The sequence below is a fragment of the Pinus tabuliformis genome, chromosome J, assembly GCF_031772625.1.
Source record: "Pinus tabuliformis cultivar Carrire ecotype Pingquan chromosome J, CPIR1, whole genome shotgun sequence".
Lineage (NCBI taxonomy): Eukaryota > Viridiplantae > Streptophyta > Pinopsida > Pinales > Pinaceae > Pinus > Pinus tabuliformis.
In genome coordinates, this window is record NC_142295.1 from 1,185,210,683 (window position 1) to 1,185,282,771 (window position 72,089).

Below are 72,089 nucleotides of genomic sequence, written 5' to 3' on the forward strand. Positions count from 1 at the left end.
AGTCTAGCCAGAGATTTTCATGTTAGAGAAATAAGGCTGAGTTACTTGTCTACAAGCTGGAGGAAGAACAATAGTTGCCCAAGTTTTGTATTGTCTGTTGGTTTATTAAATAGAAGGTTGCCGAGAAGATCTGCTGAAGGAATCCTATCCTAGATCGAGTTTTGGCCATTGTGGAGGTTGCACAAAAGCCCTCGTGCAAGATTGTAATACCTCATATCGCAACGAACAGGGCCAAAAGGTCTTAGGGTGTTGGGAAAACCAGTGCGAGGCCTATCTAAGGAGGTTGTAGACCAAAAGAAGGGGGCTTAGAGGACTTATGAGGCTAAAATAATAACTGAGTGACCTCAATTTGGTATCCCAAGTTTGTGGGTGACTAGTGAATGCAGCTAGGACTATTGTTCTAAGCAAAGGAGGGTTGTTGAGTGTACGATCTGAATTCCATTCAAAAAAGGAGCCTTGAACAACAAGGATAAAAGGTTGTTGTTACATTGAGTTTGACATAACTAATTCATTGTGAGAAGTTAAGTGTTTTGGGATGAATATACAAAGTATTTGAATGAGCAAATACTTTGTGATCAACTGGTGGATAGAGGAGTATAAGGAGATATTTCTTTGTGACCAGAGGAGTAAAAGGACCTACCAGGTGTAAAGACAAAGTATTTGAAAGGGTTCGTGGTAAAAAGGTATCTTCAGCTAGTAAGTTAAGTTTTTTTCTTGTATTTTTGCGCAAAATGCATACCTGAAGAAGCAAATCACAAGCCCTAGTTTTATATGTTATGTATGCTAGCTATACTAGTGATCAAGGGCCATGATCCATAGTACGGGAACCCCGTGATTCTTTTATTGATGGACTAATAAAATAATCAAGCTTTGGGCTCAAATCACTGTGTACTTAATTGATTTCACTGTTGAAGATTTTTGTTGTGCAAAGTGCTTGTAAGTTGAGGGTTCCTAGTGTGCTTGTGTTTGTGATTAGCCTCAAACCAAATCTAGGGCCTAAGGAAAAATCAACATGGTATCATAGATACTTTGAAGGCATGTGGATCAAAGTGTGCGTGGGAAGCAAAGTGAGCAAATGAATATTTTGTAGACTTAAAGGGGGTCTAGCTTCAGAAGGAGACTATGAAGGATTGATAGCTACCCTGTGGAAGTCTAAATCTCCAGGTTCTAATGAGATAGATAAGTTTTTAGCCCATGAAAGGATATTCGTGGACCATGCTAAAACATTCATGGTTGTGCAAGAAAAAGACATGAATCATGTGAGGACAGTCATGGGCATGCAAGGAAAGTCATGGAGCTCGAGGCATGAAGGAAATATCTTCCTTACTAAGAGGGAGTGTTAGAATTTTGGTAGCTCAAAAGGTATTTCAAAGAGGGAACACCCACCAAAAAGAAGTTTGTTGGACAATTTACCCAAAGTTGGGGTTTTGGACCCAAAGCAGTGGGTTTAGAACTAAAAGAAAATAATTGTTTATTCTAATGGGCTGAGTGGCTAAAACCCTAAGTCTAGAGGTTTCCTAAATGACCCAAGGGAAAAGGATAAATATAGGAGTTGAGGAATATGCTCATTGTTTCCACAAGAGATGTGACTTCTCTTGTGCAAGGAGTGCCCTAGAAGGGACAAGTTCTTCTGGCCAAGCACCCTTAAGAGAAGACGCAACTCCTGTTCTGAGAAGGTTGAGTCAAAGATCATATGAGGAACGAGGTCTTAGAATGCTAAGATTAGGTCGAGTTTGTTTAGGGCTTGATCAAGGCTAATGAAGAAGATCCATCCATGTTGTTATAGCCTTTGAAGGAGGTCGAGTGTGAACATAAGTATGAAGAAGAGGGTCGAGGGAAAGTAAGAGGGATTCCATGACGTCTGAATATAGCTACATAATAGTAATCCCTATGTGAACATCAAGCCTAGATAAGGAGAGCCACATACCTTCAAGGAGGGAAAAGTTAAATTTGGTCTGAGATTTCTATGTTTCAAAAGCAAGGCTGAGTTACTTTTCTACATGCTAGAGGAAGAATAATAGTTGCCCAAGTTTTGTATTGTCAGTTGGTTTATCAAATTGAAGGTTGTTGAGAAGATCTGTTGAAGGAATCATATCCTACATAAAGTTCTATCCATTCCAGAGGTTGTACAGGGCCAAAATACTTCAAATCACAATGAACAGGGCCAAAAGGCCTTAGGGTGCTAGTAGACCAGGTTGAGCCCTATCTAAGGAGGTTGTAGACCAAAAGAAGGGAGGCCAGAGGGCTTATGAGGCTACCGTAACAACTGAGTGACCTTAGCTAGGTATCCCAAGTCTGTGGGTGATTAGTGAATGAGGCCAGGACTGTTGTTCTAAGCAAAGGAGGGTTGTTGAGTGTACGATCTGAATTCCATTAAGAAAAGGAGCCTTGAACAACAAGGATAAAAGGTTGTTGTTACACTGAGTTTGACAGACCTAACTCATTAATATACAAAGTATTTGAAGGAGCAAATACTCTGTGAGCGGCTGATGGACAAAGGAGTATAACTAGATTTTATTTGTGGTCAAAGGAGGCAAAGGACCTGCCAAGTGTTAAGACAAAGTGATTGAAAGGGTTCATGGTAAAAGGATATCTTCAAAAATTAAGTTAAGTTTTGTTCTTGTCTTTTTGGGCAGATTGCATATCTGAAGAAGCAAATTACAAGCCCTAGTTTTATATACTATGTATGCTAGTTGTACTAGTGATCAAGGGCCATGATCCCTAGTACGGGAGCCTCGTGATTCTTTTATTGATGGATTAATAAAATAATTGAGATTTGGGCTCAAATCACCGTGTACTTAATTGATTTCACTGTTGAAGATTTCCATTATGAAAAGTGCTTGTAAGTTGAGGGTTTCTAGTGTGCTTGTGTGCGTGATTAGCCTCAAACCAGATCTAGGGCCTAAGGAAAAATCAACACACTGAAGAGGCTCCTATGGCGTTGCCACATTTTGTGCTTGAGGGTTTTTTCGATGAGGTTGGACTTTCTGAAAACCCTCATGGTCTAATTTATGTTGATTTTCTTTTGTTTCCTCTGTGAGATTCAGGGGACAATCCTTGAAGAGATGGTTGTATTCATAGCACCTATGACATCTAAACAATACATGCTCATAATCCAAAGGTTGTTGCTAAACTTCATCATGGTAGGAGATTTCGATTGATTTTGAAAGTGGTAAGGAGATATTCATATACACACATATCCTTACATGAGGTGTAGTGTCCTCGCTCGGTCACTTTAGATATTTTCACAAAATCTCTAATCATGTTTCCAATGCCTTCTATGATTTTCTCCTCTCGATATTCTTTTGGCATAAGAAAATGGGGCTACTGGCAATTTTTCCTTTTCTAGGTTGTAACTTTCTTTTCAGAATTTCATGAATAACCCCACATTATTGAAAAAATACATGTTGTTCTCGAATACATTGTTTATGTCTTCTAGATTTGCAAAAATCACTATAATGAAACCCTTTGCTCCAAGCTCAAGATCAAAGTGTTCCTTTAGCTACCATTTTGTTGGGTCCATCCAACCAATGCTCTCTCCATTGGCCACATATCAATGAACTTGCATATTAAGGTGTAATCCTTCACATGCTAGATGTAGCTCTCAATTTTGTTTGATTTTACTTCGTATTTCAGAGCCTCGACTGCCTTAGGGAGGTATCGTCTTTGTTTATATCCACACAACTTGAGCCAAAGTTGATCAATGAAGTGCTTGCATCTGATGGCTTAAACCAAAACCTCCATCTCATATAACCAGATTCTTAAAAGAGAAGTTTACACCTGAGGCTCTTACCATAACTACTCTCACGCCACTTCGAATAAATTCAATACCAAATCAATATAACACCAACACGAAGGAAAAAAAATAAAAAATTAAAAAATTATATAATAATTTTATTAATCATAATTTTTAATTTACATAAAATAGTACAATTTAGAGATTTAATTATAATGGTAAATTAAAATACTTACCCTTTTATTTATAAATATACTTTTATATTTATTTGATACCCACACTTAAAATATTATACACTATTTGTCCCATCACCCATAAAGTCATGCAGCAAACACTTTGAAGACTAAAGCATCACCTTACGTTGCAACTCATATGAATAGTGTGAACACACACTTTACCCTTTATTTGTGATTCACATTATAGTGGGACCCACCATTTAAAATTTTCTTTGCTTGATATAGCCATAGGGAAACCACAACTCCATGTAGGTATAGATTCACCTCGTCTCATTGTGCATAGATTCATCATGTTCCATAAGAGACCAATCTAAAATATCAAGAATATATATAATGTCAGCTTTATGAGATTTGGATATTATAATACAATATTTATTTTCATATAGTATTTTTTACAAAGAAGATATGTGATATATGGACTAAAATATTTAATATTTATTTCTTATTAAAAGAAGATTTCAGATCATTATTATTTTAATATTTATTATGAATTTAATATATTATTATTATTTAATATATTTATTATGAATTTAATATGTTATTATTATTTAATATATTTAAATTCAGGTTTGTGCCTACAGGGTTTGGTCTTGTGGCCAATGAACAATCTGCTAAGTCGTTCGTGCCGCTGTGCAGGTCACGGGTTTAAGTCTCGTCTTAATCTGAGGGTTGTTCTTGTGGGTTGGGTGGTTCCTCCTAGCGGTTATAGTCGCAGCGGGTGGGAAAAATCACGTTTGTGATTCATATTATGAATGTTGAGAGATTTTTCAGTAAAAATCACATAAAAAAATTATACATTGAATGTTTCAAATCTTCTAGTATGATTTATTTTCATAACAAAATGAAGACACGTATCATAATATTAAATTAAATAAATAAAGAGATGTTTTCTAGCAATTAAAATATAACAATTAATTTTAACTAAAAACTCATCATTAATTAATAAACAATTATTTTATTAAATAAAATAATAAATGAAAATTAACTATAAATAAATAAAAAATTATAATAATTTTATGATTATTATTTTAATAAATCGCTTAATATATGTTATTTATTTATTATTTAATATTATACATTTATATAATTCCGGTAGAATTTAGTTTCAATAAATTTTAAATTTAAACTTAATATATGAAAATTAATTACAAAACATAAAAACTATTTTAAAAAACATTTAGATTTCATCCATATTCAAAATTCTTAATCTCAAAACTATTCCAATCAAATTTAATTAATATAAAAATATATATGGATGTTAAAATTTCAAATTTCAAATTAAAATTTTATTGCAATTATATTTATATTTATATATATATTATTTAAAAATATATGTTAATTTTCAAGTTACATATGTTTCTTATATTTAATAAAGAAGGAAGTTTGTATTCATGTGTATATTTAAAGATTAGATATTTAGGGATTTAAACATGAGGATTATTTTTTTTACGTGGTTCATGGACTCCGGAAATTGGTGATCACTAGGTCCATGAAATATTTATACTAGGTAGATCTACTTGAATGGATCACTTCTTTCTGGCTCAACCATAAAACTTGACCTCGAGAGTGTCGATAGAATTGAACTTGTGACCTCTCAATAGTAAAGGTTTGAACACGAGAATTTTATACTCACATTTATTTTAGATTTTCACAAACTTACCAAGTGAGCTCTTAGGAAGTTTCCTTTTTTTTGTAGGGTGAATTGTATTACCTTCATAAATTGAAATTTACATTGTGGGATGTATACAGTGAGGTTAGTCTCTCATTGGGGAGACTTGACCATATCCAAAAATACACTCTCCTTAAAGAGGTGAGGGATAATTGAGTTATGGCATAGACAAAATATAACCGATTAACACTGATAAACTGGCCTAAGTGGCATTGTACATAGACAGTTGTAAACAAAAACAAGAAGTCCATGACCAATATCATATGCATCTAAGTCGAAGGATCTGTATCCGATACTGCAACCTGAATGGGTGCTTTTGGGTCCTCTAAATTACCTCTCATTGTTGGAAGAATGTCGAGGTATTGTCCAATCCTCTCCATTCTCCGATCTAGATTCATCATGCTTGTGCAGGTGTTCAAGAGAGTGTAGGATATCCATGTGGTTCTCATCCCAGTCCCAATAAAAACTTCATATGCTAGTGAGGGTCCACAATATGCTTGTATTAGTTGAACCGTCCCCTTGTGTGCCCTATATCCAAGTTCCAATCAATCCATTTTGTCATAACCTTGGTGTCCGAAAGAGTGATCCTATGAGAGGACACTTCCCCCTTGAATTGGGTGAGTTCTTCTTGAACATTGGCTGGTGTAAGCCCTTGGTATTGCATGGAAAATTCTTCTAGCATGTGGTGCATGCGAGTGTGTCCTCTGTGCGCTCACTCTTGGTAGTAAGTAGCTCCTCTTCTGACATGAGCCCGTTGGCATGGCATGGGGAGGAAACTCATTGGAAGAAGGATTTCAAAAGGTGACCAAGCCCAACCCTGGTTGTGAGAGGAGCAAGGGTGCTGCCCCCGAGTAACCACTGCCCAGAGGAGAAACTCCAAAGAACCCTGGGATAACTAATATAAAGACTCTGAGCCTACAAGAAATCCAAGATATGGAAAAGAAACAGAAGAACCCACTGACCACGAACTCCCCACCCAACATAAATCTGCAGCGTTTCCAATAAACCACTGAGATAACAATCCCCTTAGAAATGTCAAGCCTACAGATGAACAAGGAATCAACATTGCTCGAATGGTGGGAATGGAAAGAGCGTATAATTCAGACAATACCAAGGGAGAGGGCTAAAGTCACCACTTAATGGCTTTCCAAAAGAGTGAAAAGGAAATCCATGAGATGGAAAAGCAACAAAGGACCCATCGACCACAAATTCTTCGCGCAACATAACCAACAACTTTGCCAATAAACCATCGAGATAACATTCCCCTTAGAAAAGGAAAGCCTACATATGTAAAAGGAAACCACACCACTTGGAGGGGGAGAATGACAGGAACATAAAGCTCAAATAGAAATCGAGGTGGAGGGCTGAAGTCACCACTCAATGACTTGCAAAAAGAGTGAAAAGGAAAGCCATGCCAAGAATAATAGGGGGAGAAGTGGAAAGAGGGAAAAAGTAGTGACCACCAACCTCATCCAAACACCACACTAAGCACCCTGCAAAGATTCCAAAATAATTGATGTAATATAAATTGAAGAATAACACCAAATAACAACCAAAGTTGCGAATCTTGGAGGAGGCCACTAATCACATTCCAACTAGGGAATCATCAGCTCTACATTGAAAGACCCTTCATGACTGCTATATGCTCCTGATCTGTTTTCCCTTCTCACCAACGAGACTGGTTGTTCCTCCACCACTTTCTTCTCTCTGCTTGCAGCAGGGGACGTTGCATTCCTTCGCCACAAATTTAACAGCCTAGTCGGGTTTATAACCATCTCTACCATCACATGAATAAACCAATCGTCCCCTCCATCCATAGTCTGTAGTTGTCTCCTTCCCATCACAATTAATTACCTTTGCAACTAGTCCAAGGTTCATTTAACATCATTAGGGGCAAGTTGCTACGTCCCCCAACTCATTTGCCAGGTGAAGCGAGAATATTTTGCCTCCCTTCCCTCCCCCTCGTTAGGCACCTTGTCCCAGAGAGCTGAAGCTTTAAAAAATTAAATTATTACCGGCACAGATCCATCTTAAATACAAATCTAACATGAGTCGAAAGGGATCCAATTTCTCCAAGAACATTTTTTTTATGAATCAACATTATTTAAATATTTTGAATAGTTCTTTATTTTTTATTTATTTTTATTTACTTTATTTATAATTGGCCAATGTGAGCAAAATTTCAACTTTGATGATAGATAGACAAGGCTAAACATCACACTAAACTGTAAAATAAACCTCTAGACTCAATAAAAAGAAAATCTTATAAAACAATTTAGTATTTTAAATTTTAATATAATAATACAAATTTAAATAATATTACTAAATAATTTAATGGTTATGCTAAAAAGTATATTTAGTTATTACTTTTAAATGATTAGATAATTAAATCTTGAAGACAATTGTAATAAATTTTCTTTTAATTTTTCAAATTCAAGGAAGTTCTAATTTCTATTAATTCTGAAATTTCCTTTTTTTTTCAAAATTCGTATTGATTAACAATTTTCTATAGAATTTTACATGAAAATTTGGTGCTTGTTTCTAAATGATTGGATGCATATTTTTTAAGTCAATTATAATAATTTTACTTTAGATTTTTTAAATATGAAAATTTGGTGCTTGTTTTTAAATGATTGGATGCATATTTTTTAAGTCAATTATAATAATTTTACTTCAGATATTTTAAATTCAAGAAAGTTTTAATTTCGATTGATTAGGAAATCTTCATTGATTTTTAAAGGTGTATATTTAGGCCGATAGGCCTTCCTTTGGAATAGACTTTCGTCGTTCCTTTGGCTCTCGTGCTGACACGTGACATCGGATTCTGAATGGCTCCTTTGTTCCTCATACTGACACGTGGCATTTGATTCTGAATGGCATAACCATGAGTTTTTCAGTCTCGTGCAGCTAGCGTCAGAATAGAGCGGGACAGTTCTGCGAGGGAATGGCGGTTCTGCGAGGGAATGGCGGGTCGTGTTAACTTCCTGCAGTTATCTTCCCAATCTACAGCTCCGTGATTCGTGCTCTATCTACTCGATCTCTGTTCCATGCTGCTTAATTATTTCACTCTTTTCCGATTCTTCCCAGGCTCGCTCGCCTGCAGATTACCCTGACGGATTCTAGCGAGGAGTCGTCTGCCTGCCGGAATCCGGTGACTCCGCACGGCCTCTGCCCTGCCGTGGTCTTCCGCGTCGGCGCTTCTTCTCTTCTGCGATAAGCGGGGTTTGGAGCGGGAATTTTCCGTTAGGTTCGGACCGTCTCTTTGAAGTAAACTTCAGCTTTCTTTAATACTGTGTCGGCACTCTGATACTTGTTTTCCCTCTTTCTGTTAATCGACTGGAGTTGCTTTCTTTAATACTGTGTTGGTACTCTGATAATTGTCATCTTCTTTCTGTTAATCGACTGCAGGCTTGCCGTTGAGGGTTTGACAGAGCTCGATTTCAGTGAAGTGAATTATCGTCTAAACGGTAAGTGTCTGGAATTCTCTTCAGCTGACGTTAATTTGCTGTCTTGTGTTTTCTGTGAAATTGTGTTTGAATTGAATGCATGGGCCGATCTTCAGTTTCTTCTGTTTTCGGGGTTCGGACTAGACAATCGACAGAAATGCTTCTTTTCTGCGGCCGTTTAATCTTTATTTTGCAGTGTGCGCCATGGTCGATGTCACAGACATGCCGTTTTTATGTCTCTGAAGGCTTGCTTGTTTCTGTCTTTGATGTCTGTCTCCGCAATCGCTTGTCAGGCGAATTCGTGAGACTTGTTTTTGCGGGGTTCGGACTGGAGAATCGACAGAAATGCTTCCTTTTTGCGGCCTTTTAATCTCTACTTTGCAGTGTGCGTCTTGGTTGACGTCACGGACATGTCCTATTTTATGTTTGTGGCTTGTTTGATTCTGTATTTGATTTCTGTCTCCGCGATTACATGTCAAACGAATTGCTGAGACTTATTTTTGCAGCAAAGGCCATAGGTGATTCTCTGTTATTTCATTCACATCAATTTGAATTTTTAACATTGGTACCCTCTAAAATGAACCTTAGGACACATGACTGAAATGGATGACTTTAGACAATGACTCACGTTTATGTTAAACCTCAAAAGAAGGTCTAACAAAGATTTCCAGTTCTCATGTCAGTCTGTTCAGTGGATTTTTGTATGCATTCACTATCTTGTTCTTTTTTTGCCTTTTTTTCTTCTTAAAATTGAGTGCCGCATGGAATGAACAATTGAGGGGAACAATTATTTTTTCTCTGGTGATTGAATTGTTCCTCTGCAGTTACCGTGGATTAGTTTAAGCGCACATCCGTCTGTCCAAAGTGGAATTTGTAGAAATTGGGCACAGGAATCAAATTGTGCAATATTAACATCTGGTACCAGCAACTCTATCAACCAAAAATTATTTTTCTGGATTTCAGGCCAAAAATACTGATTTCCCTTCCAGTTATCTTGAGTAACCTAAAAAGGACCCAAGTCATAGCATGTTCAGACAAGGGCAAATTAAATTTAACTCTTCTAACATCTGATCCTTCTTGATTGCCCCATTTTTCTTTGGTCTGTGTGAGCTCTTCGAACATTAAGGCCATTATTGTGACCCTTAGGCACCACATTTCGCAAGGTTCTTTGGAACTAAATTGGATTCTGTCCAATCTCAAGCAGTGACTAATTTAGTGTCCAATCTCAGGCAGTGACTAATTTAATGGCAAATTTAAGTGGCTTGGTAGATTATTTATTTATTTGGAGGTAAGATTTGTTAAAAGATGAGATTAGTCTTTATTTTTTATAATGAAAAATATAATCCTGTTTTTTTTGTGTCAACATTTAAATTGGCATATTTTTGGCTCAAATTTTGAAGTGAAAAGAGTTATTTATACCCAGTTTTGTTTGAATATTTGAAGTTATACCTAATTTTGACTTATCTTTGCTGAACATAGTAAACTGTTTTTAAATTTTATTGCCCTTGAATTCTAACCCAAACACGAACGTGTTGACCCAGGTGTTACCACTGTATGTTGGCTCAGAATAATAAGTTTACTTCTAATTTCAGGTCGTGTCTCCCATACTTCTGTTTTCTGTATGGCATCAGCATAATCTTAAGTCAACTTGGTTTTTTGAATCAGCTGTTGTTTATATAGCGGCAGGATTTGATATTTATAAACCTATTATTAACCTTATAAATATTATATTTTGTGCTGGATGTGCAATGTTACCTCCCAAACCTGCACTCAAAGTGATAAAGCCCTGAGACACAATTGCAGCCTGAGGGGAACTCGGGGGGTTTGTCTAATGTCACCACAAGACCACCTTCTTTCTCTCCAGGCTGGCCCTCCTCCAGCAAAAAGGGGGAATCCCTAAGTAAAGTGTAAAATAAACTTTTGATTAAATGGGACGGTGGACCAAGACAAGTGCCATTCTATTTGGCCAAAATGAAGTCAAAGTCTAGATTGAAGAGGGTCCAAAATGTAAATGAAATGAGGCGTGACCATGTTGTTACAAATATGCTATAATCAACCATGTGGACTGCTTTAAAGTGCAGAAATCTCAAACATAGAAATGGCAGCAGAAAAAACTTATGAATTGATCAATAACAAAACATCAAGAAGAAGGAAGATTTCACCTCAACCTTTTCCCTTTTTCTGGAGCATAACTACCCTTAAATATAGTCCCTTACAACAGATTTTACAGACACAGTTCCAGCGACCAAATTCATCCCTATGAGATGGGAAATGGTGAACGACATAGAAACGGTGAACCTTACTTCTTCCTCCTGACAGATTTTTGACTAGGCTTGAAGGGGATGTCCTTCCAAATCCAACCATGCTCAACAAATGAGAGGGCTTCTCTTTATAAAGACTTAGGGCTGAGAATTGAACCTGGGCATCTTGTTTATTAAAGAAAACGCTACAAACCGAATAATCGGTTACTGTGCAATCAGGGTTTTTGGGTTCGTAAGTAATCTGTGTTGGTGATGGTCAATGCAGGTGCCAACACGAATTCTGTTACGTTTGTGGCACCTCATGGAGAAATGGAAGCCCTGACTGCAATTGTCCTCGGACAACTGTTGACCGCTTAATACGTTGACTGGTTCATAATCCCAGGAGTTCTGATGATATATATTTTTTGCAATACACGCAGGCTGTAGATGATTTTTACCGGGTAATTACTATGTTAGTGGATTGTGTTTAGATGGTGCTATGGGGATTCTGTGCAGCATCCCCAAATATATTGTCTGTATGAATGCACTTCCATGGCAGAGGAGGCAAAGCCTGCTCACGCCATTTGTGCAACAATTAGTTCCTTGTAATGGAGTATTTGGATGGAATATTTTGGTTTGCTGTCAGTAATTAGTGTGCACAGTGCTTTTCTTTACAACCCAGAGGTTACTAATATTCTGTTACCGTCGGTGTTCTGATGGGATATAAATTAGCAACTGAAAGTGACGTGTCTCTGTGTGATGTAGAAATAAAGAGTCGATGTAACGCTTAAAGAAATGGTTTTTCTATTAATAACATATTATAATATTTAGGCCGATAGGCCTTCCTTTGGAACAGACTTACATATTATGCGGGGCTATGGTATCCCACATATTTGTTCTATTTATCCCTTTGGCCATAAGCAAACCTATCTCATCTCATAGAACAATAGAACAAGAAAAAGAGGTTGTGCTAAAGTGACCTCTTTGTATTGCTAACATGAGAAGAGTATTTATGTGTGTCTCTCTATTTTCTTCAGCTTAATTTACTTTCTACTAAGACAATGAATCTCAGGGAATTGAAGTGTGCAAAAATAGCATTCATTAACGTGGGGCTATGAAATTTCTGTTTTTAACTGTCAAGGAATTCATCCTGGTCATTTGTTGTCCTTAACATAAATATTTAAGGTAGTGAGCATCTACATTGTTTGACATGCATACCCATACTGTATTTGGTATTTCTTCCTTGAAATAGAATGGAGATGTTCAATACACTATTGTTTAATGTAACATTTATGCCTTTTATTTATTATATATAATTTTGATATTTTCTTATTGGTATCTCCATGCATCTTACAAAGTGGTGAAAAATGTGTCTTACAGGGATGATTTTACTGATGTGTCTTTTCTTGATACTGATAATTGATGGCAGATGTTCACACTACCGCCGGAGATGCCAAATAAGGGCTCCGTCTTGTAATGAAGTCTTTGACTGTAGGAATTGTCATAATGAGGCCAAAGTATGCTTCTTTTTCTTTACTTCATTCGTAGCTATTTCAAGTTCAACGGTTGTGTTTGGTTTATATACTTGTTAAAATAGAACTATAAAATTACGTCTCTTCTAATTTCATTTGTGAGGGTATAGTATGGTCTGATCTCATATCTGAACAGAATTCAATGGATGTCCATCCACATGACAGACATAATGTACCGCGCCATGAAGTTCGAAAGGTAAGGTTCTATCTTGTTTTCCAGTTAGATGTTATTCATTATGATGTTTGTCTTAATGCTCTGAACAATATGTATTCTTTGTAATTTTCTGAAGGTAGATTTGAAAGATGTAAAAGTTTAACTTTTATTCTTCTCAAAAGATAAATGGTCAATTATCTAGCAAATTTTATCTAACTTGCTGGATTACTATATTGCTTTTGTTTATTTATAGTTATTCTTGTATGTTTGCAGTATATTGCTCTTGTTATTTATAGTTATTCTTGTATGTATGCAGGTTATCTGTTCACATTGTAGAACTGAACAAGATGTAAGAGCTGAGCCTTTTTAATTTTAATAATGTGCAGAAAATTTAGAGGTAAACACTATAATGCTTCTTGAGTTATTTTAAAAATGATTATGCACTGTCATTTTGTAGGTTCAGCAAACCTGCGTTACTTGTGGTGTTTGTATGGGAAAGTACTTCTGTGAAAAATGCAATTTCTTTGATGATGAGGTACGTTTTTAATGCCTTTTCAGGTTTAATAGTTCTGGTTTAGGAAAACAGAGAGTTTCACTCTTACAAAATTATAAAAAGATGGTTTGGATGTATACGCTTTTGGTTCTAATTGTACTTGCCACTTTGGTTTCCAGGACTCAAAACAGCAATACCACTGTGACGGATGTGGAATTTGTAGGTATGCTTTTCTCTTTTTCCTTTGATGTTTCTTGCTCTCTTGTAAAGTAATCTTTCATGTTATTGTGAAATGTATTAGATGTATTTCTTGCCTTTGACTTTAGCTACTTGTGCTGGTTTTCAGAACTGGCGGCAACGATAATTTCTTCCACTGTTATAAATGTGGTATGTTCTTTATGACTTCTCAAATTATCACCGCTTCTTCCCTTGTTTCATTGTAGTGCGAGAATGATTTATTTGCTCATGTACCTTTTTCTAGGATGTTGCCACTCTATCCGCTTGAAGGATTGCCACCCTTGTGTGGAAAAAGCAATGCACCACAACTGCCCTGTGTGTTTTGAGGTAGGTCACACTTATCTGTTTAGCGTAGTAATTGTAGTTTTCTTTTTATAGCATAATTTAGACTAAAGTTATTTAGATATCTGAACCCTCGTGATTCAATGTACCACAAAGACACGCACACATGGATCACCCAAACCTTAACCTGGCGGTATGGATCACCCCACCCTGAACCAAGCTATAGAATGCTGACTGTTCTACGCATGTTCAGGTGCAATTGAAGATTTTACTCTCCTCGTTGGTCTTATGAAATTTTATAAATTGACCTAAGAAATATCTGAACTCTTGCATAAGAACTACTCTTTTACATTACCCCATAAAGAAATGAGAACCCTTGCCAGATTACAATGATTTCTGCTATGATAAGCATTCTTACTCACAAGATTTTGTTTCTAATCAGTTGATATCCGTACCCACTTCTAGAGCTAGCTTCGGATTACCTAGCTATACTGGGTGCATTTATGTTATTTTTCTCTTGCTCTGATACAAACAACATCAGTGGTTTCAGTGTCCTGCCTTGTGTACCATGTCTGACTTGTAGTTGTTATATATGTGATGGCAAGATATCTTATTATAGTAGAATACCTGATATGCTTGATATGATAAAAGTTAATAGTTGGCTTTGCTCATGTCCATCAAAAATCAGTTGACTTCGCTTAATGATCAATTAGCTTTGCTCATGTCTATCAGAATTCTGGAATAGTCATATCCCTGTATTGAGATTTTATTCCACATGATCAATAATCCCCTTCTTGTCCACCTATGGCTTTACACGCAATACTGTTCTAAAGCGTTATCATGTAGGTACACTTCAGTAAGTTTCATATGTGGCCTGTTTTGTGCCCTAGCTCACAACCTCTTGTTTCCAGTCTACCTATACTATTACACAATACTAGATATACTTGCACTGATATGCCCATTGATGGTACCTTCTTCAGCAATCTGTGGTCACAGCTTGTAGCAGCTTTAATTTTATTTCAAATTTCTTGCCATTCTAACATGTTTGTTTGTCCTTTGCAGATTTGCTTGTCCAGTGTGCTCCAAATTTGTCTGTGATATGTCTAAATTGTGGGCGAAACTTGACCGAGAGGTAGATATTGTCGACAAGATGAACATCTTGAAGTCAACTTGCAATGGGTTGTATAAAGAGTAGCTTATTATATGTGTTTTTGCTAATTTTGATTTCTCATATTTGAAATTTTCTTTCGTCCAATGGCAATTGATTTTTTAAGTTTCTTGAGTGGATTCTGATATTTTTTTTTGTCATGTAGGTTTCTTTGACTCCAATGCCTGAAGCTTACCAGAACAAAATGATAAGTTGTTTGATGTTAATGTGGTATAATTTGGAGGCATATTTTAGAGCCCATTAGTGGCGTGGGAGAAAATACCTCACCACTTTCTCGCCGGTCATTTGAGCAGGTTTGAATCTTATGCAATGACTGTGGAGTAACTTCTGAAGTAATTATTCACATTGTTGCACACAAGTGTCAAAGTTGCAATTCTTATAACACCCGGCAGACCAGGGGAGGTCCTTCTGCAAGTTCATGTAGATCTCATCTTTGATATTCTCAAATGTTCAGATTCATGTATCCCTCTTTACCACTTGTAAGGTTGCAAATTTTCCTGATTGAAATTTCCATTTGACCTCTTTGCAATGTGTTTGGAATCTCTTATCACCTGTAGACAATTTAAACCTTTCTCTATTGCTATTTTCAGAATCTACCAAAAAGCATAAAGTTCTGCTCTGTTGTTTGGTCCATCTCCTACAGCTCTTCTTTGAAACTGATCTCGTAATTGTCTCTTAAAGTAATGCCTCATGATCCACAATAGCTGGGATTACCTTGACAAGCCTCGTTGAAATAACTCCACACTATTGTTATATATATATATATATATATATATCTGGGGATCTTAGTATTATTGGTTTCTTTTCCTTTAAAGGTGGCTGTGTCCCTTAATATGCATATCTATTCTTGTGTCAAACTTGATTAGTAATAACATCTTTGTTTTGAATTCTTTTCATTTCTTGCTAGCCAAATAGCTTAAGTCACTGTACAAGGACAGTCTGATGCCCACATGCAGTTAATACAGAATGTATTTTAAAAACTAGGATTTAGCTTTGTAGAAGATCATTTCTCTTACAATATGATTGTAATATCTTTTGTTTCTCTTACAATATGATTGTAATATCTTTTGTTTCTCTTCTGTGGGAAATTTTGTACAGGAGTTCAAACAATGTATATAAATAGAAAGATGCAGAAAATGACAGTCAAATTTCGTACTCAGAATTATGACAAGAAAGCCCCTGCAGGGTTTGTGAGGAAAGAGAGCTTCAACACCAGTTCTGTCTCCAACCGCCAAGATGATCAGTATGCTACTAACATGTTTAGTGAAGAATTTCTGCTATTCTCTTGTAATCTATAGGCCCCCAAAGCTCCTCATAGATGAGAATATTTGCAGGATGTTAATATTGTTGTAAGTTTGTAGTAGTTGTGGAATGGCTTACTTTTGTGCTGCTTCTCATCTTCAACAACAAGAGTTTCTGTGGTGAATAAGCAGAATCCATGTCCTGCCTTGTGAAGCAGCTCTCCACTGTCATAGTGTTCTTTGTAATGTCTCTGATAAATCCTTTAGACTTCTATTTCATTCTGTAATATGATGAGATTCACTCTACAAGATTCGGGGATTCACTCTACAGAGTCCATGTCATACCTTCTGAATCAGCTCTCCACTTGTGTTAATTTTCTCTGTAATGACCCTAATAAATTCTATATAATGAGATTTCATTTTGTAATATGATGAGATTTCACTCTACAAGATTACTTTCAGTTTTACTTGTATTGTGGTATATGAAATTTCTCAGTTTTACTTGTAATAGGATGGGATTTCATTCTCTAATATCATTAGATTTCCCTCTGCAATATTTGCTACTAAATTTTACCATTTAGAATTGGATATCAAAGAAACTTGTTAACCTATTACGAATGAGTGATGCATAACCAGTGTTAAGTGGGGGCAACTGGTGTGTGACCAATGTTCTGTGTGAACTGGCGATCATTGGGAGTTGTTATCTGGAGACACAGATTAAAGTATAACTGAAAATTTTGGTTGAGACTATTTCCATTTTTGGAAAGCCAAATTGTAAAATGCCCTTTAAAGGAAGGATGTGTAGGGATTGCAGAAATTTCCAGAATCAAATTCTTGATGTAAATTTTTAACTTTCTTCCTTTTAAACCCCTTAAAGGTGGGGTGGGGATGTAAGATATATATTTTATTTGTAGAAATTCAGACAAGTAAATAGAACATTTAAAATATTTGCACTGTTTTGCCTCTTAAAATGCTTGAAAATGAAAGTTTGAATTGTATCTTGGACAGAGCATAGATTAATAAGTGCTAAAAGCTTGCTTTGAGGGCCAGAGAAATACATATTGTTTTGAATGGTGGGTTTGCCAAAATGGAATCTAAAACCACTATATTTGAGGACTTAAATATGTAAAACAAAATACTTTGAAAAATACAATACATGAATTTAAAATCGGTTTCAAAATTTTAATAATGTTAATGTTTTAGTTCTACTGTCAACCAGTAATGTAAGTGATTTGTTTTAACATTTGCAAATCACAAATTTCTCCACTTTTCATTTACCATGTACAACATTGTAATTTACTTTTCATTTAGAAAAAAACCGTGCTGCCAATAATCTATTGAACCTATTGAGCTTTAAGTATGAACGCGTTCTACACTTACTATATTAATATGAATGGTTTGGTTTTGGTTTTGTTCTTCTAATATCAAATGTACTGGTACAAGATGGTCAACGTGGTTATTACCTTCGTCACTACTTACCTTTACATATGCTTTGACTATCTATAGAACTTTCTTCCTTTCACTAATCCTATCGGCCTCTCTTTGTACCTTTTGGGACAATTGCTAGTGATTAACACTTTTCTTCTATACATGAATTTCATGACATTCACGGTATAACTTTGATTTGTTATTATTATTTTTTAACTTTGATTTATTATTATTACTTTTTTAAATGATTGGTTGTATATTTTTTTTGAAAGTTTATAAAGTTAATTAATTTAAAGTTAATTAATTTAAATTGAATAATTTTTTTTATTAGAGTTGTTTTTAGTTTGATTTTTTGAAATTTCATAGAAAAATTTGAGGTGAAATATTAATTTGTGTTATTTAAACTAGTTTTTATATTGTATATATGGATTGAGCACTTTGTAAAAGCCGTAAGGAACTTCGTGTAGGGGTTACCAATCAAGTTTATGATTTCAATAAATTCTTGCCGGATTTTAGAGAAATTAGACTGGAAAAACCCACCGAAAAACTTCCAAAAAATCTCACAAAAAACAACTCGTTTCTTATTACACATGAACTTTGAATCATAATAGAAGTTAGATTGGAAAAACCCACCGAAAAACTTCCAAAAAATCTCACTAAAGACAACTCGTTTCTTATTATACATGAACTTTGAATCATAATAGAAGTTTAACAATGTTTAAAATATTTTAGCTATTTATTTATAATAATTTTTTATTAATCATATTTTTTTCCTCCAAATATGGTAAATTATTTGAAAAAATTATTTTAATTTATTGGTTAATCAATAAGAATATGATGATTAAAAGATTATGATTACAGATATAAGTTAGATTCATTATTATTATTTAAAAAAACAAGTCACTCTCAACAAATGTCTTTAGGTTTCATTTTTCTTTTTGCATGATAGTGGGAAAGCATATCCTAATTCAGTTGTCAAACTAACAGTGAGGGTAACCATCTATGGCTGCTATCCGCAAATGCAAGTTGACTCATCACTGTTATTCAAGGACAATCCCGCCACCTGGAATGGAATGACTTGCTGGTGGTCACTAGGGGGTGGGTTTTCGCTCCTGCTAGATGCCTCTGGGTCTTGGGTTGTTAACCTATTTCCGTTAACTTGTTTCTTTACTTCCAAGGAAGAAGAATTCTTAGCGAAGCAATATTAGGGCATACTCCATACTCTTTAGGTCTTGAGTTGTTCACTTGTTTCTTGACTTCCAAGGAAGATGAACCCTTAGAAAAATAACAAAAAATAATTAATACAATTGTAGGTGAAATTGTATTTTGCATAGCTTAAATCACATTTGCAAATTCATAAGTCCATTCAACATCCTTGAATATTCTCATGGCACTTGAATAATGCAGTCTTAAGAATTGAGATTTTCAATTTTAGAATTTCCTACCAAAATTGGTTAAAGCTCATCTAAAAAACAAATCCAAAACTTAAAACATACTAAGACAACCATATAAATTAAAGAACTATTAAACCCCACCACACATCAATATATGATAAACATTAAAACACATGAATCATGGTACATTTCACCTACCTAAAACTTAAAAAATCATAAAAAATATCTAAATTATAATTTTGTTTTAAATTATTATTATTATTATTAATTATAAAATGAATTAATATATAAATTAAACATATATAACAAGATTCTTAACGATGGAGATTCAATCCCACTTTAATGGAGATTCTTAATATTTAAATAGGCTTTGTCAAAATACCATGTGCCAAAAATATGGATCATCAATACCACATGCCCAAAAAACTATAACTCATTTATATGACACTTGTTCATATGCATTTTTTTTTAAATTAATCAATTTAATTAAAATGACAAAAATGACATAACAACTTTGGAGATACATCTCAATCTTTGATTTGTGAATACTGTTAAGAATATTTTAGAATATTTTGTGTAGGTTAATTCTCTACTATCCACCTAATAATTATTGGTAATTTTAAATTAATCAATTTAATTAAAATGACATTACTACTTTGGAGATACATTTCAATCTTTGATTCATGAATACTGTTAAGAATATTCTAGAATATTTTGTGTAGGTTAATTCTCTACTATCCACCTAATAATTATTGATAATTAAATTAAAATTGTTGAAATGATATTCCAAATTAAAAACACCTATAAACATTAATATATGCAAAAAAATATATTCAATATTTTATAGAGGGAGAGTTTCACTCTCAACAAATGCCTTTAGGTTTCCAGTTTTTTTTTTTTTTTTTTGCATAACAGTGGGAAAACCTATCCTAATTCATTTGTCAAACTAACAGTGGGGACAACCATCTCTGGTTGCTATTTGCAAATGTAGGCTAACTCATCACCATTATTCAAAGAAAAATAGGCCCCCTAGAATGACCTGTTGGTGGTCCGTACGGGGGCGGGTTTTCACTCCTACCAGATGCCTTTGGGTCTTGGGCTGTTAACCTATTTCCGTTAACTTGTTTCCTTATGACTTAGGAAGACAAGTTCTTAGCCAAACAAAAACAATTTTAGGGCATACTCCATACTCTTTAGGTCTTGAGTTGTTCACTTGTTTCTTTACTTCCAAGAAAGATGAACTCTTAGAAAACAAAGAAAATAATTAATACAATTGTAGGTGAAATTGTATTTTGCATAGCTAAAATCGTATTTGCAAATTCATAAGTCCATTCAACATCCTTGAATACTCTCATGGCTCTTGAATAATGCAGTCTTAAGAATTGAAATTGCAATTTTAGAATTTCCTACCAAAATTTGGTTAAAACTCATCAACCAAACAAATACAAAAACAAATCCAAAACTTAAAACATACTAGCAAAACCATATAAATTAAAGGAGTCGTCTTTAATGCGACTTTTTGGACTTCCCGGTGCTGGAATCTCGTGGAAATATTTGAGGTGAAATCTTAATTTGTGTTATTTAAACTGGTTTTTTTGATTGTATATATGGATTCAACACCCTAAAAAACCCTAGTGCACTTTGATTGTGCATGAGTTACCCATCAAGCTTGTGATTTCAATAAATTCCTGCCGGATTTTAGAGAAATTAGACTGGAAAAGCTTTCAAAAAGTCGCACTAAAGGCAAATTGTAAATTAAATAGCTATTAAAGGTCACCACACATCAATATATGATAAAATTTAAAACACATGAATCATGGTACATTTCACCTAGTTAAAACTTAAAAAATTATAAAAAATATCTAAATTATAACTTTGTTTTAAATCATTATTATTAATTATAAAATGAATTAATATATAAATTAAATATATATAACAAGATTCTTAACAATGGAGATTCAACCCCACTTTAATGAAGATTCTAAATATTTAAATAGGCTTTGTCAAAATATTATGTGCCAATACCATGGATTATCAATACCACATGTCCAAAAAACTATAACTCATTTCTATGACACTTATTCATATGTCATTTTTATAAAATTAATCAATTTAATTAAAATGACAAAAATAACATAACTACTTTGGAGATGCATCTCAATCTTTGATTTGTGAATACTGTTAAGACTATTTTGTCTAGATTAATTCTTTACCATCCACCTCATAATTATTGATAATTAAATTAAAATTGTTAAAATTTTATTCCAAATTAAAAGTGCCTATAAACATTAATATATTAAAAAATAAAAAATAAAATTAATATCTCTTATTCCTAATTCCTAAATCTACTTTTAATAAATCTATATCATATATAATCTTAATTTTATACTTAAAACAATATATTACCTTTATTCTAAACACACATCATATACATCTTATTCTAAAAACTTAGAAATACAAATTCCTTATTTAAACAAACACACATATCATAGTGCAAATGTTCTTATTTTATTTTATAAGGTCATTGGTTAATTATTTTATAAGGTCATAGTCTATAATCTAATTGTTATATGATGTTATTGTTTAATTATTCTATGTTTTGGAATTTTCTTTTTATTATATTTTCGGATCAATCAAATTTGTAGGGAAATCTTGCAAGAATTTATTGAAATCATGAGTTTGAGCTATAAAACCCCAAAATTTTGTGAAATTCCAACAAAAAATTCAAAAATATAGAATAGTTTTTGTTTTTTTAATGTGTGGTTCATGAACACCCAGTGACCCACAAATCTAGCAAAGAGCCTAACCCCAAATCTACCAAAGAGCCTAACCCCAAGAGCGTTGAGAGTGATCCACAAATCCACCTAAGAGCCTAACCCCAGGAGTGTTGAGGAGAATTGACCTTGTGACCTCCCATTACCAAGGAAGTCGACTAATTAAGCTAACCCTTAAGACCAATTAAACTAGCCCTTGAGAGCTAAAAATATAGAATAGTTAAACAAACCCTAATAAAAAATTATTTAGTGGAATTCAAATAAAAATTCCAAAATATAAAATAATTAATTATTATTATTATTATCCAATTTTAAAGTCATTGCTAAGCTAGACGCCAAATTGGTGTATGAGACCCCCTTGTTTGCAAGGAAGTCGATCAATTGACCTAACCCTTAAGACCAATTAAATTAGCCCTTAGGAGCTAACCCCTTGTTTGTGGGACAAGAGACCCACCTCCAGACACCAAATTGATGTATGAGACCCCCTTGTTTGTGGGACAAGGGACCTACCGAGACCCCCTTATTTGTGGGACAAAAGACCCACCTCCGCGGACTGTGAAGTCTACAAAGACATACATACTCTACCCCTTTAGTTTTGAACCTCATCTCTTAAAAAAAGACACATGCTCTTGATCATTAGACCCACTCAAATTATCCAGCATTATAAATTAATATACAAAATTAATATCCAACTCAATCCACATTGATTAAAAAAAGTGTAGGTTTTTGTTAAAAAAAAAGTGGCCCACATCATTGGGACCTGTGTAAACGACTAAAAATCATTGCAAATGAGTAAAGTGCAAGAAAATTTTCAACCATAAAAAATATATGCGATGTAGAGGTTTGATAAGTAGAGTTAGGTAGAGAAAGAATTGTGACAACAACTAGGAAAATAGTGCAAACAGGCTCATATTATAAGTTGTGTAAGCATTTGGGGGCGTGAAGAGGAGATCGGAATACCACTCAGGTTAACTACATTAGGTAAATTATTTTATGTTTTTAATTGTGAAGGCGGTTAACTTGTCATCTTGTTGTTTGTCCCAGTTAATCATCGTGGGGCTGAACGATTACAGGGCCATGGGTTTCATTGCCATTCTTTCCACCCCATATTTCTCCTGGTTTCTGCACTCAGAATGACTTGATTTCCCCATTAGCGTGGAGTCCTAGGTTGCCCACATCCTCAAACTCTCATTCTCAACTACCCATCTGTTTAAGATCCTTAGTTCCCAAACCCCAATGTGGATTTCTTTTCAATATTTCCCCTGCGATCGAGTACATTGAAGATCAGTGAGTGACGGGCAGTACAGGGGCCGAAAGGACAATTTTCCTGCTTTTTCTTGTTTTTCTGGCAATGCAGATATCAGGCACTCGCAGGCCTTGCAGGCCATGGGCTTGTGTTGTTTCTCTATGACTGAGCGCAGGAGAGTAGATCTAGAATTGTTTATTAATGGCAGGATCAAGATAAACAGTGGGTTTTTTATCAGAAGCAGAGGCAGATGGGTCAAATGTGGCTGACGTACAGACCAAGCTGAGAAAAGGCTGATTTTTTCCTCTCATTTGAAGCACTGCCCATGTGAAAAGATTTGGTATTTGCGGTTCCAGGAAGGTTCGCAGATAGTTGAGGCATTGGCCTTGTATCAGGACATAAGAATACAGCGTGGATCTAAAAGTGAACAGAGACAAAGAACTATGCAGCAAGATCAGAGAAGAAAAGTAAGTACCTTGGTCTGGGGTTGATCTTAATGTCTGTGATTCGATTACTGCAAGACATGCTGCTTTTTCTTTTCGTACTGCCCTTTATGAAATTTGGGTTTGTTTAAGTGTGTCGTAGGGGATTCTTATAAGCTGGATGTTCTGCAGCAGATGGAGAATATAGTGTCACATTGCCAGAATTATCCTTTGGCATTAGGGCCCATGTTGTTTTTGTTTCTGTGTTAAAAATTTAACAGGATGTGAAACAAATCTAGGTCCCGCCCCCTGCCGTTGGGCTCCTTTAGTACTGAGGTACACCCCCATTTCATGTTGGGTAAGACCATGTTCTGCATGTGGATTGATATTCCGATACTCTAAAATTGAAATGACTCCATGGAATAGCAAGGGGTGGGTATCGGTATATTGTTGATATCGATTAACCTTATTTGTTAAAAATGTCATGAAATCTCTTGAGGTCAGACTTGTGGACCCTTTTTTGCTTGTGGTTGTCTTACCTGACTAGAAGGTAAGGTTATCACTTACCTTTCACCTATCATTAATGATTGCGACTTTCCCTTTAATCTGAAGGGCTCCTTGTTGTGTAACTCATCAAAATTTGTTTTCATTCACAGGGCTACTGGAATTGATGAACCAACCAATAAGAATAAAAAGCTTGACACTGAATATGCATTGCCCTTCTTTGATAAAAAAATATTATCATAGTTTTCCCTTTTAAAGAGGAAATTAACAGAAGCCATACTATGGAATGGCCTTTCAAGCATCACGGCCCTTTTGAGTTGGGAGGTGTTTTTTGTCATGTTTGGCATCTAATAACTGTAACGGTTTTAGAATATTATGTTTCGGACTCCCTTCCGTTTCTTGACCTAAAGCATTTCCCCTTTAGAACATGCCACATTGTGCAGGGTCGCATTTCCTTGTTTGCATCTATTCAAATTATAGAAGGAAAATCATGCATTCAGTCTTGAAAATCGAAATCTCTTCATCAATTATGTCATTTAAATCATGAATTTGATCACAAAGATCTGTGGAGATATGGACATCTGGACATGCGTTGACCTAAAGAATCCAGCTTATTGTGGTCGTTTTTTATTTTACCCAGGTGATTGATGCATTGGACCTTTTCATTGACTGTCAATTCATGGGTGTTCACCTTCACAATCTTAGGCAAAATATTATTTTCCTCCAGTTATGCTTCACATGCCTCTTTGAAGAACACTAAATTTTCACCCAAATGTTAGGGAATTCTGCTTTCTGCTGTTTTGAGGCAAGGATAGTTCCATCGTCTCATATTTTGCATGTTTAGTTCCTTATAGGCTTAAATTGATCCCACTTTTTTGGTTTGATACTGTATTCGAACAAAGGATGGCAAATCTTTCTCATTCAGTTTGTTTTTAAAATTTTAACTGAACATCCTACTTTGCCATGAAGATAAATCAGTTCGGGCAATACTTTGAAGTTTGGTTCAGGTCTCCGTTTAAAATTTTAACTGAACATCCTACTTTGCCATGAAGATAAATCAGTTCGGGTAATACTTTGAAGTTTGGTTCAGGCCTCCGTTCAAATTTTTAGTTATAGCTGTACCTTTTTTAAATGAGGTCATAGGCATTAAGTCATGTGTGGTACTGATAATGCTTTTCTTGATGTTTAGCTGGAAAATAATTTATTTGTCAGTGTCCCAATAATGAAATAGCTCATAATTGTGAATTACATAGGCTTGTTCAAACCCAATGTTCCTACTCTTGTATATGTTTTAGCTGCTAGTGTTCAATGAAGCAACCTTTGGCATTGTCACTACTCACAGTAGTTCAATTTCGATACCGTTTTCATGCTTTTGAGGGAATGCTGTTAGCTTTCTTTCATCTGGGAGAAAATCTGGCCATGGAAATTTCAGGCCTAGATCATACCTGTTATTTTTCTCTGCTTAATATTTTTCTTGCTGTTAGATCTTATTATCCGCTTCTTACTCAAATATTCAGGTTTCTATCACAGATCACATTTTATGAAGATGATGTAAGGTTTAAAATCTGATTGTGATGCAATTCACCTGATGCAGACCCCTACAGAGGTTGAGTTTTTCACTGAATATGGTGAAGCAAGTCGCTACAAGATTCAGGAGGTTATAGGAAAAGGGAGCTACGGTGTTGTATGCTCTGCAATTGATACTCACACTGGGGAGAAAGTTGCAATAAAAAAAATAAATGATATCTTTGAACATATTTCTGATGCAACCCGGATTTTACGTGAAATTAAGCTTCTGAGGCTGCTGCGGCATCCTGATATTGTCGAAATCAAGCACATTATGTTACCGCCCTCTAGGCGGGAATTCAAAGACATTTATGTGGTATTTGAACTTATGGAATCAGATCTACACCAGGTTATTAAGGCAAATGATGACTTGACGCCAGAACATTATCAATTTTTCTTGTACCAGCTTCTACGAGCTCTGAAGTACATACATACTGGTAGCTTTCTTTTGCTAATATTCTTATTTCTAAATAAGTTTAAACTTTAAACCTGGGAAAGGGTGTATGCATGCTCATTGCTGACTATATTCACTAGATATATGGGCTGTTTATGTGAGTAGGCAATATTCGGTTACTGTTCTGTTAAGATTGTGATTTTTGCTTTTATGTTGCAGGGGTTTTGTCTAATTTTAATTTATTCTCACTATTTTTTAACGCATAATTACTGTGTGAAAATTAATATGTATGTATAGCGGCTAGCCTATTTCCTTTTTGCCTTCCTCCAGTTTTATAGATAAAACAATCTGAACCATGAGATCATTCTGTATGCTCTTTTCTTTCTATGTATTTCTGCATTACAGATGTATTGACAATCCAAGTGCAATATACAAGTTATTAAACAATAATTATTTTAATCATTTTCTGGCACATCAGCTATTTATACTCTTGATTGAAGTCCCTATTTATTTCACCATGGTAATGTCCACTATAGGCATAGGGGGCCCATTGTTGTTTTGTAATTGTTCACAAGTCTAAGGATCAGTTTTTTGACCACAATTTGACATATGTGGCCCGTTAACCCTCAAACCAGTTTAGTTTGATTCAGTGATTAGAAATCAATCCTTCAGAATAATGGTTCAATCTTCAAATGCTCAAATTTTCATCTGTAACTGCAAGAGTTAGTCAATTTGAGGATTCACAATTTTGATCTCTGTATTTGCCCCATGCATTGTATTTACAAATCATTTCAAGCAGTTGCACATTGCAATTGTGCTTTATTCACTTCCAAAAATATATATTTTAGTGTTTTGTGAAGTGCATATGCTTCTTTCTCGTTTGTGTACTAAAGGGTATCTGGTTTAGGACATCGATCCTGTTCAAATATTCCTGTTAAGTTTTAACTGCGTTTTTAAGAATCTATTGTGACTGTGAAGCACCTTCCCATTTCAGGGAACTTAGTATGGAAGAAGAAATGTGAATTCTATTCTCTAATTTGTCAACTTTATGTTCTTGTAGCAAATGTGTATCATCGGGATTTGAAACCGAAGAATGTTTTGGCAAATGCTGATTGCAAGCTAAAAATATGTGACTTTGGCTTAGCAAGAGTTGCCTTCAATGACATGCCCACAACAATCTTCTGGACGGTATACTATTTTAAATCTATATTATACAGATCCAAATCTAATAAGTTGCTATATTGTTATATCTGGTTTGACAGGGTTTCTGTTGAATTCTCTGTTTGATTTTGATTGTTGTACTTTAGTTAGTAAATTTCCCATTTTTAAGATGTATATATTTGATGAAGTGCAGGACTATGTTGCCACAAGATGGTATAGGGCTCCAGAGCTGTGTGGATCCTTTTTCTCCAAGGTATAAATTTTTTAAAGGATTCATTGTTAGATCTATTTTAACAATAATTGCATTCTACTTAGTCTGCTGTGACTAACTATTCTTAGATGTATAACATTCTTCTCATCTTCTTGCTTCTCTAGATGTTATGGAACTAGGTGTTTGCTTGGTATTAGTGTGTTGATTTCAGTGTTGCGAAAATCACGATAACATAAAAAAATCGTGATTTTTTCATTTTCCCGATAATATCGTGCAATTAATTCAGTGATTTTTTCATTTTGAAAAAATCGCGATTTTTTGGTAAAAAATCATGAATTTTTGAGAAAAAATCATGATTTTTTTTCCTGATTTTTACCGATTTTATCCCGATTTTTACAATTTTTCTCCTCGCTGATTTACTCCCGATAACGATTTTCGCAACATTGGTTAATTCACCATATCCAGTTATCTCGAGTCGTAACAGTATGCATGCTAATTATTTTCAGGTGTTCAATCTCTTATCTGTAATTTTGGCCAGGGAAACACTGACGCCTAGAAATTTATTTTATCAAGAACTGATGTCAGTTGCAAAATTTACAAGTCATTTCTCATTTCTGTGGTTGTGTATCTTGGTGAGACTTTAATTTTTTTTTTCAAAATTTGAAGTTATATATATATTATATATATATATATATATATTTCATTAAAGTAAATACTGAACATCGTTTCAAAGCTTGGTCCTTTGTCTCTGTCTTTTTCCAATTAAACTAATGCCAAATATTTTTTATAATATGCATTTGAAATTTTAATGTTTAACCTGGAAAGATATTTAACATTTTCACAGTAATGAATCATAGATTTTTTTTTTTTTTTTTCAAATCTGAAGTAAAATAGTTTTTCAATTAAACTAATACTGAATATCGTTTCAAAGCTTGGTTCTTTTTCTCTTTCAATTTCCAATTAAACTAATACCGAATATGGTTTATAATATGCATTTGAAATTTTAATGTTTAACGTGGAGGAGCATTTTGCATGTGTTTGCCAGACTTGAATCGTATTGAATTAAAAAAAACTTTTAATTCTTCGCTACCCACAAGCTTGGATGCCCACAAACAAAAGAACAGAACATCCTTGTATATGTATATATAATTTATTTAGGATTAAAATTTAAAAATGTATTTGTAATTTTGTTAATGTTTAAATTTGCATGAATATACTGAGGCCTTTGATGCATGTATGAAAGGAATCCTTTCTTTTATAGTGGAGAATGCTGAATGTAAGCATAAATAATTATTCTATTTTAAAAGTATTGAGATGAAAAATACTTAAATAAGATGCAGAGGTTGTACCTTGCAATTGAGGGACCAGGAATTGAATTTCTTTTGCACGAATGTGAAGATCTTTTAAGAGCCCCAGAATAATGGTTAATATTGCACACTTCTGATGTTACATGCAAATGTTATGGTTTGAACTTTACAAGTAATTTCTCATTTCTGTGATTGTGTATCTTGGTGAGACACATGAATGAATATACTGAGGCCCATGATGTTGCATGTATGAAAGGAATCCTTTTTTTATAGAGGAGAATACTAGATGTAAGCATAAATAATTATTCTATTTTAAAAGTATAGAGATGAAAAATACTTTAAATAAGATGCCAAGGTTGTATCTCGCAATTGAGGAACCAAGAATTGAATTTCTTTTGCATTAGTCTGTAGATCTTTTAAGAGCCCCAGAATTGTTCATATTGCACAGTTCTGATGTTACAAACAAATGTTATGGTTGTTCAAAGTTGTGTTATTTTTTTCTGGAGATCTCTTAAAATGGATTAGCATTCCATGATTGTTGAGAGAGAATGTGTGAATTGATGGGAAAACAGGGTGGCTGTTAGAGTATAAATACTATAATGTAATCCTTTTTAAAAGATGGGCCCTTGTAAATGTTTATAATTCTCTCTTTTATCATTTTACAATTTTATCCTTTTTCTAATGGCAATATGGACTCTTCTCTTTGAAGTTAAGGCTGCTTTATTGTTTTATTATTTACCAATATAGATCCATCTTAAGCATGGATCTAGCATGCGCTGAGAGGAATCAAATCTCTTTAGGTGCAAACCTAAGCCCAAAAAATCTTTCTTAGATTTCATTGAAAATCGACAAAAAATATATACCTAAAAAAGGATGAAAATGTAAAATAGTAAGACTACTTTAAATGTTTTAACCATAAAATTATTTTTTTCAATTGTTTTATATGATATATACATAATTTTTTTAAACAATATACAATATATACATAGTTGACATTAAAATATTACATAACATGTGCATTGAGGCTCTTTTTGTTATCAATATATTTTAAAGTAATTCAATATTACTAAATTATGCATGTTAAATAACGTTATTGATGACCCACATTGAAATTTTTTATTATTATAAATATTTTTAATGTCACATATTAATTTTATATTAAGAATTGAATGAATTACACATCTCCCTCTTATTATTCTTATTAGGAATTACTTGATATTTTCTATTTTATTTTTTAACTTTCAATTTCTTTTTTCCATTGGTCATTGAATATTTTATTATATACAACATTAAAATATTTTTTTTTACATTTTCTTTCTTTATATAAATATATATGAAGTTGATATCGGCATAAGTTAGTTAACGCAGATCTTCAAATAGTTTATTTAAATCATGTTGAAATATTTTGAAAAGTATAAGGTTTAAACATATTACTCACATTTTTTTTTACTTTTAATTACTTTATCGGTTTTTAAAATTGATATGAAATTATATTACATATGGACATTGAGATATTTGACCACATTGAGTTGTAATATCAACAACAAATGGAGTAATGATAGCGAGGTTGAGATTATTGATATTTAATAATGTTTTTAATCAAAATTAACTAAACATGCATATTCATTTTTGGTTTTTTACTATAGCCGACATTGCTTTTCAAATAATTTTTGTTTTGTTTCAAGAGGTATACGTGTCAACTCCACGTTGAGCACGGATGGAATCACACATCGCCTTCATACTGGGCTATAAAATGCCCTCATACTGGGCTGTAGAATGCGCCTCTTGGCACAATAGTATTGTTATTTATGTGTTTTGTTTTCTTTTGGAACATAAGAGCTATCTTGTTTTAGTTGGTTTACCGTGTTAGTCTAGATTCTAATCCAATCTTTAGATTGATGACAGATTGTTGTTGCATGCAGGTGGAAAATTCTAAAGGGTAAATCTAGGTTCCTTTATCATATTGCACGGTTCTGATGTTACATGCAAATGCTATGGTTGTTCAAAGTTGTCTGTTATTTTTTCTGTCTCTTAAAATGGATTAGCAGTCCATGGTTGTTGAGAGAGAATGTGTGAATTTATGGGAAAACAAGGGTGGCTGTTAGGTTATAAATACTATAATATAATCCCCTTTAAAAGGTTGGTCCTCGTAAATTTTTATACTTGTCTCTTTTAACATTCTACAATTTTATCTTTTGTAATAGAAATGTGGACTCTTCTCTTTGAAGTTAAGGCTGCATTATTGTTTTATTATTTATGATATTATTATTTATGTGTTGTTTTCTTTTGGACAATAATACCTATCATCGCAGCCTGCTGTCTCAGTTTAAATCGTTTGTTTTGTTGGTTTACCATGTTAGTCTAATCCAATCTTTAGATTGATGACAGATTGTTGTTGCATGCAGGTAGAATATTCTAAAGGGTAAATCTAGGTTCCTTTATCTCCCTTTATTGCTGTAGAAAAGTTGTAGTTTTCCTTTTCTGTATCTACCTTGAGCAAAGCAATGCAGCGCTTATGTTGCTGGTAACCATTTAAAATTAAATTTTTATTGCTATTACTCAGTTTCCTAGCGGATTGAAATTGCTTCTCAGGATAAGCTATTGGAATTAAGTTATGATCGGTTTAATGTTCAAATTATTATCCAAACATGCTTATTACACCTAATTGTGAACTAGGTAAGGGGCTAGGATATCGGCTATTTTTAGCAGGGTTCAATCACATCTATAATGAAATAAAAAAGACAACACCTTATTTATTGCTGTTGTTTTCAGTTCCTGTGAAGAAAGTACAAAATCATTTGTTCTCGACTCAGATTAGTCAGATTTGTAATATTTTCCCTTCTTTTTACTGATCGCTTTTTGCGGATTGTTTTTATGATTCCCAGTATTTTTAATGTTTCTGCCACTGATTTCCAACTTATTTGAAACAAAAGAGGAAATTAGTTACAACTTACGAGTTAAAGTGATTGTTTTGGTATGTTGCAACTTGCATCTCAAATGAAAAAGAAACTGTTTAGTTTGCTTTCTGAAAGAATGTGGTGTTTCATGGTAAACAAAGTAATGCCTTTGATTCCATAGAATATAAAATTAGTTTCAGAATTTGGAGTTTTGTGTCGGTCAAGTAATTCCAATAATATGGCCCTCTTAAATATAAATAAGAAACCTTCAACTCACACCCTGTGGTGTCAACAAAATTTAACAATGGACTTAGTGATTCACAACTATAGGATTCGTTAGGATAAAAAGGGAAGGAAAAATCTGCATTTACTTTTTGTCTACGACATTATAAGTTGATTAGTGGGCCACTGCACTACTGCTGGACAAAGAAATGTGATGCCTTGTTGCGTGTTTGTCGTTCTTCCTTGTCAAAATATTATGACCGTTAGAGTCAATTAGTTACAACTTACGAGTCAAGTGAATGTTTTGGTATGTTGCAACTTGCATCTCAAATAAAAAAGAAACTGTTTAGGTTGCTCTCTGAAAGAATGCAATGTTTCATGGTAAACACGTAATGCCGTTGGTTGCATAGAATATAAAACTGGTTTCAGAATTTTGGAGTTTTGTGTCGAGAAACAGGAACATGACAGTTCCATTTCAGAGTGATGCATGACAAAAAAAAAAATGTTGTTCACTCTTTTATTCAAAATTGTTTGGTAAAACACCAAAATAAATACCATCCACATTTTTGTACCATCTATATGGAAAAATATGCATTTACTTTTTGTCTACGACATTATAAGTTGATTAATGGGTCACTGCACTACTGCTGGACAAAGAAATGTGATGCCTTGTTGCATGTTTGTCATTCTTCCTTGTCAGAATATTATGACCCTTAGAGTCAATTAGTTACAACTTACGAGTCAAGTGAATGTTTTGGTATGTTGCAACTTGCATCTCAAATCAGTGTTTCATGGTAAACACGTAATGCCGTTGGTTGCATAGAATATAAAACTGGTTTCAGAATTTTGGAGTTTTGTGTCGAGAAACAGGAACATGACGGTTCCATTTCAGAGTGGTGCATGACAAAAAAACAAAATGTCGTTCACTCTTTCATTCAAAATTGTTTGGTAAAACACCAAAATAAATGCCTTCCACATTTTTGTACCATGTATATTTTGTGCAACCCATCTTGAAACATCATCTAATCGTAAATATTGAATTCTACCTGCTATACTGCTTATGATCTAGAATCTGAACTCGTTTAAGCAAGTCAGTGATAATCGATTCCATTTTTGAAGGAGCATCATTTAAGTGCATTGTTTGCCTTTGGACTTTGTAGGTTTATCATTGAATGATTTGGATTTGAAAATGTTCATGGACTATTCACTAATGTTTAAGCTTCAAAATTTCAAGTCCAAATCACCCATAATTAAAGACGGCTTATTTCAAGTCTAAGTCACTCATATTAAAAGGTGGCTTATAGCCATCATCATGATGTTTATGAGTGCTCACCAACACCTTTTAGAACGTCAATCTCTTATATGTGATATAATATTGAAGCGTCTCTACCTAGTTACCTGAGTCATACTGAACATTCTTCTCTTCGCTATTAGTAAAAGGTTGATTCAGACTTTAACATTACCTTCAACTGTGTCCATACTCACATTCTTCCCTAACATCATCTCTTATGTCACCTTGTATAGAGACTTATGTCCCCATTTCTCTGGGTCATGGTGTCACTTGTTCTTGAACTCACTCTCAAATTCACTAGAAAGAATAAATAAGGTTTGGAATAATTTGGCCTGTAAATGTGAAGGTCTAGGGTTTGTACTTTGTAGCTTAGAAGCTAGTTTATGGAACCCACTAAGAGCAAGTTCACCCTTTTATCTTTTTCCTTGTTTCGCTTAAAAGGTCCAAAATATCTGTTTCAGTACAGGAAATGCACTTTGAGATAGCATGAAACATGGGGTTCTTTATACGAGAAGCATGTCACAAAGCCCTGAAGGCAACTTTGCCTTGACTGAAATGTGTGGTGCAAATACCAATTTGTACCACCTGATGCTTTATGGTGCAAATACCATAAGGCATGGATTCCAAAATGTTGGTCCATTTGATGCTTTATGGCTGTGTAGGTAATGCTTATTCTCTACACGGACGTGTGTTATTTTTTTAGAGTTTGAAATTGAATATGGAGATTCAGGCAACTTGCATCTAAACACGAGGCAGCCAGAAACAAAATATTATGAATATGTTTGTGCAGTGGTATTTCTTTTATGCACATTGTTCTTTGTTGACAATTTTTTTTTATCTGTGCAGTATACACCTGCCATTGATATCTGGAGCATTGGTTGCATCTTTGCCGAAATTTTGACTGGGAAGCCCCTTTTCCCTGGTAAAAATGTAGTTCATCAGTTGGATTTGATTACCGATCTTTTTGGAACTCCTCCCATCGAAGCCATTTCTCGGGTTTGCTTTCCTTCTTTGGTTTAGCTTTTTATAAAATAATCAGTATTATTGGCATGAAATTGCAATAATGGATACATATTAGTTAATTTATTGTGAAGTTGGTGCATATTTGAAAATATATTTCATGGCAGCTGCCTGTGAATTATTTTGATTTTGTTCACTGTTCCAAAAAAACTGATGCGAAATCAAATAATCTATTGTGCAGGTTCGCAATGAAAAAGCTAGAAGATACTTGAGCAGTATGCGCAAAAAACAACCTGTACCCTTGTCCCAGAAGTTTGCAACTGCAGATCCATTAGCGCTTAAACTTTTGGAAAGATTGTTATCTTTTGACCCAAAGGATCGTCCAACGGCAGAAGAGGTATTTTTTTTAGACACTCTTAGTTCCTTATGAGTGAGATACGCCTGCCTTGTTGATATTTACAAGTCCCCCCTTAAAGTTAATCTCTTTGTTGTTGTCTTATAATTACTTCCCTGATTTGCCGGTGTCATATGCGCAGGCTTTGGCCGATCCTTATTTCAAAGGGTTAGCAAAAGTGGAGCGAGAACCTTCAGCTCAACAAATAAGTAAGATGGAGTTTGAGTTTGAGAGGCGAAGGGTAACAAAAGAAGATGTGCGGGAACTCATTTTTCGGGAAATACTCGAATATCATCCACAAATGCTAAAAGAGTACCTAAATGGATCAGATAGATCCAATTTTATGTACCCTAGGTAATCTTTGGAATTGCATTTATTGTCTTGATACACCTATTAAGAGTGATGGCTTTATACTTCTTATGAAATTGAGGTTAATGAATTCTACAAAATTGATTATATCCATTAATCTTTGTCTGTATTGCAGTGCTGTTGATCAATTTAAGAAACAGTTTTCTCACCTTGAGGAACATTATGGTAAAGGTGGACCTGTGGTTCCTTTAGAAAGGCAGCATGCATCTTTGCCAAGGTAGATATCACTTTCACCCTGAGCATATTATTAGTTTAACTGTTCAACTACTCATTTCCTAGAATTACATGAGGGCAGTTTTTGGCGTAAGTATTAAAGGTAAAGCATTCCAACTGCAGATCATCTATTGTTCATTCGAACACTATGCCCCCCTTGCCAGAGAAAACAATATCAGGTCCTTCAAGGGACCGTACTTTAGAATCCCGTGATGAATCTTCTAGGTATATTAGGGAAACAGAGAAGCAGCAGCATGATAGGAGTGCAGGAAATGCACTGAAGGCTCCCTTGCAACCACCTCAGAAAATCTTGCAGGGTAACAACTTTCACTTTTTCTTGGATAATGAGTTTGGAATTTGATTTCTATGTCAACTCATGAAATTGTTCTGCATAGTTTCTTTTCCCCCATCACTTTTCTTCTATTATGTGACATGGACACATGCTTTGTCTCTAGAATGCAAGCTGTTGTGATGTATTTCGTTTGAAAGTTAATCAAGGCTTAATTATTATTAATATGATGGCAGGGGGTGCTGCAAAACCAGGGAAAGTTGTTGGACCTTTGCCTTATGAAAATGGTAGTACGAAAGAAGTCTATGATCCAAGAAGGTTGATCAGAAATGCTGTTCTAACAACGTCTCAGTATGCCGCTCCTATTTACTCATATCCAAGAAGAACTTCAAACACAAAAATTGAACCGAATGAAAAGGAAGACGCTGAGTCAACTTTAATGCCACCCAAGGCCCAATATGTTGGAATTGGTGCAGCAAGGAAAGTAGCTGCAGTTCAGAGTGCTTCCTCTCGCTTATATTAAGCAAAATCAATTTCCTGGTAATTGCAATTTGTAGCCCATTTAGACATTGTTGACTGACATCATTCTTTATTACTTGGCATCTTCCAACACTGAAGCAATTGAGCAACATATCATATCTAGCATGTGAAGAAGATGCTCATGTACAAAAGGTTTTCCCTTTTCATGATGACTGAATATGGTTCAGTATCAAGCCCAAAAGGGACAACAACCATGCAGTCCCTCTGTACTGTAAGAAGAGATGAACTCGATGAAATTAGTATTTTATGGAAAATGTAAATGATTTGACTGTAATTTTCATTTTTCACATTAAGAGTTATTAAATTTCTCACGATAAACATGCATTCAGTGAGCTGCAGAATAATTATTCAACGGTTGGTGATAAACACGCATTATATTGTAGATTCGTTTGCATTTTTAAAGTTTTATATGTGGTAAAACGGATATGTATTTTATCGTGTTTTTACATAACTGAAATTTGGCACTTAATTGGCATGACACTTAATATGCACGAGGACTCATAGTGCTGTGCTCTATTTAATCAATGATTCAAGGTAAAATACATGGCATAACATGCCAATATAGTATCATAATTCAACATATTTTTACCATTCTTTGGAATTTAAAGTTTAAAGTTAAATTCAAGTTTTTAGAATTAAAATTTAACATTTTATCAGACTAGATATGTGTTATGCAATATTTTAATTCAATCATAATCCTTGAATTTAAGGCCAATGAAATCCAATCGGATGTTTCTTTTCGCGATGGTTTTTTAAATTCCATGTTATCCATTTTCTGCTCGAGGTTAAACCTCCCCTTACAGCTTGGTCTACAATCCCCTCTGGCCCGGCATCACTGACCCGCTGACAGGCACTTAGGGGCCTGTACTTTTCAGTGAATTTGGGGTCGTCCTGCTGTACTGAGGAATAGCCACTTGCTGAAGAAAACCCCAAGCTAGTTGCACCAGAATGGGCAGAAATTGGACTTGAATGGAGATCTCCCAGGGTTGCAAAGCATCTGGATCCTGGAGGAGAGTGGTTTGATCAATTCACCTACAGGCCTAAGCTCCAATTGGATGTAGTTTGTTGTCTCAATTGTGATAACAAATATTTTTTTCCCCCAAAGGAAAACCTTGTGGAATCTGCCTTCTGCCCGGAATATCTGGAGGGTGGCTCAACTGCTAGCCACAGTACTGCCTGGTAATCTCAAGGGACTTGATCGGATTTGAAACTACAACCTATGGCGTTTTCCTTCCTTTGGCAACATGCTTTGGGTGGAGGTTCAATCAATTGAGTGGTTCAATCAATTGAGTTAACCCTTGGAGCTATAACACCAGATAAGTCATAGACAAATTTGCAGGACAAATTTTGGATTAAGTATTGATGCCCATGCGTCTTTTATGAAGATCATTTATGAGAAGCAATTGTCTAGCCAAAATGGTCATCAGTGGTGTAAAGGTCTTACAATCTTTTCATGCAATTACCTAGAAATTTATCACCCCATTTCTTCCTCCTCTTGAGATGCAATTATATTAAGGCACGCAGTTTTTGGGTACATTCTACTTACTTTGTATAGGACGTTCTCTAGCCTTTTGGTGTAGCGGTTCTCCCGCCCCACCTTCACTGGTTTACCAAGCCACGTGAGCATTTTAATAATTAACAGAAACGATACTCCTAACCAGTTTCTAACCAGCTTTGCTGAGAGGGTAGAATTAAACATGACAAGCATCACCTTTGCCGAGAGTTTATAATTAGACATGATAAGTATCAACTTTGCTGGGAGTTCTGAAAACACCGCAAGCATCAGTTATTGTGACAAATGTAATGTATTGTATGCTATGCCTTTGGTATTTGAAGGTGGCTTCTTTAGTTGCAGAGGTTACGGTTTTTATTTTAATAGAAACAAAATAAGAATTTATTAAAGTGTTACAAGTATAATCAGTTCTCGGCCATTCCGTATAGGACCCTGGAAGTACAAGCCCCAGGAATACCCACAAGGCAAAACATCGTCAATTTATTTTGGAACAAACAAACATAAATCAATTTAGGTTTCTTTGAAGGTTTATCATTCTTTGTTTATTTCCTTCTTCTCTTTCTATTTGTCTTTGTAAGGAGATCCATAATTGTGATTTCAGCATCCTCTTCGGATTCTCTTTTATGAGATTTTCCTTGTTTTCCTTTTGCTGAGATTGAGTTGTTGTTAAAGTGTCTTTATTATTGTTGGTTCTGATATGCCATCCATGGTTCAATGTGGGAATCCTTTCAATTGTTGCAAGTGTATTTTTCTCAATTGTTTTCATCTAACACGGCTGGGATTTCCCTAAAACCAGATGAATTTGAATGATTTACTTCTTCCTCATTTCTTTTCCCATTTATTCACTAGCTGGCTCTTGTCTGTATTCTTTTGTTTGATGGATTCCTTGGTCTTCTTAGGTCCATCTACTGGGATGATTGGTTTTGCATTTATTCACTAGCTTGGGTCTTCTTGTCTGTGTTCTTTTGTTTGATGGATTCTTTGGTCTTCTTAGGTCCATTCGGACGATTGGTTGAAGGATAGGACAACGCTATATGCTAATAATCACAATGACATCTCTAAATGGAAATGACATTTAGAATAAAAAATGTTTTCTAGGGGAGCCCTTAAAATCCAATAACTAGCTCTCCCAAAAGCTCTTTCTTGAGATCTTATTGTACGCATTGTTGAACAATATATGAGACATGTATTTATCGAGTAATATTGTCTCAGAGATAAATTGGAAGATTTGTGATTCATGTCCATATTGAGATGGCTTGCATTTCCTATGTCTCTAGATCGAACCTTGGATGCTGATACAGAGGTCTGTTTTGAAACATGTTATTCTTTGTGCTCAAGTTTGCTTCATCCTAAGCGAGCTTTCTTTTAAGCAGGGGCATCTTGTTAACAAGGTGTACTTTCATTTCGAGCCTTGGCAACATTGTATTTTGAGCATAGGTTATGAAGAATGGGTCATTACAGACCCTTTTCAAAGATTGAGATAATGAAAGTCTGTTGAATTTTGGATGTACTTTCATTTCGAGCCTCGGCAACATTGTATTTTGAGCATAGGTTATGAAGAATGGGTCATTACAGACCCTTTTCAAATATTGAGATAATGAAAGTTGTTGAATTTTGGATGTACTCTCATTTCGAGCCTCGGCAACATTGTATTCTGAGCATAGGTTATGAAGAATGGGTCATTACAGACCCTTTTCAAAGATTGAGATAATGAAAGTCTGTTGAATTTTGGATGTACTTTCATTTCGAGCCTCGGCAACATTGTATTTTGAGCATAGGTTATGAAGAATGGGTCATTACAGACCCTTTTCAAATATTGAGATAATGAAAGTTGTTGAATTTTGGATGTACTCTCATTTCGAGCCTCGGCAACATTGTATTCTGAGCATAGGTTATGAAGAATGGGTCATTACAGACCCTTTTCAAATATTGAGATAATGAAAGTCTGTTGAATTTTGGATGTACTTTCATTTCGAGCCTCGGCAATATTGAGATAATGAAAGTCTGTTGAATTTTGGATGTACTTTCATTTCGAGCCTCGGCAACATTGTATTTTGAGCATAGGTTATGAAGAATGGGTCATTACAAACCCTTTGTAAATGTTGAGATGATGAAGTCTGTTGAATTTTGGATGGGATGTGAAATTTTATGTTATTTATTTAAAATTTGATATTGTATCTATATCTACCTTTTAAATTTAAAAAATAAAAATTAACGTTGATTTTGTGAAACACAATGGTTTTTTGCACCTTGATAAATTTCACTTAACATCAAATAAGGCTAGTCAAGTTAGACAAGGTCAAAATGGATCATTGTGGAATAACATCAATTAATTGATGTTTGTTTTTTTGGGTGTGTTTTTAATATGAAGTAAATGTAAGGCTAGGCAAGTAAGACAACATCAAAATTTATCATAGTGGAATAACATGAATTGATGTTTGTTTTTTGTTTTCTAATATGAAGTATATACCCTCCTTAACTCGAGGAGCTCGACTGCTTGAACTGCGAGTGATCAGACACTTTACACAAAACTGCTCGGATGCCTTTGGGAATCCTTTTCGGTGGCCTACTGAACTCCGAGCTGAGGGTGGAGAATTCGAGGAAGGGGCCATTTAGTGCAGGAGACACCCTTCCTATGAATCCTCACCCTTGTTCTTTCATGCTTGGCTGTCATCTGGCTCATAAATGCTTGGCCTTGGTCCAAAATTTGTCCAAAAATATGCAATAACCATGTGTTAGCCTTCTTGGTCAAGTGACTATTCTCATTCGTTCAACTAACATAAATATACTCAAAAAACATGCATAAAATATGAAAAATGGTGGATTGATGGGGAACAATAGGCAAAATGAGCCCAATAAGTTACCCATTTTTGGGGCTCATCATCACCCCCCTGCTAAATGGGTTGCTCATCCTATGAGCAACTAGTCTAGCTCATCATCCTTGATAGCTTTGACTGCCTCTCTCACGTCCCAGGCCTCCAAGGTGATGTCTTCTTCCCGGTCATGGAATCCTGCTTTTCTTTCCACTTCCTCCCACTGCCTGTTTTCCTTTTCTTCCTTAACTCCTTCCAATAATCCCAAAAGCAAGGGAGCACTGAACTTTACGCCGATCCAATTGGCCTACAGATTCTGCATTGACTGTTTATAGAGGGGTACCCTTGCCAAGACCTCCCTCATCCTGGTTGGAGAGTGGTATTCCCTTATCTTCAAACTGTGGGGCAGTGTGTTCCACCTCCTTGTGCAAGCATGGAGGCAGTTATCCCCCGACAGCCTCTCCATGACCTCAAAGTGGGCAATAGCTTGAGCTTGTCGCTCAATGTAATCTGGTAACTCCTGAGGGTTGTTGGCCAAGTGCTGGTGGGCGCTCATCAATGCTGAGGGGTCCTCCAGCTCTGCTCTGATCATCAGTGGTTCACTGAGTTACCTGTTCATAATATCTTGGACCTCTGTTGCCCTTTTTTCCTCATGATTCAGCCAAGAGGCCATGGCCATAAGTTGGACATCTCCTACCACAGTGTTGGGGTCCCATGAATTCATACTTGGAAGGGCCAAGTTGTGCAAATAAAACTCTGATAATTTAGCCTTGTCCTCTGATGAGCTACTGTCACATAAAGCCATAAATTGATGATAGTTTTGAAATGGAGTAGTGCCCCTTTGGGCCAAGGTGTTGATCTGGAACTGCAACCATTGATCTTTAAGGTACAAAGCGTATGACTTGGCAGGCTGCCTACACTGTACGACCTCTATTGCCCAGCTGGCCATGCAAGCCAGTTGGGCTTCCTTCTCATGTACCTGTTGCCTTAGAGACTGTATCTCTTCTACTGCCTGCAACTCCTTTTCCTGTAGCTGTTTTGTTAGTGCCTCGATCTCAGCCTGCAGCCCATCCTTTCTTTGTTGTTCATCCAAGGTTTCTTTGTCTGTTGGAGGCTTTTCCCGCTGCTGTTGTTCTCCTAGAATGGAGGGCCTGTCTTCCCTATGGATTCCCTGTAGTTGTAGCTACTGTTTTAGCAGCTCGTTCTCTTCTTGTAGTTTGGCCCTCTTAATGCTTTCCACATGCTTCACCATGGCCAATTCTTCCCTTGACTCTCTAAGTTGTTCTTCTAGGGGGCCTATGTCTGCCACACCCTTGAACTTGGCGATCCTCATCCAAGTATGAGTCCTAATCCTTTCTTCCTCCAGTGCAAAAAGTAGTGGCACTGCAAATTTCTGGGGAATTATTTTCCCAGCCTCTAACAAGTTATAGTATGTGCCCAAACTGGGCTGAGGACTTGGTTCCAATATTTCCTCCGTCCTCTCTTCTTCCTGTGTTTGTTTGGTCGCCTTTTCCTCCAACTTCTCGGTCTCTTTTAGCTTAGCCCGAGTTTCTTGTAGAGCTTTCTCAGCTTCCTCTACAACAGTCTTTGTGTCCATTGTCTTCAGTCTTTCCCTCCAGGTGGAAGTTTTTGGGCTTCCTTGCTCATAGGTGACGGAAATCTTTGAGGGAGACCCTTCCTTTGGCTCAGGGGTGGTGTCCTCAATAATAATTGGCTCCTTTCACTGCGGCTGGGGTCTGCCTACTTTGATCCGAGTGCTCCTTCTTGCTTTAAAGTACATGGAGGTTTGCCTTTTTCGCTTCCCTTTTTGTTTTGGAGGTGTTTTTAAGGCGGCCAGCACAGCTGCTGCCTCTCTTGCCAATATTTCCAGTGATTTCCCTCTTGGCTGTTCTGTTTCCATGCTTCCTGTAGAAGCCTCTGTGTCAACTGTTTCTGCCTGTATTGAGGTCATTTTCGGATCTGTCTTTGCCTTTTGTTTTGGTGTGACTGCTGTGGCTGTGCCAACCTTTACTTGGGATGTTTCTATCTTCTCTTCTCTCTTCTGCAGTCTCTTTTCCCTTGGTGTTTGTGCTGCTGTTCCTTGCTCCGTTTTAGGCTCAATAATTTGGCCCTCCCCCTCTTTCTCTTTTTGTCCTACTTGTGTTTGTTTATCCTGTGTTTCTTTACCACTGGTTTTCTCTCTTGCTTCAGTGTGTTCCCCTTCTTCACTGCTGGATGAGGTGAGCTCCTCGGCCAGAATTTTAATATCGTCATCTTTGGTCATGTTTCGGAAAATTTCCCAAGAGAGGGGAACAATGTAGGTGTGGAGGGCATCTTCCACTAGAAGTTTGATGAGCCCATGATGGGCTAACTGATCCAGTGTTCCTTCCTTCAATTTTGTGCCACATTCACTTAATGACTGCAGAAGAAAATAGGGAATGCTCAACTTCTCTTCCGGAGGTAAATCCATTCCATGTATTAGTTCATTCAGCAACCTAAAATGATAGCCGTAGACAATGCTGAACCTCCCTTCACAGGTAATGTATTTCATGATGTGGAAGCTAACTTCGCTCCAAAGAGGAGGTACGCTGGTTCTTCGGACCCCGTTTTTGTCTTCTAAAGGATGTTCTTCAGGCAGGAAGAATGCTTTCTTGGTTGCCTGGTATAATGACCTTTCTTCTTTGCTCCAAGGGAGCCCTAATGGGAGGCCAGTAACACGATTGATGAGCTCAGGGGTAACTTCTAGGGTCAAACCCCTAAAATTCACTGTGGCCTGTGTCTTTGATTCAGGTTTTAGGGACATTAAGAATTCCTCCGTTATTTCATCGTCATGACCCTGAATTTTGTCACAAAAGGTCATCCAATTGGCACGGGTGAAGAGGTCTACCACCTCTGGATGCTCACGCAGCTTGCTGGGATCCGAAGGTTCTTTCCTGATAAACCCTCCTGGCATGGTGAGAGTGCTCCCTTTTTTATGCTCTGGTCAGAAAGGAGATGTTGTTTATGGCTTCCCCCTGGACTCAAGGAAGAATTCTTCGGCTGTTTAATATTAATGAGCAACAATTCTCTGGTTTCAAGCCTGCTGTGACTCAGCTCTCAGCTATCTGGTTATGAAAGGAAGAGTTTTTGCTTCTACAGATAGAGGGCAGAGACCAAGTTTTCTTCTTAGGATACATTCAGATATACAAATTTTAAAATTTTCATCCACAGGCTGGTTCTCACAGCTTTATATGCCTTCCTTATAAGAGAATTTTAGCAACAAGAAACGTAGAGAATAATTCGATGCAAAAAACTGAGGAATATCGTTTAACACACAGGCAATCTGCTATTTTCAACTCACAGGTGGATTTTTCTCAGTCTCCCCAATTTGAAACAGCTCAATTCACCACCTTTTCGAAACATACCATGCATGGAAGAGTGTTTTCGAGCCTACCTCTCTCAGAACTCCAAATTCGACGAAGAAAAGTCCAGGCTTCTCTGCTCCAGAAAGCTGTGCCGAACTTCCTATAGAATTGTTTCCTGTAGAACTCTTGCCGGCTTCTGTAGGATGTCACTGCGCCTTTGAACGAGCTTGGTACGCGGGAGATTTTTTGAACAGGCCGAAAAACTCGGTGGAGGACGATGGGTTAATAGATTTCAGAGGCAGAGGACGGGTACTTCGGCCGAGGATGTTGCAAGTGCAAATGAACAGCGGGTGGTGAGAGTCTTCAGTCGAGTATCTTTTAACTGCGGCGCAATTCGTGGCGAGGGGATGAGGTGGCCGGACCGAACCGTTGATCCAACGTCATGGCCATCATTTTTCTGCGTGTCTCTGACCGCCATCACCTCCCCTCTACCATTAACCGCCGCCACCACTACCAGTCCCGCTGATTTTCCCTGACTGGACACTCCACATGTGTCGACTGCACGTCTCGGCAGCAAATTTGAACGTAACTGAGCTTGTTCGGATCCCACGAAGCTTTGTAACTGGCTAAGGGTGGCCAGTTGACTGGCCACCGATCCCGTCCAATCTGAACCATTTTCACAGTCATGCAGTTTTTGAAATATAGTTTATGCAATTGATGAATGAGGTTAGACACTTACCTGCGCGGCCGTGGACGCATTATGAAGACTTTGGGCCTTGGAACCACTGCTTCACTTGCTGCTACCTCGTGCATGGGTGTTAGAACCCATTCCTTCGTTTGTTGATGCTGTATGCACGGGTTTTGGAACCCGATCCTTCGGTTATCAACGCTGCATGCACAGGTTCTGCTGGGTTTCGGCTACCAAGGATGTTTTCACGTCCAAGAGGAGCCTTTTGCACATTCCCTTTGTTGATCTCAGCTGTCCCTGCCTCCAGAGTATGTCTTCCAGAGGGATCAGCTGCTACAGGATTCCTGTAGGATATCCTGTAGCTGCTTCTCCTCCTGGGATGCAGGCTAAACGAGCAGGGCTATATTGCAGACGATGGATCTAGATGGAGTTTGGACAGGCAGGGTGAGTGAGACTTTGTTACTTGACTTGTCACTAAAAATTCTTGCTGTCAATCTGAGGAAAACAGGGTTTCTTGTATGACTGTGCAGGAACACATAACCAGGTGGGTGACGGAGCTGTAAAGAGATGGAACAGGGTGCCATATGGTGATGGGTGGAAATAGGGGTGTCTGCAGGCCTAACAAACAGATTCCAACCTTCAGATTCCCCTCCCAGATCGATTTTGGCTTGCCCGAAGGTTCTACAAGATGTTTCCTGTAGAAGACATAAACTGCCTGTAGAATAGGCAGAACATCCTGTAGAAGGTGAAATCTGCCCCTGAATGTGATCAAATCCTAGGAGAGGTGAGTGGTCATGGAGGATGTGTCTGTGAGGGTGTCCTGTAGCTTGGTGTGGACCCCTGTCCTTGTCTTGCGCGACCTTCCTAACCTGCAATATATTCCCTGCACCTGCAATTATTCCACAGAGATTAGGTCTGTTTTTCTCTTTTTCTTTCTCTTTTTTTTTTTTTGAGAGACAGCTGGGGCGCCTCCATGAGGTTTTCACCCTCACTGTCTGCCCCAGGCGCTTCTAAGAAGTTTTCACCCAGGGATCTTTTTATTTCATTTCTTTGTTTTTTTTTTTGATGCTCAAGGTGTGGGTGGAGTAGAGACAAGGCCCTGCTCCATTACCAGCACTGATTTGTTCAAAGTTTCAATGAACTCCTGCCTCGAAAGGGGTTTCCTGTAGATTTTCAATCGATGCCCATTGACGAGCATGGGGATGGGTTCTTCATAAATGGTCCTGATGAGGACTAAACCATTGTCGTTGCATTCCTCCACTGTATATGGTCATAACCACCTTGTCCTCAGTGTCCCTTTGAAATCCTTGTATCTTGAGTCATACAACAACGCCCAATCTCCTGGCTGGAATTGCTTTTCATTAAGGTGCCGATCATGCCATATCTACCTCTGGAGTTGAACTACTTCTAAGTGGAGGAGGGCCTGCATTCTCTGTTCATCTAATCCATTCAGTTGCAGTAATCTTTCCCGTTGTGCATGGCTGAGATCTAGGTCTAGCTGAGCTGCCATCCTCAATGTGTCATACTCAAATTCTATGGACATCAGAGCCTTCTTCCCGTAGACCAGCTCATAAGGTGTGAAACCTGTTGTAGTTTTCCAACTGGTGTTGTAGGCCCAGGTGGCCTCAACCAAGCGATCTGCCCAATCCTTCCTGTTGCTGCTCACCACTTTAGTCAAAATCTCTTCCAATGATTTATTGGTAACTTCCACCTGCCCATTAGCTTGCGGATGATAAGGGGTAGAAGTTATGTGCTTGATATTGTGATGAGCGAGCAGGTCTTCAATCAGGTTGGAGGTGAACTGACTTCCTTGATCGATGATCAGCTCTCTTGGGTAGCCAAATTTGTAGAAGATATTTTCCCTTAAGAACTCAACCACTTTTCCTTTTGTCGCTTCCTTGATTGCCTTGGTTTCTGCCCACTTTGTCAGGTAGTCTGTGCAGACTATGATGTAAGACCTTTGCTTTGAAGGAGGGTTGATAGGACCCACAAAAGCCATGCCTCACTTCTCAAATGGCTCGAAGGTCACTTGAGGTTGGAGGGGAATTTCATCCCTTGGAGTCGGTTTCCCCATCCTTTGACACCGGTCACATTGGCTGATGTATCTTCTGACATCTTGATGAAGAGTGGGCCAATAGTAGCTTGCCTGTAGAATTTTGAAGGCAGTCCTTTTCGCTGCGAAGTGACCTCCACAGGACCCATCGTGACAGGTCAGGAGGATGTCAAAAACTTCCTCCTCCCCAACACAATGCCTCAAGATATGATTTGGCCCAAGTTTAAACAGGTTGCCCCCGATCCAAGTGAATGGGGCACTTTTCCTCAGAATTTTGCTCTTCTCTCTTGAGGATAGGTGCGGAGGGAACTGTGCTGAGACTAAGTAATTTGCTATATCAGCAAACCATGGAGAGAGTACTGAAATAGCAAACAGGTGTTCGTTCGGCATCTGGTCATCCACTGTCCCTTCTTCACCTGCAGGAAAATCCAATCTAGACAGAAAGTCAGCAACAACATTTTCCTTTCTTAGCTTGTCCACAATGGTCAAATCAAATTGCTGCAACAAAAGTAACCATCTAATGATACGAGCATTTACATCAAGCTTATTCATTAAATATCTAATCGCAACATGATGAGTGTGTACGAATGTTTGATAACCAGTGATGTAGTGTCTGAACTTGTTTAGGGAATGGACTACAGCCAGGAACTCTTTCTCTGTTATAGTATAGTTCATCTTTGCCTTGGACAGGTTTTTGCTGACAAAGTATATGGCATATGGTAGTTTCTCCTCAACTTGTCCTAAGGCTACCCCTATGGCTCAGTGCGAGGCATCAGTATGGATGTGGAAAGGTAAGGCCCAGTTTGGACCTGTCAAGATCGGGGCGGACACCAGCTTATCCTTCAACTCATCCAGAGCCCCTTGACAATCATTAGTCCATTTAAACTCAACATCTTTCCCTAAGAGGCCAAACAATGGTGAGGCTAGCTTACTAAAATCTTTAATGAATCTTCTATAGTATCCTGCTAAGCCTAGAAAACTCCGAACATCCCTTACCTTTTGAGGAGGTGGAACCTTTTGGATGATAGCAATTTTGTTAGGATCCACCTGTAATCCTTGCTGAGAAATGGTATGACCTAACACGGTCCCTTCAGTCATCAGGAATTCACATTTTTCAGGACTGAGGGACAGGTTCATTTCAATGCACTTGGTTAGAACTTTTCCTAGGTTAGACAATGCTTCTTGGAAGTTAGACCCATAAGGAGTAAAGTCATCCATATAGGTTTCGGCCTAATCGTGAACCAGCTCAGCAAATATGCTCAATAATGCTCTCTGGAAAGTGGCTGGAGCGTTGCATAGCCCAAAGGGAAGGACCCAGTAGGCAAAGGTTCCCCAAGGGCAAGTGAAGGTGGTCTTATCTTGGTCTTCTGGGCTGATTTGGATTTGATTGTACCCGCTGAACCCATCTAGGAAAGAAAAGAACTTCTTCCCTGCCAGCCCATCTAGCACTTGATCTATGAATGGTAAAGGGAAATGGTCCTTCTTGGTGGCTTTGTTAAGTTCTCGATAATCTACACAGATTCTCCACTTCCCATTTTTCTTAGGTACAAGCACCAGAGGAGAAACCCATTCGCTGTCCGAGATGGGGTAGATGAATCCTACATCCAACAACTTTTGCAATTCTTCTTTAACGATGTCCTTAAGGGCTGGATTCATTCTCCTCTGAGGCTGCCTGACTGGTTTACAATCCTCTTTAATGTAAATGTGATGGGTACAGACTGACGGATGGACTCCTTTCATTTCCTTATAGCTCTAGGAAAAAGCATCCAAATGGTGGCTCAATAAGCTATAGAGCTCCTTCTCCTGAGAGGAAGATAGGGATGAGCTGATCTTTAAGGTTCTTTCAGGGCCAAATTCCACATTTTTAACTCTGGGTGAGGTCGGATCGGCCACACAGAGGTCCACTAAAGCGCTGGCTTGGGTACCTTCCACTAACTCCTCTAATGACAGTGCACTGGGAGGTGGATTTTGAATCAAATTCTTGATCAAGTCATCCTCGGTCAGAGGACCTCCCCTGGTGGCTTCTACTGTGCACAATGGTGTAGAGTAGACTTCACCCTCATCTTCCTCCTCCAACCAGAGCGGTAAGTCGTGTTCTAACAGAGGTTGGGCAGGAGGGTATAGGACTAGCTGTTTGGACATAGGCCCATTCTTGATGGTCATGCTTCCAGCTCGACAACTGATGTAAGAATCTGCAGTAGCTAACCAAGGCCTTCCCAAAATGAGGGGGTATCCAGTGAGTTTTGCCTTTGGTTGAAGGACCAAGAAGTCCGCAGGGTACTCCCAAGAATCAACAGAGACCAGGACATCCTCCACAATCCCTTCGGGAGTCACGGTGGAGTGGTCTGCCAACTGCAGTATTGTCGAGGTCTTTCTTAAGGAACTCTGAAGGTTAAGTTTAAGCGTAGTGTCCCTGGTCATCACATTAATGGAAGCCCCTAGATCAATCAAGGTGTGGGGGATTATGGTGCCATTGATGTGGACAGCAACTACAGGACTCCCAGGGTCCAAATATTTTGGACAAATTACTTGTCTCAACATCAGATTGGACAGTTGTCCTGTGACATTGATAGCCGGGGCATCTCTCTTGCGCCTGCCTGGGTGCCTGAAACACTTCTCCTTGATCAATTTGTTGTAGATTGGTACATCTTTTATGGCCCGGAGAAGTGGGATTTTCACACACAACTGTTTAAGTTCTCCCAGAAGTTCAGTCTCCTCTAGGTTTGGTTGCGTGGCTACTATAGTCTCTCAGGAAAGGGTGGAATGGCTTTGGGTTCACTTTCCTGTTTCTCTTCCTCTTCCTCTGGAGGCTAGCAATCTGGAAGGACCTTTCCGGAACGTAGGTTGATCTCCTGAATCTCCACAACATAGGTAGGGCATGTTGTCTCCCCAGTGTATACCTGTTGGGTTTGTCTATTGTTGGGGTTCGGGTTCGGTTGAGCAGGCATGTAGGGTTGTCTTGGAGGAGCAGGAGGTAACGGTTGTGGTTGAGTAGGAGGTGGAGGCAAAATAGCGGGAGGAGAGTTGTATTGGGGCCTCCACCTCGGTTGAGGTGCATTCCACTGAGGGTGTGGCTGGACATGAGAGTGAAACGAATGAGCAGCAGGTTGAGTATGGTATTGAGATGGATAAGACCAAGGAGGAGGTGTGGATCAGGAAGGATGAGCATGGGGCCCCTAAGAAGGCATGTGAGTGGATTGGTTGGGGTTATAATAAGTTTGGGATGTTCCTTGCATCCCCTGCTGGTAAGGTTTAGACCCATGCGGCCTCCTTTGGTTGAGGAAGTAGAGTGGCTCAGTGGCCCCTTCAGCCCCTTGGTACATGGCTTTAAGTCCAGGTAAGGTTGGGCACTGGTTCGTGGGGTGGTCTTCCTCACAAACGAAACATACCTCCACTGAATGCAATGGACACTCGTTCTTAGGACGCTTATTGGTACATCTGGGGAAAAAAATGGCCAAAGCCCTCTCAGCTTCCTCTTTCTTCTGTTGGATTCGGAAGGTATCCAGTTGCATAGCAATGGTCTGTCTCATCTCACTTTTGAGGTCTTCAATCTGATTAGCAAACTCATGCTTAGAGAAGGTGGTACTAGCTGAGAGTGAATTCCCCCTACCTTGTTTCTAGGCTGCCCTAGAGTGGTTTCTAAACTTAGTCTTTATGTCCTCATAAGGTAGTTGGTAGATGTCTCTTCCAGCTAGCAGATAGAGGGTATCTAGAAGGTCTTCGGGGACTCATCGGAGTAGAACCAGCTTCAGAGATTCAGGGTCAAGCGGGCACCTGGCCCGTTTATAGCTAAGTTGGAACCTTTCCTCGTAGTCTTCTAAAGACTCATCATTTCCCATGGTCATCCGAAAGATCTCTCCCTTTGTTTCCTTTGACCTACAGTAGTCCCGATATTTGTTGTTAAAGGCTTGCTGCATCTGAGCCCAAGTTGTGATACTGTTTCCAGGTAGCCCCATGAATCAGCGTAGTGCTGCATCCTTGAGGGTAGAGGGAAAGAGTTTCAACTTTTGCTTGTCTTCTGCATAGTCATAAGTTCGACAAAGGACAACAAACTCAAACAGGAAGGTATCAGGGTCTTCAGTGGTCAATCCATGGAAATGAGGTAAGGCTGAGGGACTTATGTTTTTCATCTTCATGTCCACGTTGGTCTCTCGGATGGGAAAGGCACCTTCTATTCTCTCTTCATCTTCTCTACTATTTCTGTTTTCAGCGATGGTCTCAAAAGGAATGTTTTCTTGCTCTTCTTCTGTTATAGGATCTTGTATATCTCAGGAGGTTCACCTATAGGTTCTTCTGGATCACTGCCACCAAAGAAGAGAGAAGGGTGACTCAGTGATGTGGTGGGGGTGTTGGGCATGAATTTTCCGATATTGTCTCTGTTCCTACGAGGCATGAAAATGGAATATTTTTGTTTGCTTTTGTGATTTTTTCTGCTTGTACCTGCAAAACTGAAAGAGATTGAATTGCAACTAGCTAAACTCTATCTTGTTGAAATGAAAGTGCGGAATTGAAATGAAAGCGGGAAAGGACAAATCTATTTTGTTGAAATGAAATTGCGGAATTGAAATGCTAATCTATGCTTTCAGAATTGAAATGCTAATCTATGAAAGCAGGAAATGTCTAATATAATTTTGCGGAAATGAAATTGCAAAATGGAAATGAAACAATCTATACTCTTCGCTTGCTGAAATAAACTACTTAGCAGAAGGTTGTAGTAGAAAATAGAAGAAAAACAACAATCACAAATACTCTGATGCTTCACCGGCAACGGCGCCAAAAAGAATGGTGGGCTCCAGTATTGCAGCAATAATGCTGCAACTCCTGGGGCTCCCTTCTTTATTTTTATCAACTCGGTAGCTCGTAGCAAACTTGGAAGTGACGGTGCTATATGCACAAGTACTAGCTCTTGCCGCAGCTGTCACTGGATCAACTGGCACAAGTCCGCTAGGAACTTAAGCCAACTTCTATGAGCTCTCAGAAGAAGCTTTTAATAGTGATGGACGAAAGCTAACTCAAAGGAAGCTAGTCTACTTGCAGAAAGAAGCTGAAAGTGAAAAAGGAACACAAACCCTAGCAAACCCTAGTTCTACCGACTAACCCTACTGATGCAAGTAAAAGGATGAAAGCTACAGAAATGGATGCCATTGACTTCTAAAAAGGTAAAATGCATGTGACTAAGCTACTTCTGAAGAGAAATACGAAGAAAACATCTTTTTGCATTTTTGAGGAATTTATCAGAATTATTTTGCATGTGCTTTCACTGTTTTTGAATGTGCAGAGGTTGATGGGCGAAAGGAACTGGAGTAAGCGCTTGCAGGAGGTTGGGAAGGTTATAAGAGGGCCTAAGGGGTCCCTAGCACCCTTCCATAGAGTTTGACAATGCTCGGATCTCAAGAAACCGCTTCCGTGAGCTTCTACAGGAAGTCTGCAGGGGTTCTACAGGATGTTCTGAGCGGGAGTTTTGAAGGGCTGATGGTGAAAAAAGTTGGAGAAGTGGGTATGGAGCTTAGATGAGGGTGTGATGAGGTCTAAGACTTGGCGATCGAAGCGGATGAGTGATAAGGATGGCTGGATTTTTTCAAGGAGGGTTAGAGCAATGTTGCACAAAAATATGGCGATTAGGTCAAAGTGAGGAAACGTGGAAAATGCGAGGCAAGAATCAAAGTTGGAGGACGGAGCAAGTGGTATTGAGGGAGTAGGGGTAGGCAAAGAGGTATTACAAGTGCTCTGCAATTTATTTTCCAAACTATTCAAACAGGGACTCAGAAAAACCAAAGACCTAGCTACTTTAACCTAATCTGACCTAAATATCAGCAAAGAGAATGAAAAAAAGTTTATTACAACAAAATCATGTGAAATAGCTATGAAAACTAAGTAATCATGAACCTGAACATGTAACCACAACTAGTATCAACTTCTGCAAATGAGAATTCAACACTAACAATTGCATGATGAAGCAAAGACAGTGTTTTTGGGGGCAGCAAGGACACCTTGGTCTCAGCTCATGGTTCCACAGAGGGAGAGGTGAGATCAGGGGTGCTTGATGGCCTTTTTCTGAAGATATTCTCTGTTATTAACCTATCAAATCAATCTGAACATGAAAATCCTTTCTAATCATCAACAATGATCTAGGTAACCAAGCAAGACTGTAATCTACTTAACAGAAGTATTTTGCAAAAACATTAAAAACATATAACAATACATGAAGGAGGCCTTGGCACTTGGGTTGGGCCCAACCCTAAGAGCTGCAGGCTCCTAAGAAAAGATCAGAACTGATGCCAGATGAAACTGCTTTCCATTATTCAAAAATAACCATGTCACAAAGAAAGTTGTACAATAGAAGCTACAAAATGAGTTGAGAAACTAGCAGCACTATAGTGCATAATACAACTGTTCAAAAAGTAACCTACGAAGGCTGGAAGCCTTCCTATTTATGCACCACGAGGGTTTCCAACATCCCTCCTTAACTCGAGGGGCTCGGCTGCTTGAACTGCCAGTGATCAGACACTTTACACAAAACTGCTCGGCTGCCTTTGGGAATCCTTTTCGGTGGCCTGCTGAACTCCGAGCTGAGGGTGGAGAATTCGAGGAAGGGGCCATTTAGTGCAGGAGACACCCTTCCTACGAATCCTCACCATTGTTCCTTCATGCTTGGCTATCATCTGGCTCATAAATGCTTGGCCTTGGTCCAAAATTTGTCAAAAAATCTGCAATAACCATGTGTTAGCCTTCTTGGTCAAGTGACTATCCTCATTCGTTCAACTAACATAAATATACTCAAAAAACATGCATAAACTATGAAAAATGGTGGATTGATGGGGAACAATAGGCAAAATGAGCCCAATAAGTTACCCATTTTTGGGGCTTATCAATTCATACGGTTTGAAATTCTAGCACTGCAATATATAGTAGCAATTGTGAGGCTGGTGGAGATGAAGTTTATCCTATGGAAGCAAATGACATGGTATAACAAAGAATGATGACATGAACATATTGATCTAGGGCACTTTTGCTGCCATTGTTAAAGATGCACTTGTGGATAAAAGCTATGATGATATCAATGATGTACATCTTATTGACAAGATACAAAAGCCCATATGACGTGCACACACACACACACTAACTAGAGACTGCAATAAAGATGCAATATTCACCATTTATGACATTAATTTATTTTTCCTTGTAGTGTAAAGTGATGTTCCCCCGCCATCATCAAATACTTTACACATATCAAAATCTGTATGATGTTATGAAAGATAGGAATGAGGTATCAAACAATTGATGCATGCCCTCCTAATTGTACCACATGTTATGGAGAATATGCAAGAAATCCATGCTTTGGTTGTGGAACTAGTAGATATCGTAATGGTAACATAATAATAAAGCACCCTGTATGGTTTTTTGTCACATGTCCATTATTCCATCTTTTCAATATTCATGTGCGAGGACAACACAGTTTATGGATTATCATGCACATAAGAGAAGTGAAAATGGGGTTATTTGAATGTCTACAATCGGTTATGCATTTAGCGACATTGAAGAAGTATAGTTCATTTTTGAGAACATTCTAATGTTAGGATTTTATTGACATTTGATGGTGTCAATCCATTTGGAGAGCTTATCCATTTACTCAATGTGCTTGGTTTTTGTTATAAACAATAATATTCTCTTTTGGTGTCAATGAAAAGGGAGTCGACAATGTTGGTGTTACTTGTTTTAGGTTTTCATCCCAAGAATGTTTACAACATATCAATTTAATTTTCTTGTTTCTTATAATCTCCATTTACAAAGAAATAATTGTCTATCTTCAAATAATTACCAATTAAATACCAATGTATAAATATTTATGTATATCTTGAACCTCTTATTGGCAATTTTTTGAATTTATGGGATGTAACCATGACATGTCCAAACCACCGTGACAATAATTTCAATTACCTATAATACTTACATGGTCAATTCATGACGGATTCGAGCTAACACATTTTTGTGTTATGTAAAATGGTTTTTGACACTACGCCTTTATTTATTTCGACCTCAGAATTTTTCTTGGTATTATTAACTCTATTCCGTGGTTCAAACAAATGATAAATATACATGTCTAATATGTAACCTTATCGCAACATCACCTAGTTCAATAAGTTAGGGAAGTAGGTGTATGTCAAGTACGTGCATTCCCTTCTCAAAAATGTAAAGTGCATGACAAGTGTAGGTGTATGGAAAGTACATGGCCTCAAGCTAACACACTTTTGTGATATGCAAAGTGCATTCTAACACTACATCTTTATTTATTTTGACTTCAAAATTTTCTTGGTATTTTATTAACTTTATTGTATATCTTGCAGTGGTTCAAACAAATGATAAATATACATGTCCAATATGTGATCATAGAGCAACATCACATTGTTCAATAAGTCAAGGAAGTAGGTGCATGGAAAGTACATGTATTTCCTTCTTTGAAACAATAGATATCAAACTACTAGAAAGTATTTTTATTGGGAAGGAAGGAAGTAGTTTTATAGCAAGTACATGTATTTCCTTCTTTGAAACAATAGATATCAAACTACTAGAAAGTATTTTTATTGGGAAGGAAGAGATTGCAAAAATCCATGAAGAATGACACCTCAATTATGGAAAAGGAATTTGAGAAAAAATGTGGTAAGCAATTGGTAATTACATCCATATATGTAATTTGTTACATTTTTTATTATATTTATTTTTGTAATTAATAAATGTATTTCCATTTCCACTTCCAAAGATCGAGGTTGTCAAGTCGTCAATTTGGCATCTTTCTCACCATCCAAAACAACCATTTTTCTTCCATTTCATCTCACTCCTTTACTTGTCCATTACCAGCCTTAATGCATTTCTTCGTAGATTTTCCATGATAAACTTACAAATGTTAACATAGTTAATTATCATTATTTTCCCTTTATTTTTAACAAAATTAGAGAGGATTATGCTTGGTTTTACTAAAGAAGGTTTTTTCTAGCTATGTTCTTGTAGCTCCTATACAATTCATATAACCAACCTCCAAGGTTGGTATACTTACGTAGCTCCAGGGGGGACTCTGCAAATAGGTTTTGTTCCTAGGATTGATGACATGGTTTCATGTTATTTACCATGCACCCATATCATATCCAGAAGCCTCCATGTTATGATCCACATTTTAGTCAACATGTGCTAAGTAGAAATGAGCAATAAACTTTGAATGCAATTTATGGAGAAAGAAGAAGAATATGGAAAATCCATGACATGGGTTTTGTCCAAAACATCCAAAATTAGGTGATTCAATGACAGTTTCTCCAAAAAAATTCTTGAATTGGGGGATACACATGATTCTTTAAAGGGTATCTTTCTTGTTCCACTCATTCCCAAACTGCGTCCTAAACAAAGCAACCAATTAGCCGAAAAAACAAATCAAAGCTATTCTCATATGGTTGTAGGTTAGATGAATCAAATGTAATATGATATTAAGCTTTTCTCCAACCAAGATCTACTAAAAAATATACAAAAACAATACTTTGTAAATATGTCCATGATTGGTAGTCAAAAATTGGGGGAATCAATTCCATTTCACCCCCCTCTCCCTTTTGTATAAATGTATGGGTGGAGCGCAGGTTGTGAGAGTGTATTTTATTGTTGCTACTGTTGTGAGGATATTTGTACATCTATAATAGAGTACATTGTAGAGAGGAGGCTGCTAACTCTTTGTAATTCAAAGTCTAATCATTGGGAAAATGCTGATGGAAATTATGTAACTTTGAAATTATTAGTGGATTAAAGTAGATGATCATTTTGGTGTCTAAGATTCTTGGTTTGTGACTTAAGCTTTATTATGTAGTTTCTTAGGCAACATGGCGCTGATTGGGAAAAACCACCAACTCATCCTACATTGCCCTGTTTTCCTTATTTCTGTAGCATAACTTAGAACATTATATTAAATTGTAATATGTTTCCACTTCGATTTCATAGATTAGTGTGTGTTTATTTCTTAGTTATTGAATATTCTACTTCGTGTAGTTGTTTCTTGGTTGCAGGAGCGAGATTGATCATTGAAGGGAAATGATGCACATTGCGATCCTCCTGGATGCATGACCACTTGGACCAACCAATGTGGCATATTTGTAACCTATCAAGAAGAGGCTTTCTGTGCAACCCCAGTGATCTAGTGATCATATCTCATTTCTTTCCCCTTTCCATACTTACATTTAAATTGATTGTTTTGGTAAAAATGAGATTGCTTTTTGAAGGGAAAGACATGCATTACAATTCTTCATTCACTGCATGAACACTCTATTAGGTCACTATGAAAGATTGCAACATGTGGTGAAGGGGATTTTTGTTAACACCCGAGTTAGTAGACATCTCATATGTTTACTTCCCACATGAATTCTCTTCCTTATATAGTTGTTGTTGTGTGTTAGGTTTCATTGAAGATAGGGATTGAGATCTATTTCTTTGAGTTTGCATCTTGTAAATAAGTCCCCTATAACGTTTGTTTGTGTGTTGCCCAATTTTGTCTCCATTCTATAATGACGGGTTATGAAGACAATTCATGCCCCAAACTCTACACATATAGTGTACCATCTCGAAGTTTATGAATTCTCAGTTGATAATTTATGTTGGAATTATTAAGAAATTAACTTGAACAAAATTTTGGCACCATTGCCACAGAGGTGATAAAAGGGTCAGGGCATTAGCATTCTAGTTTTCCCTAATGATTTTCTTTGATTTCCCAACACTTAAGACTTGGAAGAGTGAGAAGGCAAGACGAAAGGTAAGAACCTATGCGACCACTTTGGTGAGTCTCTACGAACCCTTGTCATGTTGGTACAATGTGTTTCTTTTATGAAAGTGTGTTTTCTTTTAGTTTGATTCATGGAAAGGAAGAAGTTAACTCATGTCAACAGACAACTTGGTGACAACAGGGCCCTAGTAGCGCGAGGGTGTCCAAATACATGATAAATTTAACTTTGAATTTTTTGTCTTTTAGCATATTTCATTTATTTATTTTATTTTCAAGGTGTTGTAAGAACCCGCCCATTTACTATTCTCTACACAAGACAAGACGTACCAACCAACAAAGGAAGGATGCTAAAAATGTTGACAGGAAATGCTACTCCAAGAAGTCTCTTGGACTGATAACATGCTAATGCATATTTGCATCTTAGAAGGAGAAAATCATAACAACAATCAAGAACATAACTACATCTCAAGGAGGAAGAGAAGAGCAAGGAATTCACGTGCAACATCCAGAAGTCGACCTAGAAGCCTCCCTTGATCATCCTTGCTAATCGATATAAGGACTAAAGAGTAACACGAAACAATTAATGGAGAGTATATAATGGAATATGAGACCAAGGAATTCCTGTCCTACCTATCAACATATCCTTCTTGTACTCAAGAGAGTAATTAATAAGCCTTGGAAGATTTGCATGGCATGATAAAGGAGGACATGCCAACAATTGTTAATGAACCAACAAACCAAGGATACATAAATCATATTGAAGCTTGGTTCCAGAAAATTGTTGATACACAACATTCCTCCATCATTGAACAATTCCTTGCACCATATCAGTCAAAGCAGTGACGGTTCCTCATATTCTAGCACTTGTCAAAGCATATCTTCTAAATTTGAATATGAGTACAATTGTAATTTTGGTGTGCATTGGATTTATTGAAAATATGTGTACACTTGAGAAAATGCTTCCATGTTCAAGTAAACTAGGATAATGTGGGCATTAGAGGAAATTTCAGCCTAAAAGTGGTCTCCTATGGAAAAACAATAAAATAATAGAAAAATAATAAAATAAGAGTTATGAATTTTGGAGGGAAAATAATTTTTTTCGTTGTTGTTGGTAGTTTTGGCTTATCTCCTTATAAGGTTACTCAAATTTCAAGTGTAGACACTCGTTGGATGCATAATTAAATTTTGCATATAACGAGTACCCATTATGCATACTTTTGAGAAGACCCACATTGATAAAAAATGAAGATAAATTAAAAAAATGTGTTATTGGATGCATAATTAAAATTTGCATCCAACGAATACCCATTATGCATACTTTTGAGAAGACCCACATTAATAAAAAATGAAGATACATTAAAAAAATGGGTTGAACACATTTTTTTTAAATGTATCTTCAATTTTTATCAATGTGGGTCTCTTCAAAAGTATGCATAATGAGTACTCATTGGACGCATAATTTAATTCCGCATCCAACCAGTATCCACACTTGAAATTTGAGTAAACCTATAAGGATATAGGCCAAAAATACAATTAAAATTTTTATTATGTTTTGTTTTTGTTTTTTAAATTTTAAATTTTATTTTATTTTCCCTCCAAAATAATTACCAATACCCCTTTTTAAATTTACATTTTTATTGGTTTACATATTATGTACATGAAAATTTCATGGACACTTTTAGGCTAAAATTTCCTCTAATGAGAGTAAATAAATAGAATAGTAAAGATAAAAATAAGTCTAACTGTGAAAACCAAGAAACTGACATTGTTAGACAAAATATTTGCTTGAAAACCGGTTACTGGATAACAACGTATGAATAACATTTGCATCATGTTGTTGATCGTCTTGAAATTCTTCAAATATATATATATATATATATATATATATATATATATATATATTCTTGTGTTAGGTGTTGTGGGATATATTAAGGCCCTCTTGCTAACGAGTCTTGACCCATTGACTTCAACACATTTTTTGGGTTCAAGACTAGAGACTTTTTTTAGTACCTTGAGGCTTGCATACATAAATGACAGGTACTCTTGCTGACAATGTTGGGGATGCATCAATGTCCCGTGATTTTCAGATCTTACAGGACTCAACTTCAACACATTCATTTATACCTAGCAAGATGTACTAAAGTATCTTGACACTCATTGACATCATTGATGAGTTGTATCACATTGGTTAATGACATATATTAATGGCTGATAATCTAGGAATATATTTCTATGCTCAACTCCAACATATCGATTTTCATAGAAAGAGTTGTACAATGGGTACGGTTTTGGTGAAGATTTTTTGAAACATTCAATAGCAATTGCAACCTTTCAAAGTTTGCAAATAAGCAGGAAGATTGATCGTTGGATAACCAAGGCAAAAAAAAGCTTAGTATTTATCCTTTTGGAAGCCTCAGTGTCCATGTTCATGCACTTACAGGTTTCCTGTAACCACTATACAATTTGTTAACCACTTAGTTCTACCCTGTAAAATCAGATTCATCAACAAATTTTATCATTCTTCGTCTCAAGTCTAACACAATAGTCAACCAAGAATCAACCTTAATCAATAGTAATCAATATTATCCTTTTAACACAACATTGGAATACATAAATACACTTTTGGATCAAATCAATGGCACATAGGTCAAATTTAGTCTCTTCATCAATGTTCTCGGTAGCTTCAATATATTGAGGTAAACCCTAAGGTAAAAATCAGGTTGAAACTTTTTGATTTGTTGAAAATTTAGGAATGATGATAAAACACTACTGTAAGCTTGGCATCCCTATCATTCCATTTCATTTTTGTCTCTTTTTCGACAAGCTTCATCGCTTATTTCTTACCATAATACCATCATCCATTATCCGTTCCATTTATGTCTTCTCCCAACAACCAGGAAACACTCCATCCCCTTTACTATATACCGTTTCTTTCCCTTTGTAATCAACAATCATTTGAATTAATCATTGAATAATGAGCTAGCTTAAATACTAATAGTGTCTTTGCATGCCGAATACTTGCACATTTTTATGGAGTATAACAAACAAAATAATGCATATTTTCTTTGACATCCTACACAAAACTTTTGCAGATAGATCTTTAGGAAACACTTTGTAGAGAGCTCTCCAAGAGATTATCTAGTATAGGTGGATATTAGTGGCCACCTACCTATTCCACTTGGACCTGTTAGCCTTGTTGGAAAATGGCCCAAAAAATGGATCCAAATATGCCCCAAAGTCTCCAAATTTGCTTAAAAGCATGCCAATGGACCCATATATGCTCTTGAAGTCTTCAAAAGCCTCTTAAGGACCATTCAAAGTCAAGACCATCGCATGCCAAGAGCCCTTGGAAGGGCGGAAATACACTATCGAGAGGCGAAAACACTCCAAAACCATGAAAAACCATGAAAAATAGTCCAAATCACAGCAGCCGTTAGATCTGGCCGATCAACAGCCTAGATCTAAGCGGCAAATCGCAATCGGCACAGGCAGGTAGTGGCAATAGGTGCAAGACATCGCCGATCAGCGATCGCCGATGATTGGGTCGGCACATCGCAATCGGCGGAAACCAAGGGGCGAGGGCAACAGTGATCGGCAATTAAACGAAGATCATCGATTGCGAGCTCAGATCGACGGCCCACATCGCATCGGCAGATTGCAGTCGGGGAGGTGAGTCAGAGGTTATCGGTGCAGACAGTATGCAATGAGTGACCGCGATCGGTGATTCAACGTGGACCATCGATTGTGCGAGTAGATCAATGGCCCACATCGCATCTGCGGATCGCAATCGGGAAAACCAAGGGGCACAACCTTTACATGTATATGTGCGCAATGCGATAAGACTCGGACCTAATGGGTTTCAGAAGCAAAATGTATAATCTTTCATGTCCGCCAAAGCCCATTTTCAATGTATTTCGTTATATAATGAAATACAAAGGGGAACTCGGTAGCGCCGATAGCGATGAAGCCCGGACCCGAAAGGGTTCGGAAATGAAATCTATAATATTTGAAGTTCGGAGGGAGGCCTTTTTCATGTATTTCCCGTGTTTTTTTCAAGTATTTCAAGGAACAAAAGGAACAAAGGAACAAAGGAACAAAGGAATAAAGGAACAAAGGGAACAAAGGGACCATGCCATTTGCGATAGGAGACAACGACCCAAAGGGCGGACTCGATAGATATATATGCCATGTTTAAGGACTTTTGAAGTCTAAAACGTTGAAGGTTTTGCAGGATTTCTCACAGTTGCATCATTTCTCAATTATAACAGAAAGTAGTTCCCGTTTGCATTTAGAAGATAACAGAGGCCCGAAGACCCATTCTATCACATAAACAAAGGCCGGGAAATAAATTCCGAGAGACAGAGGCCGAGAAGTAATCATGGGCATCGACAACATAACTCAGCAAACAAACAAAATGATTGTGGGGCATCTCTAGCACTGTAGAGCTCCTAGATAGCGCAACAACTACCCAAAATATCTGAATACGATTATTCCTTTGTCAGAAGAGGAAAACCGTCGGGCCATGCCTGCCTATTGGGGGAATCAATCAGTTAAACAAGACAGAGGGATAGATTAAGACACCTGAAGCCTCAAAAGGCTCAGGACCATTGTAAACAAGCTATAAATAGCTGAAAACAAGATGTAACACGGGTTCAACTTTTGGAGACTATTGAGACTTTGCTACTCAAGCTTCTCATCTTCATTCTAGCAATATAAGCTTCTTTTATTGTTATATGTTCAATTTCCATTTTCTCTTCTGTTCCAAGCTTGCACTTGAACAGGTTGTTCATGTTTCTTCTGTGTCTAACGCCAGATAACTGTCATCTTATCTTTACATTGATAAATTAGATTTGAAAGCTTCTTTTACTTCCTGTAGTTGGCCATTCATATGTGTTTATATATGCGTCTGCTGGTATAGTAGGTATTCTCCATCCATTCATTAAATCTACAAAGTATTGAGCATTAGTGGTCTAAAGCCTTGTAAAGCTGAGTGTGTTCATGCATGTCTTGAGTAATAACAGAGTTGAAATGGTTAATCTGGCTTGATCCAAACCATCTTTCACTTCAATAGTTTAGAGAACAATATTGAATATTATATGTAGCCAGGCATCTCCGAGCTGCAACCATAGGAGAGTTTCCTAGAGTGCTAACATTAATTGGCGCCGTTGCTGGGGAGAGGAAACTGAAGCTCAGCTTCCTTGGGAAACGACACAGTCCCAATTTTGATGATAGACAAAGTCTGGGCACATTTTTGGTTGTAATCATCTATCTGGCGACTCTATCGGAGGCCGAACCTCTTGGCGACTCCACTTCATAATTTTGGCTCAATTTGTGAGGCATACTCAGAGAAATCCTCAGAAATAGCAAGCTAACCCAGTACCTGACCCGGAAAAGACCATCAAGGAGAAGAAAGTATTGTAGAAAGGAGCATCAGGTTCAGGGAAACCTAAACAATATTCTATATCTCTTCAAGAAGATCTTGCAATAGAACAAATACATGTTGAGAGTACATATTCTAATACTAGCAGTGAAGAAAAGCTCTCAGAAATTCATAAAGCTCCTTATTCTTTAGTTTCTCTTTTTGTTGTTAGCCAAAAGGGAACCTCACCTCCTATTCACCATACTCTTTTGATCTCGTCAATCACTCGTCCGCCTTTTGTCATTCAGACTTCTAGTACTCTTTTAGTCACCACAGTTATGGCAGGTCCGCAAGCACCCACCAAAATGGAAAGAATCATAGCCGCTAGGTATGGACCTCTAATACTGCCCACTCCTTTGAATGCTATGCCCACTGGAGAGTATCAGAAGTATATGCGTAAGTTCACTGGGACTGAAGGTGTCACTGCTGAAGAACACCTTGAGTCATTTTATAGCTATGCTGATAATCTAGATATTGGTGAAGGTGATGTGTGGATGAGAGTCTTTGTCCAAAGCCTGGATGGGGAGGCTAGAAAATGGTTCAGCGAACAAGACCCAAGATCTATAGCGGATATCGAAGCTTTAGATGATACATTCCAAAAACATTGGGGGGATGAGAAGGATCTCCTCTATTACCACACTGAGTTTGGGAACTTAAAGAGAGAAAATGGTGAATTGCTGTTCGATTTTAATAAGAGATTTAACCACATGTACAGCAAGATACCAGCTGAAGTGAAGCCCACTACTACCTCTTCTAAACTCATCTATGCTAATGCTTTTGATTCTGAATTCTGCCTACTATTGAGAGAGAGGCGGTGTGCTACTTTGGCTGACATGTAGGATGCAGCCTTGGAAGTAGAATCAAACATCATGGTTGCAGAAAAACTCAAGGGAAACACTGATAGAAGAAGACAGAGGGGTGAGTCTTCATCCTCCTCTGATCCTAAGATAGATAAAATGACCAAAATGATCGAGTCATTATCCTCCGAAATTTCCAAATTAAAGGTTGAGCAGCACCCTGGGAAAGGGAGAGTTCTCAATACTTTTGCTCCTAGAAATCCAAATCCATATAGAAGAGCTAATGAACAGTTGCAGATATTGCAACGAAGCAAAGATGCCAACGAAGACCAAAGGGTCAAGACCCCTTTCCAGAATGTAGTCATGGAAGAAGAGAAATTTGAAGAAGATGATGAGATCCATTTCCTTGAAGACAAAGGCAATGCTTCCTTTTTGACCACAGCTGCCTATGAAAAGTCATTATGCAATGACCAGACTAACCAAGAATGGGGTGGGGAAGCTGTTCTACAAGCTGAAGATCAAAGTAGATATAATCTGCGGTCGAAGATAAATAATGCTAAGGAAGCTCCAGTTCAAAAAGCTACTAACCCTGCAGTACAGCAAGCTAATAAGAAAAAACAACCGGAAGTTGACCCTATCATCCTCAAAGCTCCAGCTCATGAGGTAAGAGGCCTTGAAAAGTCCCCTTCTCCTTTCAGTTTTCAATTAGAAATTCAAAAGCTAAGAATACCTATGCCTCTGATTGAACTAGTGAAAAGCAAGTCCTTCAAAAGATCCATCCTCAAAGCCCTTGAGCCTAAAGCCATCCAATCCTCCACCGATTGTGTAAATCTACAATATGACAAGCCAGCTGTCATCCTCAGCCCAATGATTGAAAATGGTGAGGACAGCTCCCCATCATTCTATGTCTCTCTGAACATTCATAATAAAATCCTCCACAACTGCCTTTTGGACATCGAAGCTAGCCATAACTTAATGCCAAAAACTGTCTTGGATGAGTTGGGTCTCGACATCACTAAGCCTTATCATGATTTGTTTTCTTTCGACTCTAGAAAAGTGAAATGTCTAGGATTAATCAAGGACCTAGCCATCACTTTGTCTCAGCTGCCTATGAAAAGCATGATGATGGATATTGTGGTAGCAGATGTACCTCCCAAATTTGGCATGTTACTTTCCAGAGGTTGGATCAAGAGACTAGGTGGATCATTACAAAATGATCTGACCTACGCTACTGTCCCAGTTTTCGGAGGTGAGAGCAAGAGATTATATAGAGAGGCACAATTGGCTTACATCATCAGCAATGAGAAGAATCCCACTAATCATCCCATCTACGCTGTTGATACTGATTTTGGAGCATGTATTCTTCATATTGAAGAGTCTCAGTTGGCCTCCATGCAACTTAAAAAGCTAGTTTGCCAGATCACGCAGGATGGAAACCCGCAGATTTGGGGTATGTTCTTTGATGGGGCTTGCTCCAAAGAAGCTGCAGGGGCAGGTGTAGTCCTCATGTCCCCAACACAGGAATACATTCATTTGTCGTTCAAATTAGCCTTTCAGGTCACAAACAACATAGCAGAGTATGAAGCTTTGATTCTGGGCTTAAGCGCTGCTAAGGAAATGGGTATCAAAGGCCTGCAAGTGTTTGGGGATGCAGACCTCATCATTCAGTAGGTAAATAAAACATTCCAAGCAAAGCATCCAAGGCTGAAAGAATACAGGGATGAGGTATGGAGGCTTAAAGATTCTTTCAAAGTCTTCAACATTTCTTATATTCCAAGAATGAAGAACCAGCTTGTCGACTCCCTTGCTGTCTCTGCTAGCACGTTTGTTCCCCCTTTGCCTCCTAAATTGACATATGAAGTTCAGGTAAAATACAGACCGTCCCTGCCAGACAATGTCAAGTATTGGAGAGTTTTTGAAGACGATGAGGAAATTAACAGGTTTTTACAAGTCGTTGAGGAATTTGCTGAAATGCACATCGACCAAGAAAATCAAAACGTGGAAGAAGTCGGCCAGTCCAAGCTAAAAAGTGAAATCGGCCGAGAAAGCATCGTCCAGTTGCCCAGTAATCACATACCAAAGGGATTGGTGCCTCTAGAGAAGCTTTTCGATCATAATGACATGCCCTACAAGCTGGCCAAAATAGAGAATGAGTCCGCCGTTTGTAAACATAATATAGGGAGCCCAGCCCATCCAAAATTCATCAATTTGTCTACTCATTTGTCTCCTACCCAGAATTCCGAGTATTGCTCCCTCATGAAGCAATTCACTAATATTTTTGCCTGGGAATACAATAATCTTAAAACCTATGACCCAGACATTATTCAGCATAGGATCCCACTAGAAAAGAACACCACCCCTTTTAAGCAGAAATTAAGACCTGTCAGCCCTCTCTTACTGCCTTTGATTGAGAAAGAAATCAAGAAGCTGTTGGATGCCAAAATCATAATTCCCCTAAGATATTCGAATTGGATATCCAACCTTGTGGTGATAAGGAAGAAAAATGGAGAAATCAGGCTTTGCGTCGACTTCAGAAATCTGAACAAGTGCTCTAAAAAAGATAATTATCCCCTACCCAAGATGGAACACTTGCTACAAAGAGTTTCAGGGGCTAGAGTCATGTCTTTCCTAGATGGATTTTCAGGCTACAATCATATTGCTGTACATCCTGAAGATTAGGAAAAGACCGCCTTCACTACTCCTTGGGGCACTTTCATGTACTCCAAGATGCCTTTCGGACTGATGAATGCTGGGGCTACCTTTCAGAGGGCCATGGACATAGCCTTCGTGGGAGAGAAGGAAAAGTTTGTCCTTATTTATCTTGATGACATAATAGTCTTCTCCAGCAGCCACAAAGATCATTTACAACATTTGAATAAAGTCTTTCTAAAGTGCAGATGGTTTGGAATTTCAGTTAACCCAAATAAGTCACAGTTTGCTCTAGAAGAAGGCAAACTTCTGGGACATATTGTTTCTGCTGAAGGTGTGAAGATTGATCCAGCCAAGGTTCAAGCCATTCAAACATTGTCCATCCCAAGGTTGAAAAGGGACATCCAATCCTTCCTGGGTAAGATCAACTTTGTAAGGAGGTTCATTCCAAACTTTGCAGAGTTAGTAAAGCACATCACTTCCATGCTAAAGAAAGGATTGGAGATAAAATGGACAACCGCTTCAAGAAGCTATTTTGAAGCCATCATGCAAGCTATCATGGAGGCTCCCACTCTATTCAGCCCAGATTAAACTAGCAACAGTCTTGTTGCAGAAAAATGATGAAGGCATAGAGCACCCCGTGGCCTTTTTCAGCAAAACTCTAAGGGATGCTGAACTAAGGTATGACCTTATTGAGAAGCAAGCTTATGCTCTCATAAAATCCTTGAAAGCATTCAGGATTTATATTCTGCATTCCAAAGTAATTGCATATGTGCCCTCAGCCTTAGTGAGAGATGTCTTGACTCAGCCAAATATTGATGGAAAGAGGGCAAAATGGATTGCAAAATGCATAGAATTTGACATAGAGGTGAAGCCCACTAAGCTTTTCAAAGGCCAGGGCTTGGCTAAGTTCATGGTCAAAGAAAATTGTAGCTTGTTAGACATAAATTTCACGGGTTTAACTTCAGATGATGAGCAAACAAGGGGAGCATCATAAGAGCAAAAGCATAATCAGTCTGTGGCTAAAAATCTAGCCACATGCGAATGGTATGCCAGCATAGTTCATTTCTTGCAGAAGTTGGAAGTTCCTCCAAGGCTTAGTTCAAGTCAAGCTCGTACCACTAGACTTAGATCAACCAAATTCTACATCGACAAAAATTTTCTTTACTGGAAAGACCCATTAGGAATCCTCTTGAGGTGTCTAGATAAAGAACAATCTGTAGAGGTCATACACCAATTTCATTCTAGCATCTGTGGTGGGCATCATTATTGGAAAACCACGGCTCACAAGATCTTGAGGGCTGGGTATTATTGGCCTACACTGTTCTCTGATGTGTTTTCTTTTGTAAAAGCTTGTGACAAATGTCAGAGATTTGCAGGAAGACAATAGCTAAAATCTCTGCGCTTAAAGCGAATAGATGTCAATGTTCCCTTCCAACAGTGGGGCTTGGACTTTATATGTGAGATTAACCCACATTCCAGTGGCCAACACAAATGGATCTTAATAGCCACTGATTATTTCACCAAGTGGATTGAGGCTATACCCACTAAGAATGCCAATCATCAAGTTGTCATAAAGTTCTTGAATGAGAATATTTTCACTAGATTTGGTTGCCCAACCAAACTAGTCACTGATAATGCAGCAGATTTTAAGGAAAAATAATTGATGGACATGGCTAAATCCATGGGCATTAAAGTGGTGCATTCTATCTCATATTATCCTCAAGGTAATGGCTTGGCAGAATCATCTAACAAGAGTTTGGTAAGGATACTAAAAAAATTGTTAGAAGACAACAAAAAGAGCTAGGATTCCAAGTTGAAGTTTTCACTATGGGCTGACAGAGTTTCCATCAAAAAGTCCATAGCGAACTCTCCATTTAAACTGGTTTATGGCATTGATGCTATTTTCCCTATCCAGCTGATCCTCCCTGTGGCTAAGTTCTTGCAAGAAGAACAAGAGGAAGAGAATGACTTAGTAAGAAGAATGAATAACCTAGTCGAATTACAACAGATCAGAGAGCAGCTGGTTGAGAAGTCACAGGTCCATCAGAAGAAAATCAAAGGAACCTTTGACAGGAAGGCAAAAGTGGACAATTTCCAAGTTGGTGATTGGGTGCTCAAATGGGATGCATTGAAGGAAAAGAGAGGTAATCATGGCAAGTTTGACTCCTTATGGACTGGTCCTTTTGTCATCGCTCAAGTTCAGCGCAACAATACATTCATCCTACACAATTTGGAAGGAGAAGACCCTTTTGGTAGCCCGGTAAACAAGCGGTTCCTGAAACTCTATTTCATTTAAGGCTCGAAAACCTTATTATTGTACATATGTTTTTTTTTTTTTTTTTTTCCAGTTTTTATGTTATGCTAAAAAGACTCCATGCCCAATGAAACACTAGGGGAAGAATTTAATTTTGTTTTACAGGAAAGGCATTGCTCTGCAGTTCTTGAAACCTCACAGGGAGGCTTTCATCCCCAGAAGGAGCCAGTGTTAGCCTTGTTGGCAAATGGCCCAAAAAATGGATCCAAATATGCCCCAAAGTCTCCAAATTTTCTTAAAAGCATGCCAATGGACCCATATATGCTCTTGAAATCTTCAAAAGCCTCTTAAAGACCATTCAAAGTCAAGACCATTGCATGCCAAGAGCCCTTGGAAGGGCGGAAATACACTATCGGGAGGTGAAAACACTCCAAAACCATGAAAAATAGTCCAAATCACAACAGCCGTTAGATCTGGCCGATCAACATCCCAGATCTAAGCGGAAAATTGCAATCAGCATAGGCAGGTAGTGGCAATAGGTGCAAGACATCGCCGATGATTGGGTTGGCACATCGCATCGGCGGAAACCAAGGGGCAAGGGCAATGGTGATCGACGATTAAACGAAGACCATCGATTGCGCGCTCAGATTGACGGCCCACATCGCATCGGCGGATATCGCATCAGCTGATCGCAGTCGAGGAGGCGAGTCAGAGGTTATCGGTGCAGACAGTATGCAATGAGCGATCGCGATCGATGATTCAACGTGGACCGTCAATTGCACGTGCAGATCGATGGCCCACATCGCATCGGTGGATCGCAATCGGGAAAACCAAGGGGCACAGCCTTTACATGTATATGTGCACGATACGATAAGACCCGGACCCAATGGGTTTCATAAGCAAAATGTATAATCTTTCATGTTTTCCAAAGCCCATTTTCAATGCATTTCGTTATATAATGAAATACAAAGGGGAACTCGGTAGCACTGATAGCAATGAATCCTGGACCTAAAAGGGTTCGGAAATGAAATCTATAATATTTGAAGTCTGGAGGGAGGCCTTTTTCATGTATTTCCCGTGTTTTTTTCAAGAATTTCAAGGAACAAAAGGAACAAAGGAACAAAGGGAACAAAGGGACCATGCCATTTGCAATAGGCGATAGTGACCCAAAGGGCGGACCCAATAGATATATATGCCATGTTTAAGGACTTTTGAAGTCTGAAACGTTGAAGGTTTGGCAGGATTTCTCATAGTTGCATCATTTCTCCGTTATAACAGAAAGCAGTCCCCGTTTGCATTTAGAAGATAACAGAGGCCCGAAGACCCATTCTATCACATAAACAAAGGCCGGGAAATAAATTCCGGGAGACAGAGGCCAAGAAGCAATCATGGGCATCGATAGCACAACTCAGCAAACAAACAGAATGATTGTGGGGCATCTCTGGCACGGTAGAGCTCCCAGATAGTGCAGCAACTACCCAAAATATCTGAATGCGGTTATTCCTTTGTCAGAAGAGGAAAACCGCCGGGCCATGCTTGCCTATTGGGGGAATCAATCAGTTAAACAAGACAGAGGGATAGATTAAGACACCTGAAGCCTCAAAAGGCTTAGGACCATTGTAAACAAGCTATAAATAGTTGAAAACAAGATGTAACACGGGTTCAACTTCTGGAGACTATTGAGACTTTGCTACTCAAGCTTCTCATCTTCATTCTAGCAATATAAGCTTCTTTTACTGTTATGTGTTCAATTTCCATTTTCTCTTCTATTCCAAGCTTGCACTTGAACAGGTTGTTCATGTTTCTTCTGTGTCTAATGCCAGATAACTTTCATCTTATCTCTGCGTTGATAAATTAGATTTGCAAGCTTCTTTTACTTCATGTAGTTGGCCATTCATATGTGTTTATATATGCGTCTGCTGATATAGTAGTTATTCTCCATCCATTCATTAAATATACAAACTATTGAGCATTAGTGGTCTAAAACCTTGTAAAGCTGAGGGTGTTCATGCATGTCTTGAGTAAAAACAGAGTTGAAATGGTTAATCTGGCTTGATCCAAACCATATTTCATTTCGATAGTTCAGAGAATAATATTGAAGATATTAATGTTAGCACTCCAGGAAACTCTCCTATGGTTGCAGCTCAGAGATGCCTGGTAACAAGACCCAACACTGGTTCTTTTAATTTCCTTAATTGTAGCACAATTTATCATTTTTGGTAGTTTTTCGAGTCCTAAACTTATGGAGCCATTTTGAGGCCCTAAACAATGTTGATATTTGTAGCTTGGGAGGTACTCCAAGCCTTTAGGATCGAGGGTTTGGAGGAAGGAGCCCCACAAGTGGCCTCGTGGGCTTGAAACCCAAGTTTGGGGCTTTTCACCCATCGATATTTGGGGAAAAACCAAGTGCGTATTTCTACATGTGATGGGTTGAAATGATAGATGACATCAATACAAGAAAGGTGCAAGTGTAATCACTCAATTCCGAGTTGTAGAAGAAGAGTTATGAATTTTTGAAGTTATAAGGGTATTATTGCATGGGCATAAATGTCAAATTTGTAGGTCGAATAGCCTAAAGGTGACCCAAAAAAGGGCTTGACGATTTACCCATAGAAGTGTATATTAGGGAGGAGTTACCTCCATTTGTGACAAATCCTTGAGAAAAAAATCAAGTGATCTCTCTTTGAATTAGCCACAAGTTGAAAAGACTCCAATGAAGGACATAAGAGAAACTATTTTGTGTTCCTTTTAGAGTGTTTATAGTTCTGGATTCAACAGGAAGGAGGCCATAGGCATGAAGAGGAGATATGGGCATGTTTTGGGCACACGAGTGATGTGTTCTTCCTATGTTTAGCAGTCGCAGATGACAGGGTGTATTGTAGGTGTCTAGGTGTATTTTGGAGAAGGGCTGAAAGGCCTAGAAGTACCCTCACACTAGGCCGCATGCACAATAGTCCAAGCGCAGGGATTGGAGGAGCATTCTAGGTCTGTTTTGTCTTTGAAATAGGCCACATTCCTTTCTAATGTATTGTAGGGTTTGGCTCAGCCATATGTAGATGGTAGAGAGTTTTGGAAGGCAACTAAACTAGGTTGCAATCACAAAAAGGAACAATGAAGTCTTTGGGCCTATTTTGGAAGGAAAACACAGTTAGTTGCAACAAAAAATTAGGGCTATCAAGTAACCTAACTAGGGCTACTAGAAGTGTCTAGGAGCCAAGGACAGGTGATGCAAATATAAGGTATGGTTGTATTCACTTGTTGACGTTGTTGCTAAGTGGGTGTGGGTCCTATATTAGAAAAGTTGTGGACATCCTAAGGAGCAGTCACATCAACAACTTATGTTAGTCGTCCTGATCTGATGTGACTTGCAGGTGGATGGATGTCCTAGGAAGAGGACAAGTTGAGAAGTTTGTTAGCAGGCAAGAGGAGGGTTTCCTAGGTATAAGGATGCCCTATACAGAGGCAAATGCTACAAGTATTGGTCACTTGTGGACTGTTGGAGGGCAACATGAAAGTGGACCAAGTGTGGACAAGGATTGGACATTTATGGTCTATGGAATATATCATGATAGTATCCAATTTGGAGCTCGGTGTGCACCATCTTCATGGACGTAGGTGGTTTATAGAGTGGCAATTATTGAGCTCAAGGTTTGATGAACTAGAGGAACAATTGAGCATCCCTAGAATTGTGTGTGGAGAAGGACTTCTACAACAGATGATGGGAAGTCCTCCTAGCCCACGGTAATTGTGGGATATGGACATCTTGTAGTTATAGGTGGAAATCTCTGTGCCCTATGTCGGTCTTCATTGG

General features: G+C 37.6%; 2 protein-coding genes and 1 long non-coding RNA gene across 11 annotated transcripts; all 3 read left to right on the forward strand.

Annotated features, from left to right (window-relative positions):
- Window positions 1–8,573: 8,573 nt before the first annotated feature.
- Window positions 8,574–9,935, forward strand: LOC149231316 (uncharacterized). 3 transcript variants are annotated; one of them, XR_016248053.1, is made up of 3 exons: window positions 8,574–8,908; window positions 9,050–9,108; window positions 9,912–9,935. It is a non-coding gene; the product is annotated as an uncharacterized LOC149231316 (long non-coding RNA). The 3 variants fall into 3 exon arrangements; XR_016248051.1 differs by lacking the exon at window positions 9,912–9,935 and adding an exon at window positions 9,284–9,889; XR_016248052.1 differs by lacking the exon at window positions 9,912–9,935 and adding an exon at window positions 9,381–9,889.
- A 2,414-nt stretch (window positions 9,936–12,349) lies between these two features.
- LOC149231317 (E3 ubiquitin-protein ligase RZFP34-like) lies at window positions 12,350–15,378 on the forward strand. 7 transcript variants are annotated; one of them, XM_089379174.1, is made up of 9 exons: window positions 12,350–12,844; window positions 12,970–13,055; window positions 13,330–13,362; window positions 13,471–13,548; window positions 13,686–13,729; window positions 13,853–13,893; window positions 13,988–14,070; window positions 15,088–15,157; window positions 15,339–15,378. In XM_089379174.1, the coding sequence occupies exons 2-8, from the start codon at window positions 13,002–13,004 to the stop codon at window positions 15,121–15,123; spliced, it is 369 nt and encodes a 122-aa protein (XP_089235300.1). In that variant the 5' UTR covers window positions 12,350–12,844; window positions 12,970–13,001; the 3' UTR covers window positions 15,124–15,157; window positions 15,339–15,378. The 7 variants fall into 7 exon arrangements, 3 of the variants coding, with proteins under 3 accessions (XP_089235300.1, XP_089235298.1, XP_089235299.1); XM_089379172.1 differs by having other exon boundaries at window positions 12,996–13,055; XR_016248047.1 differs by having other exon boundaries at window positions 15,088–15,378.
- Window positions 15,379–22,935: 7,557 nt separating this feature from the next.
- LOC149231318 (mitogen-activated protein kinase 15-like) lies at window positions 22,936–36,402 on the forward strand. The gene is made up of 10 exons (XM_089379175.1): window positions 22,936–23,743; window positions 25,797–26,205; window positions 27,223–27,350; window positions 27,517–27,576; window positions 34,098–34,247; window positions 34,453–34,608; window positions 34,748–34,959; window positions 35,090–35,191; window positions 35,311–35,504; window positions 35,713–36,402. Exons 1-10 carry the CDS (start codon window positions 23,720–23,722, stop codon window positions 35,997–35,999), a joined length of 1,722 nt encoding a protein of 573 aa, XP_089235301.1. The 5' UTR covers window positions 22,936–23,719; the 3' UTR covers window positions 36,000–36,402.
- The last annotated feature ends 35,687 nt before the right edge of the window (window positions 36,403–72,089 follow it).

Bases quoted from the DNA above. Each gene is read 5' to 3' on its own strand.
- LOC149231318 (XM_089379175.1), top strand. From the start codon at position 23,720: ATGCAGCAAGATCAGAGAAGAAAA. The intron at 23,744-25,796 runs GTAAGTACCTTG...CACCTGATGCAG, and splicing joins AGCAAGATCAGAGAAGAAAA to ACCCCTACAGAGGTTGAGTT. The intron at 35,192-35,310 runs GTAGATATCACT...TTCCAACTGCAG, and splicing joins CAGCATGCATCTTTGCCAAG to ATCATCTATTGTTCATTCGA.
- LOC149231317 (XM_089379172.1), top strand. From the start codon at position 12,695: ATGTGTCTTACAGGGATGATTTTACTGATGTGTCTTTTCTTGATACTG. The intron at 13,056-13,329 runs GTAAGGTTCTAT...GTATGTATGCAG, and splicing joins CGCGCCATGAAGTTCGAAAG to GTTATCTGTTCACATTGTAG. The intron at 13,363-13,470 runs GTAAGAGCTGAG...GTCATTTTGTAG, and splicing joins ATTGTAGAACTGAACAAGAT to GTTCAGCAAACCTGCGTTAC.